Source organism: Humulus lupulus, chromosome 3 (genome assembly GCF_963169125.1).
Source record: "Humulus lupulus chromosome 3, drHumLupu1.1, whole genome shotgun sequence".
NCBI classification, from domain to species: Eukaryota; Viridiplantae; Streptophyta; class Magnoliopsida; order Rosales; family Cannabaceae; genus Humulus; species Humulus lupulus.
In genome coordinates this window covers 163137934-163210022 of record NC_084795.1, presented here as the reverse complement: position 1 = coordinate 163210022, position 72089 = coordinate 163137934, and the positions used below count along the sequence as shown (strand labels likewise).

The window sequence follows — 72089 nt, the reverse complement described above, 5'->3', positions numbered from 1 at the left end:
GAAGAATCAATACATGGGCCAACGGTACGAATACGAGGTGAACCATGTAGCTCGCTTAAACAACCTGGTGAGAAGGTGGTCTTTAAATGAATCGGATCAAACTTATTTTGCTCCACCACCACCGTATCCACCGTATTCTCCATTTTACTCTCTGCCTCCGTCATTTGCTGGATTTTCCGAACCACAGCCTCTGCCATCTCACCCTTTCGAGGGACCTTCGTCGCAGCCGTTACAACCGCCATACTGATGTGGCTGGTCAGGTGTAGCATTCCAAATTTGCTAATAAGGCTTAGTTACTTGATTAGCCTGCCTGGAGGGAAATAAGTGATTTGTTATGCTAATATGTGAATTTACTAAGTATGTGATTAGAAATACATGTTTAGGTGAATTAAATATGCATGTGGGCCCCATTTGGTTATTAGGGGAATATTTGTAATTTTAGCCCGTTGAGGGCATAAATGTAATAATTGTGATATATTCGTGATGCACGATCCGAGACAATCCTAGGGAGCGGTTTAGCTAGAAAGTCACAATGGGGTTGAATACCCGACTCGGGGTGAGTTGAGGGGTAGTCCGAGGATTAGATGTTTTATTGGGTTATTGGGTTATGGAAATAAATATTTGGAGATTTATTTGAAGTTAGAACGTATAGGAGGGAATATCGGGGAAATTTACCATTTTGCCCTCGGGGACGTTTTTGGTACCCCGAGCCTCGGAGGTAACTTAAATGACTTAGGATAAGTAAAACAAAACCAAGAAACATTCTGAACCTTGGGGAAATCGACTCTCTCTCTATCTTGGAGTTCTCTCTCTTTGGAAGCTTGACGACTTGATCTATAGGAGGATTTTGGCTTGCTTGTCAAGGGAATTGAAGCTGGCTGTGATTGAGGATTAGCTCAGGGCCAAGTTATCAGTTGAGGTAAGGAATCTAGAACCTAATTATCTTAATTATGTTGAATTTATGTTGGTGTTTCAAGGTTGTGCATGTGAGCTAGGTGGAGAATCATTCTTGAGTTTTAGATGAGGTTTGGGGTTAATTCTTGTTAGGTTTTGTTGCTGAGACTATAGTAGAACTTCTGTGTTGATTGACTTGAAACATTGGGTTGATTTTGGGGTAAATTGGCTTGGATTTGGTGGAGAAAATAGAGAAGTTTTCTGGGTTCGAAGGGTCAGGCCGCGACATTGTTCTTGCTGAGTTGCGGCCCTCTAGAATACTTGGGAGGCCAGGAAGAAGGGCGAGCCGCGCCACACCATGGCTTGGGCCGCGACGCGCATGCCCTGTTTTGGGGGTTGGGGTTTTTGGTTGAGGCAGACCGCGGCATTCATTCTTGGGGCTGTGACGCTTAGTGAGTTTTTGGACTCCAAGGAGGTTCTAGGCTCGGGAATCCAAAAGTTAAGGCTCGGGATGGATTTTATCATCCGGATTGATAGAATTCAAGATCCCGGAGACTAGAATTATGACCCAAAGTTATTTAATGGATTAGAACTTGATGGATGGATGTTGTTGATATGTTGTGACTAGGGTTTCAGCGAGGCTCAGACTATGGGACTGTGCTCGGGAAATCGATGCTTGGAAAGCTCGGGACACAAGTAAGAAAATTGTTGTACCCATAGAGCAGGGCGAGGCCCTATAGTTTGTGTTGTACGGCACGACCCTATATGATTGTGTTGCAGGGCGTAGCCCCATTGATTATGTTTATACGTTTTTAAGTATTTGTTTAATTATGCTATGTGTGCACATATGTGAATGAACAGCAAGAGCCGGGAACGGCGAAGGCCAAGAACGGCAAGGCTGAGTATGGCAAGGGGCCGGGAGCAGCATTAAGCATGCGGAGTGCGAGTTGCCAGGGTGAGACCCTATAGAATGCCTGGGATATCCTCACGGTGTAGACCACGAACATTGGGCCTGGGAAAGCGCCTAGGACGGCATGACCGTTATGTGTTTAGCCTGTTGGCGACTTTTTTATGGGTTGAATGATGTTATGCATATGTTATTTTCATGTGTGGAGTTTTCTTGCTGGGCTTCATCTCACGAGTGCTCTATGGTGCAGGTAAGGGCAAGGGGAAGGTTGACCAACCATGAGTACGGAGAGCGTGAATTGACGCATACATGTTTGGCCTGCCTGGCTGCCCGGGCATGGGTATTTTTGGGAGATGTTTGTATTAAACCTAATTTTGTCATTTAGTCGACTTTAATTATATTTTTTAGTTGTAAATATCTCTAAAACAGTATTTCGGGATCCCAAATGTTTAATGCTTTATAATTTTCAATGGATGATTACATTTTCATATTGTATGACTTTTATTACAGTTTAGTTACACTTTTAAACCTAAAACCTCGATTAGCGAGTTAATTGCACGTTTTAAACTCACTTAGTAATGGCTCTAACGAGGTAGGGCGTTACATCAGGTAAGTCTCTGTTCTCATTCTTTCTGTACTTTAACATTGAGGACAATGTTCTGTTTTAAGTTTGAGGGAGAGATTTATTTCTGGTATTTTTTTTTGATGCATTTGCGTTTTACGGTTTGTTTGTTTTGAGTCATGTTTTAGAGTGTAACTTAAGTTGATAGTTGTGGCCATTTGAATATGATTGACTGTTTTGTAGTATAATCAAAAGGAAAAATTGATGTGCTTCTAAAAAACAATCTGTGTGCTTGGTTAGATTACTTTGTTTTTCACTTTGATCTATTGACATTAGAGATCTATTGCTCATAAATTGCAAATATTATAATTAAGTTATTTTATGCATGTCAAATTTGGATTATGGATTGAAAAGTTTGAAAAAAAAATTCTAGAACCTGCTTGCTTACTATTTGAGATGAAATTTGAAACAATGCACATTTAGGAAAATGATATAGCCAATTTTTTTGGATTGGTTGTGCCTTTCAAGCTAAACCTACTAAATTTTATCCTTAGTCAACCCTTCTGAGCCTTACAACTGTTTTCTTGTTAACACATTATTTTGAGCCTACCTGTGAATTGGATTACCATTTACTCTTTTTGACCCATACCATGAGCATGAAAATTATTATATGAGGGGAGTGAATGTGTAATGGGATGTTTGTATTATGTGTTATTCAGAAAATTACTTGTGATTGAACAAAATTAAAGAAAGAAAGGAAAAGAAAGTGAAAAATGATTATACTCCCAACAATTATCTATTGAAAAATCAAAGTTTGGGGGAGTGTATTGATAAAAAAAAATTCTCAATCATTGCACAGAAAAAGGGGTAACAAGGGATGAGTGGTTTGAAATTGATGGGAAAGTTTGTTAGTTGGAATGATTGTGGTATGATTACGCCTAAAAATGTTTCTTTATCTACCTTTACCTAAGCTTTCTATTATAACCTTTGAAAAGCCCTATTGATTCTTATTTGTGCATTTTTTTATATTTGTGGAGAATAGTAAGTAGTGCAGGCATATGGAAATATTTGGTTATGTGGTTAGTTGGTGAGAATTTGATGTGCATAAATTGGTTCAATTATTTAATTTATGAGTTATGAGTAAATGAGCTTTGGTGTTGATAGATTGCAGTGAAAGGGTGAAGTAATTGAGACTGAAAATCTAGATTAATGTTTTAAATAGCATGATTGTTTTTCCTGAGAATTATATATGCATAGCAGTCTTGAGTGTTTAAATTGGTTAGTTATGTCAACTTGGTTTGTTTAGAGTTGAGTCTAGTTAGATTGTTTTTACTCGAGGGTGAGTAAAAGTTTAGTTTGGGGGAGTTTGATAAACGAGTTTTAGGCTTGTTTATGGTCTAGTTTTTAGGTTGGTTTTCGTCAATTTAGGGTTATTTTATTACAGAATTATGCTCATTTATTCATGTTTCAGGTTTTCAGTTGATGAAAATGGTGAAATGAAGTGAAAGTGGAAGAAAATATAGTTAATTTGGAGAAAATCATATTTTTCAAGGTCGATATGACCGAGTTTTGATGCTGTCAATAGTGCTACAACGCTATCAAAGGGGCTCCCTAGCGCTAGGAAGGATATCAAGAAGCCTATCGAGTTTGGAAGTAGCGCCCCAGTACTACAAAGCCAGTGCTACAGCGCTATCAAGGCCAGAATATAAACGCTATAGCGCTGAATCAAGGGTACCACAACGCTAGTGAAACACTTTTTAGGAGATTTTTGGTTCTGACTATAGCGCTACAACACTCAATACATAATGCTACGGCGCTATCAACGCGTTTTTCAGATTTTGAACCACTTTTTGAAGGGAAAAATGGACTTTTCACTTGGGAATCTTGGAAGAATATTTAAGCAACATTATTCTGCGATTTTGAGGAGAGTTCTAATTTTGAAAAAACCCTAGATCTAGAAAAGACTACTGCTTTAGATTGTTTTTCTGGTTTTAACTTTCCGGAATTTTTATCATCTGAATTCCTTAGATTATTTTCTATGAGTAATTATATGAATGTTATTTCCATCATGTTATCTATGAACTAATTTCATTTATCTAGGGATTAATGTAGTCACTGGGATTTCTATTTAATTTTATTATGATATTCCATTGATACTTCTTCTCTATTCTAATCTATATGATGTTTGTTTAATGCTTGTAAATATTTGATCACTATTTACTAGATTTAATGGTTTTGATTCAAAATTTGAAAGATGAGAATTGAATATGCTATCATTATATAGACATAGGTTGCATATTGGATGAAAGTACCTGTATGACTTGTGTAATAAATTGGTTTCTTTGCTTAATGCCTTCTATATGTCAAGTTTATCACAGAAATGTAGAAAACCTGCATATAGACTGAGATCTTATATCTTGAAAAAGAATATGAATCGATTATAGTAACCTGCTATTAGAATAGAAAGAAGAGATTCAGAATTGATTAGTAAAATTAATAAAATGAAAAGTTGATGAAATTAATTCCTAGGATTTTTTTTATTATTGATTAGTTGATTCATTGTTTTGTTTTTAGTTATTTAAATTATGTTCGTAGTTTAGAGTATTCATTTCATTTTTAATTATTCATCTAAATTTTAAATCACCAAATAGAATTTGAAAATCAATTAGTGGTATTTAGAAAATAGTCTTCGTGGGATCGACACTCTACTTATTATATATTACTTGATTCGACCACGTATACTTACGTGTTAAATTTTCAAAGATCAATATCCTCCTCCACCCAAGGTTGCCTCTCATGTCGGTGGGAATTCATGTCACCTGAAGCTAAAGTAGGGGTCTACTTTGTCCGCAACAGTTTTATACCCACCACGCATACTTCCACAGTCAATATTGAGTGAATGTTTCTGCTGTTTGCCATCATCGAAGGGCATACCATCAATGTGGGCAGAATCATTGCCCAAGCAATACGAGAGTGTGCTAGTAAGAAGGCAAGGCATACCTTATTTCACTCACTGATCACATAGCTATGTTGTCAGGTAGGTGTCCCAATGTCTGAGCAGTGCCATGAGAAGTATATCCAAGGTTGCATCACCCAATATGACATACCTCGAGTGTGTGCATACTTCTGATTCACAGAAGCATGGGGATAGTTCTTCTTTTGCCCCAAATGTTGACCGTGACCCACCTATTGCACCTCCAGTTGAGAATGAGGCCTCGACTATGCCTACTAATGCCTCCTCTGGTGTTGCTCCTATGGTTGACCCTCACCATAGCAACATGATGAAAATTATTCATTTTATGCATCAACAGCAGCAGGCTTACTGGCACTATGCCCAAGTGCGTGATTGGTCCATCAAAAGCATACTTGAGAGGAATTTCACCAAACCTTTCACATTCTTTACTTAATTCCCAGATAGCATCCTAGCACCATGGAGAGGAGTTAGCACCGCAAACGCTGAGGAGACTAGCGATGAGGATGCCGATGGTGGCGATCAGTGATAGGAGGGAGTGTTCTTTACCTTATGTTTTTATTTAGTTTGTATTTGTTCTTGTTGTTGTAATTTATTGTTGTTGTTGTTTTGTGTTGGGTAGCAATGGGGACATTGCTCTCTCTTAAGTTTGGGGGGTGTAGTTTTTAATTGCTATTGTGTCATCTTAATTTCTTGCAATATCTTGTCTTAAGTTTTAGATGTTGCTTAGGGTTGTTTTTTGTCGAGTCTAGAGGCTAGGTTGTATTGGAATCAATTTTTTTAATGGTTGTGTTTATGTGTGGGGTAGCTCGATGATAAAATTTAAGAAAAAAAAAGTGCAATATTTGTTAACTCTTGTGTATTAGTGAGCCTTTAGTACTTAAAAGTTTTTGGTGCTAATTCAACCTAGTGAGATTGTGTCGCAATTGAGTATGCATGGTTTGACCACAAAATCTGTAGCGACCCAAATTTGCTAATTAGGCTTAGGGCCTTGGTTAGCGTGCCTGGAGGGAAATAAGTGATTTATTGTGTTAATATGTGAATTTAATGAATGTGTGATTAGAGGTGCATGTTTAGTTGAATTAAATATGCATGTGGGCCTCATCTGATTATTAGGGGCATGTTTGTAATTTTAGCTCGTTGAGGGCATAAATGTGATAATTGTAATAATTGTGATATACTTGTGATATATCTGTGATGCACGATCTGAGACAGTCCTAGGGAGCGGTTTAGCTAGAAAGTCACAACGGGGTCGGATACCTGACTCGGGGCGAGTCGAGGGGTATTTTGGGCATTAGGCATTTTATGGGGTTATCGGGTTATGGAAATAAATAATGAGAGATATATTTGAAGTTAGAATGTTTAGGAGGGAATATTGGGGAAATTTACCATTTTACCCTCGGGGATGTTTTTGGTACCCCGAGCCCTTAGGAGCTTAGGGAACTGTAGTGCACCAAATTTTTTTTTTTAGATTATTTAAATTTTTGTGATTTATTTGATTTAAATGTTAAGTGTGATGAATTGTTTTATTTAAGTGTTGTTATTTTATTTGGTTGATTATTTGTTTTATTTGATTGTGTGTTATTTTATTTAATTGTTAGAAATGTTTTGGTTAATTAATTTAATAAGTAAATAATTGTGTAACATGTTATTTTACTATTAGTGTTACATTTTAATTAAGTGTGACAATTGAAGTAATTATGTGAGCTATGGTGGAATGCACTAAGGTGCATGATAGATAGTAATGCACCCTAGTGATTTAGTGTGTGCTAGTGCATGGTAGCATGGTGCACATGTGTAGATTTTCTACACATTTTATGTTTCCTTATTTTAGATTTTATTTGGGTTAATTTATTTATAAAAAAAAAAGAAAAGAAAAGGGAAATAGGGAGTTGGGCGTGTGGCCTAGTGGGAAAGGAATAATTTCCTTAAGATGGTAAAAATCAAAAATTGAAGACCATAATCATTTGGGGATAGGCATGATCATATTTTTACTCCTTTATATCTTTTTAAAATAAAGAGAAATTAAGAAAAATAAAAGGGAAATGGAAACTTACCTTATTGTGTTAGGGGAGACTTTATGGGAGGATTTGTGATAAAGGGGTTATGAAAGGAGAGAAGAGCCATTGCTCTTGTGAGTGTGGCTGCCGTGACCTAGAGAGAGAGAGAGAGAGAGTGGCGTGTAGAGAGAGAGAGAGAGAGAGAGGAAGAAAGAAAGAAAGGAAGAAGGAAGGAGAAGGTGAGGAGGAACCCCTCCTAGAGTATGTCTTCTTGTTTTCTCTTTTGCATAATCTCTTTATTTGATAATATGATATTGATTTGTGTTATTTTCTTGTGTGTGTTTGGGTTCTTCCTTCTCCTCATGGTGGCTTTCCCATAAAAACCCTAGGCTTGAACAAGGGTGTGGAGTTTGGGTATTGATCTTTTGTGTTCTTGATTTTACAATCAAGAGAGGTAATGGCCTTTTCTTAGCCCTTATATTGTTTTTGGTGGGTTGTATATGAGGTTTTGTTAATGGTGCTAATGGTTGATTTTGGTAGGATTGATGTATAGGATTTGGGTTTTGTGAGAGTATGATTTGTGTTTAAGGGTTGTGATGTTGATTTTGCTATGCATAAAAAAATTGTAATAATCTATGAATACTCGTATGGTGATTTCGGCCTAGGTACACCCAAGGGGTGTTCTTGATATGTTGTGTGATTTACAATATATTAGATCCATGTTTTAGGACCTATGTTATATGGGTAAGAGAATAAATGGCAATCTTGATATCTTGATCATGAAATTTTGTTAGATGCATGTTATATTTTGAATGATTAAATTATAAGATGCATGAAAATAATGATAGAAACATGTTAGGTTAATATAAGGCATATGTGAATATGGTGCTTATAAATTTCTATATGTTATTTTATTGATAGTGTTTTGTTGGTTTTCATGGAATTGCAACAAATGGTTTTTAAAAAGATTCATGTGAATATGTTAGTGATATTAGAATCATGCATATTATAAGAGTATAATGAGATTTTAAGCATGTATGATTTTATGTAATTTTTGAGACAAAAGTTGAGTTTTTATAAAGAATTAAGCTTGCTGTTTTTTTTGAAAATAATTGGGTAAAAGTTGATAAAAAGATGAGTTGCATGCATAAATAATGTTCTTGATGAATATGTTAATTTTTATGAAATTAAAAGAGGATTTTAAGTCTCATGTTATGATATTTTACTCAATTAATTTCCTACAGAATTTTTATTGAATTTTGAGAAAATATGGGTTTATAAAATTGAATATGGTGATTTTTAATGATAATAATAGTTGCTGGAATTTTGTAATAAAATATGAAGTAAGTTTCACTAAAAATGAATTTGAGTAATTTTTGGAATAAATTATTTTTCCTAAGTTATGGTAATATTGAAAAATGATATTTTAATGGTATAAATGCATATTTTGTTAAATAATGATTTTTCTTTATTTTGATTGAGAAAAATATTTAGACTCTATTTATTTGTGATTTTTGAATAAAATAAATGGTGGCTGAAAGTTTGTTTTAAAAAGGTTAACAATTGTTATTAAATTGTCACATATGTATTTTTGCTACTTAAAAACTAAGTCTTAAATAAATTAAATAAAAATGTATTTTTCCACACTTAAAATATATTTTTCACATCATTTATGTAACACAATGACAAAATAATTTTTTCTAAAGAAACATATTAAAATAGGTATTTTAATTAAATCCAAGCTTGTTGGGAAATTCTTGGTAAATTAATATTTATTTAATGAAAATGTCACATATTTTATTTTGAGCTAAAATAAAATAAATTTATAAAAATAAAATAAAGTTTTGCGAAATTTAATCAACTTAGAAATTTTAAGAAAAACAAAGCATGTAATATGTCTATTGATTTTAAAATAATAAAAGAAATGTAGAATTATCGTTTTTGAAAACGTCTTTATTACGCAATGTTCCCACGTATGCATGTTACATGCAAATCAACTTTTATGTCCAAAATCATGATTATTATTCAACTATGTGATTTTTATAAAACAATCATGTTAGTAAAATGGGTAGAACGAGCATTATTCTTTTTGGCGATAATTGCATGTTTAGTGTAACTGTTATCATGAGTGCATGGCCCATGCACACATGAGTTGTATGGAAGGGCAAAATAGTAATTTTATGAACCTAAGAAACGTTATTTTGATTATGATATAGGCTCGTTGAAATATTGTGAAATTCTTAGCTTGGACCTGAGGTAAGGAAGTTAGATAGATTTTATGATTTTATGCTATGAATGGAAAGGCTGTTATATGAATGAACTGTTATGAAATTATGAATGCCTTAATGTGATGATATATTGAATGTGATATGTGTATGGATGTTAGATACAACAAACAGATTTCGATGTCAGATACATCGAACGAGTTACTAAGGACATTGAGACGTAGCTCACATCAAACAGATTACGATGTTAGATACATCAAACAGATTTCGATGTCAGATACATCGAACGAGTTACTAAGGACATTGAGACGTGACTCCTAGGGCGGACGCGCCGAGGTTATTCAAGGACCAGTGATCTCCTGTTTACCTCATAGGGTGACATGGACAACTAGCGTTCCATGCTCATCATGTATGCTGTATGTTTGTGATATGATGATATGTCACATTTATGTTTGTGATATGATGATATGTCACATTTATGTTATGATATGATGATATGTTACTTCTATGTTATGATATGATAATTTGTACGATTATGTTATGATATGATGAAATGTTACATTTATGTTATGATATGATGATATGTCATATTTATGTTATGATATGATGATATGTCATATTTATGTTATGATATGATGAAATGTTACGATTATGTTATGATATACCATGATGTTTTAGATGAACGTTAGTGTTTGGTTGTTTGTTGTTTTCTTACTTGCTTATTTGTTTGTACTTCCTTACTGGGCTTTTAGCTCACCCCCCTTACTTTCCTTCGAGGTAGCAAATAGGTTTTCTCTATGGCACGCGTGGTGACGTGAGGAGTTCTTTCATCATGGGGTGTATGGCGTGGGGCAATCCTATGGACGATAAAACGATCAACGTAGAACGCCATTTAAATTATGTTTTGTTTTTAAGAGACTTTCCTAAACATTATCAGTGGGACTCTGTATTTAAATTATTTGGTTTTTCTTTGAACTTTGCATAAAAACCTATGTTTTATTTTAAACTTATGGCGCCAACTTGCATGATTTTAAATAAGTCCCCCTGAGACTTTAATAATGGATGGTATTCTTTTATAAATTATGTTATGCAAATGTTTTGTAAGTATTAGTCTAGGGCGTTCTTTACAAATGGTATCAGAGAAGGTCGTCCATGTTTTCCAAGGACCCCCCCCCCCCCATACACGCTAAAGATGGGAAAATCTCACTTCACCGCGTCGTAAGTATTTGCTTATGTGTTATTGCTTGTTTCTATTTTATTTAATTTTTCTATTGTTAATTGCTGTAGCTAATATGCCTCCTGTTTTAAGAACAACAAAGAAACAATTGATTAAGGAAATTCGTGCAATTCCTAAAGTTGAGCTTGACGAAGACTACCACGATTGGAAGGTAGCGGTCCTAAAGACGACGAAAGAGGTTTGCGAACGTATACAAAGAATGATGAATAAGAGAGGAGCTTTGCTTTGGCCCATAGAATAATACTGGGTAATGAGTGAGGCGTTGTTAATGTACCCAGAGGCTCTTTTACAGTTAAATCAATCATGGAATAGCGTTGTGATAGATGACATGGAGTTTAGCACTATGGAGTTCACGATTCGTGACATTCTGGTAAGTTATGAGCTTGATCATCAGGAGCTAGTATTAGTAATGACGGATGATGGTGAAATAGAGGAACGTTTAGAGTCGATATATGACGTGGAGGAAGTACTGCGTGCTATACCGCGTCCGACCCCGAGGATGGAGATTATGGCAAGCGCGCCTGACTATTACCACATTCCGGAGGACATATTCAACTATGATTCAGGGGACGAGTCCACCGTTGAGGACTAGAGTCCACTTCATGATCGTCGCATGGGGATGCCAATAAATAAGATGGATTAGTAATAATTTCCTAAAACTTTAAGGAAACATGTTTTGGTTAATTAAACACTTTTTGGGATTGTTTAATTTTGGAATATTTTAAACATTTTTAATGCTATGGATATTTTATGCAAACTTAATGGTGTGATGTGAATGCATGATTTACAAATATCCATCGATATGCAAGTTCCTTCCTTACGATTGTTCCTGTGATTGCCTTAGAACTTCATCATGTCAACCAGAGGAAGAGGAGGAAGGGGAAGAGGTAGAGGCAGAGGAAAGGGTGCCTCCACAAGGTCTGAAACTACGGCCATCCCTGATGTTGAAGTGCCAACTGTTCAACCTGCAGCTCCAGCAGCGCCAACTGTGGACCTGGCTGCAGAGGTGGCAAGGTTAAGAGAAGAGTTGAGGCTAAGAGATGAGGAGCTAGCGCAAGCTAGACAAGCACCACAGACATCTCAAACGCACCCTATACCTCAAGTACCAGTGGCACAACCGCAGCTGCCAGTACCACCACCTGCACCACAACCTGTAGCCTATGGGTTTGAACCAGTTTATGAACGCTTCAGGAAACAAGCCCCACCGACGTTTGAGGGGAAAGCTGATCCAATGGTGGCAGAAGATTGGCTAAGGTCCGTTGAGGCTATTTTTGATCATATGGAATTAGATGATCGCCAAAGGGTTTCCTGCGCAGCTTATCTACTTAAGATGGATGCACGTATTTGGTGGGACGTGACTAAACAGAGCCATGACCCAAATACCATGACTTGGGCGCAGTTTGTCCAGGCATTCGGTAAGAAGTATTATAGTCCAGCGGTGCTAGCAACTAAGGTTGATGAATTTATAACTCTGGTTCAAGGGAGCCTTTCGGTCACCGACTATGCACAGAAGTTCGATCGATTGGCCAAGTTTGCCCCTGAAGTGGTGCCAACTGATGCAATGCGAGTTCAGAGGTTTGTAAAGGGACTCAAACCAATGATAGCAAGGGATGTTAGGATGACCAGCGCTGAGGTGGCCAGTTATGCAGAGATATTGGATAGAGCTCTTGAGGCTGAATATTTAGAGGACCGAATATGGAAGGATAATGCCGCTAGAAGAGAGAGCCACCGTAACAAGAACTTCCATGAGAACAACAAGAGAAAGGCTATCGAAGGGCAGAATAGTGGGGTTGATAAAGGCCTAGACCTCCAGTCCCAAACAGCAGCAACCACAACTCTCAGAACCATAACAACCGCAATAACCGCTTCAATGACCGGAACCGTGGGAACCAACAGGGCAACCGAGTTGAGCATCCTACCTGCCCTAAATGCACAAGGAAACACCCAGGAGAGTGCCAGGCCGGTACCAATAAATGCTTCAAGTGTGGCCAGACAGGACACTTGCGGAAGAATTGCCCACAATGGAAGGCGGGACAGAATAACAATAACAATCTGGTGCCAGCAAGAGTCTTCGCCTTAACTCAGAACGAAGCGGCCAATAGCAATACCGTGGTTACAGGTCAGCTCCCTATATCTGGTACAACGTGTAGAGTCTTAATTGATTCTGGAGCAACTCATTCCTATGTTTCCGTGAATGTGATTGATAGACTGAATATGCCTTTTAAGATGTTTGCACATAACTTTAGTACATTATTTCCATCGGGAGATATGATGTTGTTAAATAAGTGGTTACCGTCAACACCTGTAACGGTAGAAGGTAGAGAGTGCCCAGCAGATCTCATAGAACTAAGTATGCCGGATTATGATGTCATACTCGGCATGGATTGGTTATCCAAGCATGGGGCTACGATAGACTGTCGAAAGAAGATCGTAGAGTTCAGGCCAAAGGAAGGAGAGGTTTTCTCCTTTAAAGGCGAAGTAGCAGGCCTTCGAACACCCATAATATCTGCACTGGAAGCACGGAATATGATGCAACATGGATGTTCGGCATTCCTTGCCAGTGTAGTGGATAAGACCAAGGAGTCAGAACTAAAGCCAGAAAATGTTCACATTGTTTGTGAGTTCCCGGAGGTGTTTCCCGAGGAATTACCAGGACTACCCCCAGACAGAGAAATCGAGTTTGTAATCGAGCTTGCACCTGAAACTGCACCGATATCTAAGGCACCATATCGAATGGCGCCGGTAGAGTTAAAGGAACTTAAGAACCAACTACAGGAGTTGTTGGACAAAGGGTTCATAAGACCTAGCCATTCGCCATGGGGAGCACCAGTCCTATTCGTGAAGAAGAAGGACGGGAGTATGAGGATGTGCATTGATTATCGAGAGCTCAATAAGGTCACCATTAAGAATAAGTATCCTTTGCCTAGGATAGACGACCTTTTTGATCAACTTCAAGGGGCTTCAGTATTCTCAAAGATTGATCTGCGGTCTGGGTACCATCAGTTGAAAGTGAAAGAGGGAGACATACCAAAAATGGCCTTCAGAACTCGCTATGGACACTACGAATTCTTAGTGATGTCCTTTGGACTCACCAACGCCCCAGCAGCCTTTATGGATATGATGAATAGGGTATTTAAGGATTTCTTGGACAAGTTCGTAGTAGTGTTCATTGATGATATCCTCATTTACTCAAAGACCAAGGAGGAGCACGAAGAGCACTTGAGTTTGACTCTAAACAGATTACGGGAACATCGGTTGTACGCCAAGTTCTCTAAATGCGAATTTTGGCTGGAACAGGTAACCTTCTTAGGGAATATAGTCTCCAAGGATGGGATTGCAGTAGACCCATCAAAGATCGAGGCCATTAGAGACTGGCCCCAGCCAAAGAATGCCTCAGAAGTTCGGAGTTTCTTAGGGTTGGCAGGTTATTACAAGAAAGTTTGTCGAGGGTTTCTCGAAGATCGCTACCCTGTTGACCAACTTAACCCGGAAACATCAGAAGTTCGCATGGACAGAAAAATGTGAAGAGAGTTTTCAGACCATGAAGGATAAGTTGATTTCCGCGCCTATCCTTTGTGTTCCCACTAAGGGCGGAAAATTTGTGGTATACTGTGATGCGTCAAAGAACGGTTTGGGATGCGTGTTGATGCAAGAAGGGAAGGTGGTAGCTTATGCTTCCAGACAACTCAAGGATTATGAGCAGCGGTACCCCACTCATGACCTTGAATTGGCAGCTGTAGTATTCGCACTCAAGATATGGAGACATCACCTGTACGGAGATAGGTGTGAGATATACACCGACCACAAAAGTCTGAAATACTTTTTCACACAAAAGGAACTAAACATGAGGCAGCGAAGGTGGTTGGAATTAGTAAAGGATTACGATTGCGAGATTCTATACCACCCAGGCAAGGCAAACGTAGTTGCCGATGCTTTGAGCAGGCGGGGACATGGGAGTGTCTCAGCGCTGCATGCAATAGAGATGCCTCTTCAGAAAGAGATCATAAATGCTAGGATTGAAATTGTGACAGGAAGTTTGGCAAACCTCACATTGCAATCCTCTTTACTAGAGAAAATCCGAGAAGGACAGAAATTGGATGAAGCCTTGGTGAAACAAGAAGCTTTGGTACAAGAAGGTGGCAACAGCGATTTCACGGTGTCTAATGGTGGATTGCTAAGATTTAAGGATAGGAATTGTGTACCTGACAGTGCTGAAATTAAGGAAAGTATCATGAAAGAAGCGCACACAACGCCTTATTCCTTGCATCCAGGATCCACGAAAATGTACCAAGACCTCAAGGCACTATATTGGTGGCATGGAATGAAGAGGGACATTGCTGAGTTTGTTGCTAGATGTTTGACATGTCAGCAAGTCAAAGCGGAACACCAGAGACCAGCAGGGTTGCTTCAACCGCTCTATATTCCTGAATGGAAATGGGAGGATATCACGATGGATTTTGTGGTAGGGTTGCCTAGAACCACCAAGCAGCACGACTCAGTGTGGGTGATCGTAGATAGACTCACTAAGTCTGCTCATTTTCTGCCAGTTAAGACCACATACTCGGCGGATCAATATGCTGACTTGTATGTTAGTGAAATAGTGAGACTTCATGGGGTGCCAAAGTCGATAGTTTCTGATAGAGGGTCAGTTTTCACATCGAACTTTTGGAAAGGGCTACAGAGAGCTATGGGATCAAGACTAAAGTTCAGCACTGCTTTTCATCCTCAGACTGATGGCCAGTCTGAGAGGACTATACAAATATTAGAAGACATGTTGAGGTGCTGTGCATTGGACTTTTCAAAGTCTTGGAACCGATATCTACCTCTAATGGAGTTCTCGTACAACAACAGTTACCAATCTACCATAGGGATGGCTCCCTATGAGATGCTTTATGGGCGTAAATGTAGATCTCCTTTGCACTGGGATGAAGTTGGGGAGAAACGGATTTTAGGGCCTTAAGCAGTTAGTGAGGCTAGTGAGGCAATTGAGACGATACGCCAAAGGATGCTTACTGCGCAGAGTAGGCAAAAGAGCTACGCTGACCTCAAGAGAAGGGACATCGAGTTTGCTGTAGGCGAGTTTGTTTTCTTGCAAATCTCGCCGATGAAAGGTGTGATGCGTTTTGGAAAGAAAGGGAAGTTAAGCCCTAGATATATCGGTCCATTTGAGATATTGGACAGGATAGGGCAAGTTGCGTACCGTTTGGCACTGCCCCCAGCATTAGCTGAAACGCATAACGTCTTTCACATCTCGATGTTGCGTAAGTATGTGTCAGACCCCTCTCATGTGTTGAGTTACGAGCCGTTACAGCTGAAGCATGACTTGAGTTATGATGAACAGCCTGAGTGCATTTTAGAAAAGGGAACCAAGGAACTGAGATCCAAAAGGATTCCACTAGTCAAGGTCCTGTGGAAGAATAGTACGGAACGAGAAGCAACATGGGAGTTGGAGGATGACATGAAAGCAAGATACCCTGAGTTATTTGGTAAGAAATAATTTCGGGACGAAATTCCTTTTAAGGAGGGTATATTGTAGTGCACCAAAATTTTTTTTTAGATTATTTAAATTTTTGTGATTTATTTGATTTAAATGTTAAGTGTGATGAATTGTTTTATTTAAGTGTTGTTATTTTATTTGGTTGATTATTTGTTTTATTTGATTGTGTGTTAATTTATTTAATTGTTAGAAATGTTTTGGTTAATTAATTTAATAAGTAAATAATTGTGTAACATGTTATTTTACTATGAGTGTTACATTTTAATTAAGTGTGACAATTGAAGTAATTATGTGAGCTATGGTGGAATGCACTAAGGTGCATGATAGATAGTAATGCACCCTAGTGATTTAGTGTGTGCTAGTGCATGGTAGCATGGTGCACATGTGTAGATTTTCTACACATTTTATGTTTCCTTATTTTAGATTTTATTTGGGTTAATTTATTTATAAAAAAAAAAAGAAAAGAAAAGGGAAATAGGTAGTTGGGCGTGTGACCTAGTGGGAAAGGAATAATTTCCTTAAGATGGTAAAAATAAAAAATTGAAGACCATAATCATTTGGGGATAGGCATGATCATATTTTTACTCCTTTATATCTTTTTAAAATAAAGAGAAATTAAGAAAAATAAAAGGGAAATGGAAACTTACCTTATTGTGTTAGGGGAGACTTTATGGGAGGATTTGTGATAAAGGGGCTATGAAAGGAGAGAAGAGCCATTGCTCTTGTGAGTGTGGCTGCCGTGACCTAGAGAGAGACAGAGAGAGAGTGGCGTGTAGAGAGAGAGAGAGAGAGAGGAAGAAAGAAAGAAAGGAAGAAGGAAGGAGAAGGTGAGGAGGAACCCCTCCTAGAGTATGTCTTCTTGTTTTCTCTTTTGCATAATCTCTTTATTTGATAATATGATATTGATTTGTGTTATTTTCTTGTGTGTGTTTGGGTTCTTCCTTCTCCTCATGGTGGCTTTCCCATAAAAACCCCAGGCTTGAACAAGGGTGTGGAGTTTGGGTATTGATGTTTTGTGTTCTTGATTTTACAATCAAGAGAGGTAATGGCCTTTTCTTAGCCCTTATATTGTTTTTGGTGGGTTGTATATGAGGTTTTGTTAATGGTGCTAATGGTTGATTTTGGTAGGATTGATGTATAGGATTTGGGTTTTGTGAGAGTATGATTTGTGTTTAAGGGTTGTGATGTTGATTTTGCTATGCATAAAAAAATTGTAATAATCTATGAATACTCGTATGGTGATTTCGGCCTAGGTACACCCAAGGGGTGTTCTTGATATGTTGTGTGATTTACAATATATTAGATCCATGTTTTAGGACCTATGTTATATGGGGGTGAGTTCACTTGTAATGGGTAGAGGATAATGAATTCATTAGGTCCAAGGCAAGCTAGGTTTTAAGGTTTTATCCTACAAATCCATCTTAATCCATAGTTTTTGCCTAGCCTACTTTACAACCATGTAAAGACTTATTGATCTAAATCACTTTGCCAATCACATTAGTGGAGAGGGGTTATTGTGTTCAACATATGAAACACATGAATGAAACCTTAGGATTGTTGCTTAGCTCAATCTAGGGAAGGGGGGTTGATAGGGAAGAACTAATTGTGCACTAATTGGGAATACATTGAAAACATGGTTGGGTTAGCATCTTAATACTTGAGGAATTTGGCTTGCATATACACTTGACTTATTAATTGAATCTTTGATTTGAGAGCTTTGTCCCCACTTTAATATTTCGAGTGTCTTGTTTTGTTTTGTTGTGTCTTTTACGGTGTTGTGTGTTGTTAGGTAGTAGAGTCATCACTCAGGACGAGTAATGAGATAAGTTTGGGGGTGTGATAACTCTAGGAATTAGAGTTATTTTTATGCTTTTAAACTTATATTTTTATCAAGAAAAGAGTAGTTTAGGGTGTTTTGTAGTGTCTTTATTTTTGTTTTGTCAAATATTAAATATAATAATTTAATATTAAATATTTGTATAGTGATGGAAAAATATATCCTAATTTGTTAAATTTTATCTTTGAAGGTGGTTGGTAGGTCTTTGATATTTGGAAAGAAATTGAAGCTTGAAATGGTCTCAGCAGGAAGGAATGCTGCAGCATGCAGCAGCATCGCGTTCTGTACAGTCAGTTGCTTCAAGGGTCCACATGGGAAAGTAATTAGCCAACTTAGCTTTTGGGATTTATGTAATTTTGGTTGAGCAGTAACTAAAAGGGTTTTGGGCCATCAAAAGCTTGTGGGTCCATTGTGTTTTAAAGAAAGAAGAAAAGAAAAACAAAGAAATGAAAAGAAAAAAAAAGGCCCATGTGGGGCAAAAGACCTAAAACCTATCATCATCTTTTCTCCGATTGGAAAAGAAACTCACGTTTATATACAAAGACTAGGGGAGCAACTCAGCCGCCTGGTACCTAAGGAAGACCCATTTTTTGAGTTGCTTTTAATGTGAGAAGAAGAGAAGATCAAGAAAAAAGGTTAGAAGACAAAGACTAATTGGAGACACCCATTTGGCTTGCCTCTCTCTCCTTTACTCTTAGCACTTTATTATTTTTCTTGTCATTTTATGAATATGGATTGCAATTATTTGGGTATTTTTGAGTTTGTAACTATGAGCTAAACTATAATTAGCTAGGATAATTTGAACTCTAATATGTAACTTATGATATTTTGATTTTGATGCTAATGCACTTGAGGTTTATTCATTCAAATATTTCTCATGATTAATACTTGCTAATGATTGATCACATTTAGTAAGTAGCTGAGTTAATATTCAAAACTGAAAAGTTTGTATTTAATTGACACACAATTTGAATGGTGTATGCTTGAATTCATTGATTTCAACATTGTAGTGATATAAACATATATTATTACCATGCATAATCTTATGGATTTGATGCTTGAATTAAATCTTTGAAATTGAATTAGCATAGATATATGTGGTTTAATTAAAATATTAAAATCATAGGAATCGATTACTTTGACATGTATGCACTAGTTTCTAGGACAATCACTATAATAGTTCTAGTTTCCTTATCATCAATATATAACCTTTATGTTCATCAAGTGGATGTCAAAACGACATTCATAAATGGAGATCTTGATGAGGAGATTTATATGGAACAACCAGAGGGTTTTGTTCTAAGGAAAAATAAACATAAAGTGTGTAGGCTTGTGAAATCATTATATGGTGTAGAACAAGCACCGAAACGATGGCATGAGAAGTTTGATAAAGCTATTGTTTTGGATGGGTTTAGATACAATAATGTGGACAAGTACTTATACTCTAAGATTTGTGATGGCTATGTCATCTTGGTGTGTTTATATATTGATGATTGTTGATTTTGAGTAATGAGATGAGAGACATAATAGAAACGAAGAGGTTTCTATCTACTACTTTCTAAATGAATTACATTTGAGAAGTTGATACTGTAATGTCATACAAATTCAGGATTGTTACACTGTGGGTTTACACTACTACAAAACACCTCTTATGGATCACCTTTTTAGGACACACACTTAAATGTAAGCCCTTAAAAATGTCTCTGGAATTTTTAGAACACTCTTGAAAGTCCTTTAAAAATATATTTTAGGACGCGCAATGAGTGTCCTAATAAAATATGTGGGTCCTAAAAAAAATACGAGGAATCGCTACAAGAAAAAAAATGTACATTAATGACATTGCCTTTGGAAATTAAAAAAATAATTATGAAAAAACTGGTCTTTCATGTTATTTAGGCAGGCAATGAATTTATGGGCGGGACTGAGTGAATTTGACCTACTTAAACTTTAGTTTACTATCTTCTATTCTCTCTCACATCACAAGTACTTCATCATCTCTTTCTCATTTGCAATCATTCTTCCTATCTAAGACGGTGGTAAGGGTCGACAATGGAGGCTCACTCGTTCTCCCTTTCTCAACTGCGAGGGTGTGGATGCACCGATCGGGCATCGACGGGGCTACGTGTGCGACGATCGGGGATCGATGAGATCGTGGGTGCATCTCGAATGAAGGTATTGTTTTTTCTTTCTTTCTTTTCTATTTTTTCCTTTATGAAATTTGAGTATATATTTTGATGTTTTAAGTTGATTTTTGGGTCAATGGGTATCTACTTTTGATTTCAAAATTATTTGATAATTGTTGTTTTGTTTGACAAAATATTGAATAAAAACATAAATCATACCAACCACGAGACTTTATCTTTCTTGCGAATGGCGGTGGCTCTAACCGCTATTTTGGTAGTAAATCGTCAAATTTTCACTGCAATACTTCTCAAAATCTTCTTCCTTCATTTTAAATTTCATTCCACTAAAGATACTCCCCAAAAGTTCCCTATTTTTTCTACATTTTCCCTAGAAAGTTTAACCCCTAATTACTCTCTCTTCGTGGGCATCTTGAACGTCACAATCAGGACTCCCCTTCTCTCCTCCCAGTTTCCTCCCCCTCTAACACAGTAATTAGTTTCTGATTTTGGGAACTTAGGTTTATTTTTTTTTTTACTTTTCATAGTATTGGCTTGTATTTAACTTATTGTTGTCAAAAGATATGACCTGGACATATAATATATGTTTTTGTATATTTGTTGATGTTTAATTTTTGGGTGTTTGTAATTAACCTGCAAAACATGTCGTATGCCACTTCTGTAATTCTCATGTGGTTTTACAATTTATTTATTTTCATTTTTGCTATTATAATTATCTATGGTTTTTCTTTTTTAAGTTTATTCTCTCTGAATGGTTTGAGTTGGAAGTCCAAAATTTAATCAATGCATATGCATTAACGGTGTTTGATAAATTGCCGAAAAAGATAGATGGTTTCGCTATATGATAAGAAGTTGCTACTTATTGATTACTTTTCTACATCCTAAATATAGAGGCTATATTTAATTCCTATCTGTCTTAAATATAAGATTTTAGATCCTAGAGAGTATTATTAACATATTGGCTTATAAGAATGTGTTTATTTACATTGATTATATAAATTTTATGCGTTTTGCAGTGGACAGTGGACAATTTTGAGTGCCATAGAAAGTAAGGTGCCTATGTATATAATAAGCACAAGTTCTCTTTATACATGATTGTTCTAAAGATAATTTTTTTTCATGAATCTATAGTTTACTTTAAAAGAGAAGTTAATTAGGCAATGTGAGTTTATGTCAATTTTTCAAAATACACGAACTGTACATGATATTTTAAAAGCTAATTCAAAGTTATGTATTGATGATCAGAACATCTCATTTGGTCCTATAATCTTGTTTTTTTTTTGGTTTTGCATACAAACACCATTGATACAATATTCCAAAAAAATTATTTATTTATTTTAAGATTCTACTTTAGTGTTCTAATCAAAGCATACCTTTTTCTATTCATATGCTTCTTACTTCTTTCAAGGACATTATTATTGTTGAGCTTGCTTGTTCTTAACTTGTGATTTCTTCCCTCATCATAGTGTCACACTAAAGATTTGTTGACGGTAAGAACTCGTCGACGAATTAAGGTCAGAAAACTCGAAGACTTAATAAGAAACTTATGAACTCAAAAGAACTTGTAGAAACTTAGAGAGAAATTGCAGGAGAACAATGGAAGAAAACTTGTATCTTTCTCTTAGAATAGCCTGGTGTTACAAGTATTTTCCAACCCTCTTCTTAGTTGAAGGAAGGTCCAATTTAAAGGGGAGCTCTAATGGCTCGTAGTACAAAAACGACCCCAAGGGGACAAAGAGATGGTGGTATGACATGGCACCTCAGAGGATCATGGAACATGCGTTAGTGGTGTCGGGCTCCAGTTCTGTCGGGCTTGACATTTTTCAGAGGCGTGGGAGGAGGTGTGCCTCCTCTTAGTACTTTGTACGACTACTTCTCTCCTGACTTATGTACGACCACTACTCTTCTAATGGTCGTGTCTGGTTTGTACTCTGTTCTAGCCGGGCCTTTTCCTTACATCCTCTTTACCAATGCTTTAATAAGTCCTTGAGAGCTTGAGTGTAAGATGCTCATAGCTTGAATTTGAGGAGAGACTATTCCTTCAGGCTATATGGACCTATTAAGCCTATTTACTCTCAAAATCAATGGTGGTCCTAAGATTGTACTCCAAGATTGTTGAGGTCCTTTGATTAACCTTCCTAGACTTTAGGAAGCTTCCCATGTGTTTCTTGGTCATGAGTAGGGTCAAACTAGTGCTTAGGCTTCAGGGGAGCCTTGATCTCGTCCCATGATCTCGCCCTCTTAGGCTTAGGTCGCCCCCTGAGCTCGCCCATGGGGGACTTGGTGGGCGTAGACTTTGTCCTAAGGCTCTTCTTATCGTCTTGAAGTACCTCTTGGATGACTGTCTCTTGCATGGATTCTCTTGTCATTTCTCCATGCTTACATTAGTTGCTTAGTAAAAAATAAACTTCGTGGAGGCTTGAGCTCGCCCCCAAGCCCTAGGGAGGCTTGAGCTCGCCCCCAAGCTCTAGGGAGGCACGAGTTTGATCCCCGAGGCTTTTCCTATCTCTTGGAATTCCTCTTAGGTGCTTTACTTGATGTGAAATTTTGACATCCACACTTGACCCCAGTCTATGAAAGGGCCTCTAGGCGTGCCTTATGCTTATTTTGTGACAGAACTTTATCATGCCCTTTTATGCACATGGGCTTCTTAGTAGCACCTCTTTATTTTGAAAGGGTTCCCTTTAGGACCTCTCTACTATGTGTGATTCGCGTCTATTGGTGCACCTTGAATACTTGTAATGATATGTTGAACCTTTGGGCTCTCGCTATCCTTTTATATATTTTTGTGCGAACATTTTATTTTGTGCAAGAAGCGTCCTTCTCGTCATTATGCATAGTATTATTTTTGCAAGCGTCTTCTTTGAGAGCCTTTTTGCAAATGTGTTCTTCGAGCCCCTTTTCACAAGCGCCTCTTTGAGACCCTTTTTGGTCTAGGTGACTTTGGTCGACCTATGATTATTATGAGGACCCTTTTTTGTCCTTGAGGTGATCTCCCCTTGGCTTAGGACCCTTATAGGGAGATGACACTTGTGAAACCTTGCAAGCACCTATTTTGAAGGCCCTTTTATTAATTGCGAGATATTTTTTTTTTGCAAAAACCTCCTTGAAGGACCTTTTTCCCTTCGTAAGGTGACTTGGTTGATCTAGACTCAGGGATCTCTTTGGGCTCCCCTTTTGTCTTCTTTGACATGGTCCCTTTGTAGGGTAGGTGTGTTTGTGAGGAAGTCACTTTTGAGGGACCTTTTGACTTTCTTAGACTCTATAAGGGTAGCTAATCCTTATAGATTCAAATGTTGTCTTATAAAGTTCACCGCTCACATACATATATATATTATAAGTATTTTTATATATATCTCACAAGGTCAGAAAAACGTTTTGCACTTGGCCAGACGCCTATTGAGGCTTGTGAGGCTAGGCACCTATTTTGCACATGGCTAGGTGCCTGGTGAGGCTTGCAAGGCTAGGCACCTATTTTGCACATGGCTAGGTACCTGTTGAGGCTTGTAAGGTTAGGCACCTATTTTGCACATGGCTAGGTGCCTGTTGAGGCTCGCGAGGCTAGGTACCTATTTTGCACATGACTATGTGCTTGGTGAGACTCGCAAAGCTCGAAACCTATTTTGCACATGGCTAGGTGCCTGTTGAGGCTCGCGAGGCTAGGCACCTATTTGCACATGGATAGGTGCCTAGTGAGGTTGGGTCTATTACCTTCCAAGTGGTTGATGGGATCTATCTTGCCAAGCACTTTGTTTTTCATTCTCTCTGATATGCTTTGACAATTCCAACTGACAATGGAAGTATGTGCATCATATAAGTGTCCTTGCAAATGAGAGATGTAATATATAAGGTAGGTGCTTGGCATTAGTAATAGTAGACAACGTGCAAAGGTAAGCACAATGTCATTGTCATATTACATTCTGGAGTCAACTTGGTGATCTCTTTGGATCTTATCAAGATAAATTACTTCTATGGGAAGCCAACTACAGTGAAACTTTGATTACTTACGAGGCATAACTCAAATAAAGAAAAACTGCTGCTACTGCTGCTCCTGCTGGCGGAGGTAATCCTTGATGAATCCCACTAGCTTTTCCTTGAAGCCTTCTTTTAGACATCTTCCAATCTTCAACTTGATCTTCGACTTCTCTATCACAATGATCCCTTCTACGCAGAATCTTTAGTTGTATTGGTAGAAGGATTACTGGAGGAAGGTTTGCTTTCCTCAACATGCAAGTTCTTATGGCCCTCTTCCACACGTATATATTTTTGTGCTCTTTTGAAGGAGTCATCTAAGTTTGTAACCTCCCTCTTTAGCATGTTATCCTATAACTTGCTTTCTAGACAGACTTCAGTTGATTGCCATATTGACCTCCGCTTTACTCTTACTTCCCAGCTTAGTTGCTTCCATATTGAATTTGTGTATATAGTTCTTCAGGCTTTCACTATCGCCTTGTTTTATGTTAGTGAGGCTGGTACTCAGCATAACATAATCACGGACCGCGTGGTGCCCTGAAGAAATTCGCTAGAGAACTACTTCCATGATTTGATTATTCTGAGCCTTAACCTCTTGAACTACTTGTACGCAACTCCTTTGAGTGTAATGGTGAAGCAATGACACCTTGCCCTGCTGTTGACCCCCCTTAATTTCATCAATTCATTGAAGTTGTCTAAGTGATACTTTGGGTCTGTACGAGGCTCTTTGAAGTTGGTGGGGAGTTTCTCAACCTGGATCACTCTTGTGAAGGGTGACTCATGGTTGAATTCATTGTCACCTTTGTGCCCCCAGGTGCAGTGACTATCTTGCTTTGAAGGCTTTCCATTTTAGTGTCTAGTTCTAGCCTCCTTTTGTTCAAGGAGTCCCTCAAATTTGAAGGTTTGGCCTTTCCTTTCCCCTTGTCTTCCAAAGGGGTCATAAGGGGTGTACTTCTTACATTTGACCTTCTATTGAGCTTCCCTCTTAGGTCAGGGGGTGTCTCCTTAGTGGTGACCTCGACTATGTTTCGATGACCAGCGTTGTCCCTCCACCTTTACTCTCGGGGGCACTTCATTGGCCTTGGGCCTTCATGGTGTTTTTCCTAGGGAGTGTTGCTAGTGGAAATTCGGGTCCTCCTATCATCTACGAGGACGGTGGTGTCTCCTCTCCCATTCTCCTTCTCCCTTTGCTTTAGAAGGGGCATGCTTGACTTTCCATGATATGCTTTCTTAGATAATAGTGTATTAGATTGTTGGGGGAGAGTGAGATGACACCACCTCAAAATTTAGAATCTACTCAAAAAATGGATTGATAGAGACTAAACAAATATTGAGAAAGATTATGCAAGCCCAAGTTGGTGAATGATCTTCATCAACATTGATGAACCTTCAAAAAACCCTTGTAGAACTACCATTTTGAGCAAACCCTTAGAAAAAAAGAAAATTCACAAATCCAAGGCACATACACATTTCTTAACGCTTTCCTAATACTCTATTTCCTACCCACCATTAATGCTTGAGGCTTTTTCTAGGAGGAAATGAGGATTGAGATTGAACAAGCCTTAAACTCACAAAGTCAAGCACTTTCTTTATGAGTTTCTTGGAGAAAACTTGACATTCTTGGAGCTAGAGAGAGAGAGAGATTGGAGAGAGTGATCAAGTCTTCCAAAACATTATTTTGACCCTTATATAGAGTAGCCACTGTCATTGGGTCTAACCAATAGAATTAAACTTGTAAAACACGTCCTTTAGAGAAATTTACATGACTTGTATGGACTCCAGTAGGCGATGTATTGCCTATTGTGAATATGGAATAATTTAAAGCATCCCTCGATTAAGGCACAAGGCCATGGAAGAAAGGGGTCTCACATAGCAAGGCCCGCATGTCCAAGCCCCCAAAATAACCAAGTGTGCAAGGCACATATGTACATGAACCTCGAAAGGGCGAGGGGCAAGGGGCGAGGGGCGAGGGCCTCGTAAATCAAGGCCCAACTTGCCTTAGGGGTTCGCACATACTCCCCCGTACCCACTTAACATGCCCCTCGATAGGCAAGGGCCTCACATAATTCCCTATGCGAGTTCTGACACCTTTGTGTGCCTTAAGACTGAGACACTCGCATGGTATAAGGAAGGCCTCGCCTAACGAGGCTCGGCATCCTCAAGCGCCTAAAGGCGCGCCCCGTGCATGGTGCGATGTGGTCGGATGTTAGACGCCTAAATCCCAAGTTGCCCAAGTCCCCAATATAAAAGGTCCTTGCTATGCGAGGCTCAACTAGTCTTTACGTGACATCGCCTCACGGCCGCGCACCAAGTGAGGCCCAATGCACATGGATGTTGAGGACTCTAATCCGAGAATAAGGGCCTCGCATGTGAGGCCCAATGTGCGCAGATGCCGAGAGTCCCTTGCACCAAAGATGTGAAGCACCCGATGACGAAGGGCTTACTATGCAAGGCCAAGACCGCGAGGTGCCATGTCTTCCTTTTCGGGTTCGCGCGAGACCCCGTATCTCGCCACTCATGTGCAGAGCCGTGTGTTAAAAGTGCTTTGCCGAAGGCGCAATGCACCTAATGAAGAGGACCTAGCTATGCAAGGCCTAGCACGTGAGACACCTTGTCTGGTGCCCAAGGGTCCACACGAGACCCCGTATCTCACAAGCCTGGGGACCCACGAGAGGCACCTTGCCTCATCACATACAACCCAAGCCTCATTGAGGAGGCTATACTTCCCACCCTGAAGTAGGTGCCACCAGTGCGGCACATCCTCACCATGACTTCTCACAAGATGAAGAGTCCAAAACATCCTGAATGTACGTATGGGGAGAGCTAGGAAATAGCCGATTATCATTTGGTGTCAAGTTATAATTTGTAAAGACAATTGAGTATGTTACTTATGATAACTTGCAAGCTTTTCTACACATAGAAAAATGTAAGGAAACTTGGAGAAAAGATGTATCTTGGAAATGTGAGAAGGACCAACAGGTACAAGGCACGCGTACGGATCCAGGTTGTACGACCCTGAAGGGCATAGAGGTGTAACTCTAACATCCATATCAGACAAGTAGTTGTGGTATGAATTATTACGAGAAGTAGTTGCATGGCCTACATGCATCTGACCATGTACAAACATTGATATCACAACCCTTTGCTCCACCACGACCTGCGCCACTACCCTGACAGTGGACCCATGTACTATTTTGTCCCCAGCGACCACCATGTATCAGGGGTCATTAGAGCTCCACATAGATCTTCATCCCTCCAACAAAGGGGTTGGAAAATTCATTGTATACTCAGGTTATTAAGCAATATACTAGTTTTTACTCCATTGTTGTTCTATATGTATTTTTCTTGAAGTCCATTCTAAGTTATTTTCTTACTAAGCTTTGAGTTTTCTGACCTAACATCATTGACAAGTTCTCACAATCAACTCCTACATGCATGTGATGTATCGCCTGCCAAGCGATATGTCACCTACATGCAGGTGATGCATCGCCTACTAGGGTTTTTTTAAACCCTAAGCATCAGGCGATGCTACGCCTCTTGGGTGGCAACACATTGCAACCCTCTCTGATTTTGGACCCCTCCAAAGGTCCTAAAAATGTTCCAAATTCTACCGAACTTATTGGCGACCCTTAGATACCTCCATGCATCACTTTGGACCCAAAAAACACATTTTTAAAGTGCCTACAATTGATTATCAAATTTCACATATTCACTAAGTGTTTATACCTTGCTTGTATTTTAACACGTTTCTTTTTGTATTTAACCAATCATAACATGATCAAGTATAATAATGATGGGAAAAATAATGGTAAAAATAGGGGGAAACGAGCAAACAATGACTTCTTTGCCTTCACAACAAACACTCAAGACTAACCAAGTATGAGCCAAGATTCACCAACTACACAGCATTGGCCGAGATTCAAGAAGATGTGTATCAAGCCAGTCATACTACTATGTCATATAAACGACCAACACCAATCTGGAAAAATATATCAAGAAGATATACAAAGAAATTATATTGCTTTCATGAACAAGATCATGAGAAAGATACGGTAGAATACTAGATCATGAACAAGAAACTAAAATGCTAACAGTCGAGGAGTGAACTCCAAAAATATCTCTAGTAGAAGGTGACTTGATAACCTTCTCCAAGCGGGACTCACAGCATGTCAGGTTTCCACACGGAGATCCCCTGGTTGTGGATGTTCAAATTTAAAACATGATGGTAAAATGAGTGTTGGTTGATACAATGAGCTCAGTCAATATTCTATATAAATCATCTTTGGAGATAATGAAGTGTCGATACGAGACCTAGAGCCATGTAATTAGACAATTTATGGCTTTACAGGAGAAGGGCTTACACCAGCAAGGTCAATTAGACTTCCGGTTACTGTTGGAACAACACCAGCAAACAGAACAATTTTGGCAACATTTATTGTTGTCAATTATCCTTCAGCTTATAATGCAGTGATTGGAAGACAGATACTGGTAGATCTCCAAGTAGCCACGTTAATATGGCATCTTACCATGAAGTTCCTGACAGATTCAAGAGTGGGGTATATGCTCCAAAATCAAAGGGAAGCTCGAGAGTGTTATTACTCCTCCATTACTAAGGCAAAGAAAGGAGGGGAGAGAACCAACATGATTTACTCAAGCAGCCCCAATACAGGAAGAATGCAAGTATTTTGTAATACCAATGAGCCAAATGCCCGATCTTATGATTAAGTCGCCAAATAGGGTGTTGCCCAAAGTGATGGAGGAAAGATAGATCCTCGCTTTGGGGATTTTTTGAAGAAGTAGGAATAATGGAGGATCTCGAGGATATCCAACTAGAGGAAGAAAATCTAACCAAGATAGTTAAGGTCGATAAAAACTTAGAAAAGAATGTACAAGAAGAACTGGTGGAGTTCTTGAAGAAAAACCAAGACATCTTCGTCTAGCCGTATAAGGACATGATCGGTATTAGCCGAGTCGTAATAAGTCATGTCCTTAACATGGATAAAAAGTTCCCACCAGTACAGTAGAAAAGAAGGCTGCTCAGTAAAGACAGGTCAATAGCCTTAAAAGAAGAAGTTGAAAGACTGAAGGAGAATGGATTCATTCAGGTAGTGTTTTATCCATCATGAGTCTCCAATCCGTTACATGTCCCCAAACCAAACGGTAAATGGAGGACATGTGTGGATTTTATAGACCTTAATAAAGTTTTCCCAAGAGACTATTTTCCATTACCAAGGATCGACTAGCTGGTTGATGCAATAGCTAGGCATGAAATCTTGTCCTTTATGGATGCTTATTCTGGGTGCAACAACCAAAGTAGTATGCATTCCCTAGACGAGGAACATACCAGCTTTTGAATAGGCACTAGACTATACTGCTACAAGGTAATGCCATTTGGCTTAAAAAATGTTGGTGCCACTTATCAATGCTTAGTCAACCAAATGTTTAAAGACCAAATAGGAAAACAAGAAAGAAGTATATGTCGATGATATGTTTGTAAAATAAAAAAAAAGCTAGGGGCACATCAAAGATCTTGAGGAATGCTTCAATGTCTTGAAGAAATATCATATGAAGTTAAACCCTCTCAATTATTCCTTAAGAGTTTGTTCTAGTAAATTTCTAGGATTCATAGTCATTGCACGAGGAATAGAAGAAAATCCAGAAAAAATTCAAGCTCTGATCGATATGAAGTCACAACCAGAACCAAAGACGTTCAAATTCTAACAAGAAGAATTGTTGCCCTTAGCAGATTTATATCAAAATCAACGGGCAAGCCCATTTTTTAAACAGTTAAGAGCCAGCAAGAAATTTGAATGGACGGAAGAGTAGGCATTACAGACCATCAAAAATCACATGGCACAACCTCCCATCCTTTAAAATCCAATCGAAGGAGTGACTTTGTACATCGGTCTAGCAGTCACTAAATATGTTAGTGTTGTACTGGTCAGAGAAGAAAATAAAGTTAAGCAACTGATGTATTACATCAGCAAAAGGTTGGTAGGAGCAGAATCTGTTATATTATTTTATAATATAATGTAATATTATATTATATTATAATATAATGTTTTAGATTAAATAAATATGACAAAGAGTGTCACATATTGTAACATATAATAGAGAGTTACAATATTTTGATATATGAGATATATCCAAATAATGTAACATATTTGGTGTTACAAATTTGTAACTTCCAAATATTACCCTTTATTGTGTAAATTTGTTGTTACACAATATTGAGATGAATTTCATAAAGCCATATGTGAAATGGCTGTTAGAGATTTGATTTTAACCCCAATAATGTGTTTTGGGAGTTACAAAATCATTTGGGAGGGTTTGGAACCGTTTGGAAAAACATCACATTTTCAAGTGCTGAAATTGGTCGGTGGCCACGACCACTGAATGTTGGTGGTCGCGGCCTGTGGGACAGAGACTAGTGGCCGCGGCCACAGTCCTAAAACTGACCAATTTTTCAGTTTTTCAATCTTTGTTGAACGGCTCAAAAAACTCAAATAACTCTCAAATCTCATTTTTAATTCCATATTAATCCAATTAAACATTGGTAACAGCCATGAGGTTGGTGGAATTTGAAATTCAAAAGGTGTCTCTAAACTCTATAAATAGGAGCCTATAGCTCACTTGTAAGACACAACAATTTTTCTATCCATTAGAACACTTGGTTAGAAACACCTTGAGGCTTGATAATTCTAGAAAGCTTTTCCAATATCTGAGAAAGATCCCTTAGTGCTTGAGTTAGGGGTAAATAAGCTTTTGGACAAAGGTTTTAAACCTTGTTCAAGTTGGTGATCCCCAACCCTCTTCACTTAGGTTGTGTAAGTGAGTTTTTTTTGTATTTTTGTTCTTCATTTTATTGTATTGTTTTCTTCTTATTCTCTTGTTATTTTTACTTGTATATTTTGTTTAAGAGTTGCAATCCTTTATTTTGTTTCAACCACCTTTATTTTACTTGTAATCTTTTGCTTAGAGTTGTATTCTCACCATTCTCTTCTTCTTCATCATCTTCTTCATTTTCTTTGTTTATTTGTAATTTTCAGTTATAGAGTTGTAACTCTTTTTAATCAATTATTATTTATTTGTAATATATTGTATAGAGTTGTAATTTCTTACCATTTCCATTGAGGCAAATACTTATTTTCCTAACAGAATCAAGGTATCCAACTATTGAAAAATTCTCCTATTGCTTACTACTTGCATCAAGAAAGCTCTGACCATACTTCCAAGCTCATTCTATTAAAGTATTCAACAACCAGCCACTCAGAAAAGTCTTGCAAAACCTGAAGCAACTGGTTGCCTACTTAAATGGGTTCTAGAGTTAAGTCAATTCAAGATCACCTATCAACCACGAGCAGCATTAAAAGGACAAGAATTTGCAGATTTTGTTGCTAAGTATACAGGATTGCCCACCAGTGAGCAGACCCCCATAGCTGAAGAATGAGAAGAAGAATATCCTATTTGAAAGTTGTTCATAGATGGCTCGTCTAATGAACACAACTTTGGAGCAGGATTAATTCTGATCACTCTAGAAGGACATCACTTTCTTTTTGCACTTAGACTCACATTTGTAGCATCAAACAATGAAGCAAAATATGAAGTGTTGTTCGCCGGTGTACGGTTAGAAAAAGATGTCAATGCACGGTCGCTTGAAATCTACAGTGATTCACAATTAGTGGTGAATCAAATACTAGGAGATTATCAAGCATGAGGATTAAAAATGATTGCTTAAGCATAGCTAAAGACTTGCCGGCACAGTTCGAAAACTATACTATACAATAGGTATCCTGCGACCAGAACTCATGTAACGACTCGACTTTTCTTAACTAGACCCACAGAACACGACTATGACTATTCGGGGTCAACTGGACCCTTACGGTCAACTTTGGTAAAAATCGGACGTTAAAAACTAAATAAACTTTAAGGTAAACTTTAGAAAATTTTACATTGGAGTACTTTGAAATAAAATAGTATTTGGATGGGATCCCATAGTTTTAAAAAAACAAATGTAGTTTAAACGTAACTTAAGAAATAGTCTGTAGCCGCATGGCTTTCTTTAGATAAACTAGTAAACATGAAATTGATGAAACTGTTACTGGACTTGGCGGAAAACTTAAGAGAACCCTGACAACCCTGCAGGTCAGTGGTTTCACAGTATGCATACTTCAGACAGAATCCCCTCCAGCTTGTTGCATTGCTCCTTAAGCTTTGCCTTTACCTACACACACAGAGTAACTGATGAGCTATAACGCTCAGTAAGGAAGCTAGCTACAACTTATGACTCTACTATCCAAAACAAACTTTGCATAACAGAAATGCATATCTAGAAACTGCAAACTGAGCAACACGTCTAGCATATTCACATAAGTCAAAGTGTTTCATAACATACTGAAAACATATAACTGAGCCATCGTGTTATCTGTGGGGTTTTAATCCCAGTGCGGCCTCCATGGCCCAGAGAATACTCACCTCTCGTACCAAAGGGGTACACTCCGCTAAAACACGACGACTTTACGGACTTGGCGGATAACCCCACTGTACGGCTGCATGGGGAATTCGCCCTCACAAGGCCTTGTACTGAGCCATCGAGTTATCTGTGGGGTCATGATCCCCGGGTGGCCTCCGCGGCCCAGAGAATACTCACCTCCCGTGCCAAAGGGGTATACTCTGCTAAAACCCGATGACTTTACTAACTGGACGGCGAACCCCACTACACGGCTGCATGGGATCCACCCTCACAAGGTTTTCCTTGACAGTCACAAACATTGCACATGCATTCATGATAACTTTACTGCACTAAGCACATTCAAACCCGATAGATGGGTACTATTATGCGCATTCAGCCATATAATCACACATAAATATAGCATCTAGAATTTAACCAGCAGTATACAAACATGCAAACAATTCACTAAGATCACAACAAGCTAAGTTACTCTTGGTGTATACTTCCTTACCTCTTGTCCTTAGCTTTCGTGAATTATGTCTTTGTGAGTATTTCCGATCGCGTTTAGACCCTATAATCATATTGGGACAACATGTCTTAGTTTATGCTTACTAAGATTCTAAAATATATAAGGGAATTTAAAAAAAAAAAAAAAAAAAAACTAAAATTCCCAACCCTGGCCCAAACCCGAGCCCTTGAGGTAAAATGACCATAATACCCCTCTCAGAATCCCAAACTCAACTTAAAAAATTACTCTTTCCAATAATAATTTTATCCTAGGCCATGTTCGAAATTTCAAGTCAAAACTCCAACTATTTCTTAAAATTCTGTTTTTCGATGCTCGAGTCCAATTTAGGAGCCCCGAGCCCACCTCTTGACCTTGAGACTTAAAATCGGTAATATTGTACTTCCTAAAATATTTTCTAAGTCTTTGAAAATATTTCGTAGGTTCTAAGTCATCAAATCTAAACTTTGGAACTAAACCCCGAACCTAGAATTTTTGTGAAGCTTAGGTAATAATTTCCGAGTCTTGCTCATAAATTATTAAACTTGGATACTGCTTAAATAAATTTTCTAACACCGGCCCTCAAAAATCAGGTCTTAGACTTTGGGGTCCCTAATCCCGAGCCTCGCGACAAAATTCCAAAGTTTTGGGACTAACTACCATTTTGGTCCCCTTTGGTTAAAAATTTGTAACTATTTGTAACCAGCTGGGTCATGCACACACAAGCATGCACGTGACTCCATTCTCTTCAACCTCTCATCACATATTCAGCCATGGCCACCCGAACCAAGTTTTCTCACCATGGAAGCCATGACCTCACTCCCTAGACCACCATGCTCATTACTTCGGCCACCACTAGCACCACCACCGGCCTCCACGCGTGACCACCCAAAGTGGTATTTCCCACGCATGGCCAGCCCCACTACAATCTCTAACCATCATCAAAACATCCCAAACCTCAAGATCACTCATATTAAACTATCCCCAATATCTTGATGAGTGTTTCTAATCCCAGAACACTGATTAAAACCATACATAACAGTCCACAAATTCATCACCATCTTAAGAAACAAAAATGAAAAATCGGAAACGTAAAACTACGAAGGAAATCTATGAATATATACCTCTTACTGTGGGCAGTTCTTGGTGTGTTCTTTCTTTTCCTCGACTTAGTACACAACAAAACCATTTGACATGAATTTGGTACTCAGAATCTAAGAGAAAAATCAACGCAAAGGTATGTTCGGACTTACGTTTTTCTTCTGACTATTCTTACACCGGACTCCCAATAACACTCCCTTCTTCCTCTTGTTTTCTTCTACAATCAAAACATAGGCTCTAAGGATGTGTCTAAGGACTGTAACCCAAAGAAAAAACCAAAGAAAACTCACCTTCGATTCCTCCTTCTTGGACCCGAAGTGAACGTACACCAACCACAACACTACAAGTGTTCTTCTTCTTAATATCTCAAACTGACTTTGTTTTCTCTAATAATTCTAACATTGACTGAAGCAAATGAGGGGAAAATGGCACCGGTTCCCTCCCTTGTAACCTCCAAACTGCCAAGACCATTTTTAAAAAATTGGTTTCCCTCCACTCAACAGGTTGGCCGAGACACACACTTGAGAAGCACAATAATATATGTGCTGAAATGTTACATGCATTTTATCCAAAATAATGCATTAAACCATGACTTAAAATAATTAAAATCAACTATGGTCTAAGCACTAAATAATGCAACTTTGGTATAAACTTATGTCTATGATTTTATGTGAGTCCTTTCAACATAAAATCATACTTTTAATCCCATAAAATTCCTCTTGAATTATTCATAGACTCTTAGTGAATAAGTCACAAAATCATATTCTAAAATGATTATAAGATTTTATGTGGATTCCAAACACATAAAATCATATACTTAAACTCTTTGAACAAGATGTCCATCTTAGATTTATTTCACATATAAGTCCCCACACTATGGTCTAAAGCGATCAACTCACATTTCTTTAATTAAAATAATATTCACCAAATATTATTTTAATTATTATTCATACTCTTAAATCAAATCAGAGAAAAAAAAAATCCGGGTTATTACAACTCAAATGCAAATGCTTTGGCGAAACTGGCTAGTGCGAAGGATGCATATACGCTAAATATAGTTACAAATGAGCATCTAGCAACTCCTAGCATATAAGAAATAGGCTCTACCATGGTTGTTAATGTTGTCGATACTTGGATGACTCCCATAATAAAATATCTCGAGTAGGGTATACTACCTACTGGTCAGAACGAGTCGAGAAAACTAATAAGGCAATCTGCTCAATATATATTACTAGATGGAATCCTATATCAACGAGGTTATTCACTACCACTTTTATGTTGTGTCACTAAAGAAAAAGGTAAAGAACTTTTGCGAGAGGTACATTAAGGGTTTTGTGGTGACCACGCTGGGGGCAGAGTCTGTCTAAAATAACACTAAGGCAAGGGTACTTCTAGCCAACAATGAACGAGGATGCTATGGAGTATGTGTGAAAATGCAACCAGTGTTAGAGATCCTCCAAAATCCCTAGAATAGCCCAAAAACAAGTTAAAGCAAATGCAAATCCCTTGGCCATTTGTAGTTCGGGGGATAGATCTGATTGGAGCCTTACCAACAGGAAAGGTAGGAGTCAAGTATGCAATTGTAGCTGTTGACTACTTCACCAAATGGACAGAAGCTGAGTCGTTTACAACTATCACGTCAAAAAAGGTTCTTGAATTTGTGGTCAAAACCATAATTTTTCACTATGGCCAACCAAAAAAGATAGTGTCAAACAACAGAATGCAAATTTACAATGACATGTTTATAGACTTTTGCTAGCGACGTGGTATTACTAAAAGCATTAATTATGTTGCTCATCCACAAGACAATGGACAAGTCGAAGCTGTAAAAAAATTTAACATTTTTATTAAACTTGTACCTGATGGGGGCCCCGACCCCCCTCCCCTCCCCCGTTTACATCCCTACTCTCAAGAAAAGACTGAAACAAGGTAAAGGAGCGTGGCCAGAAGAACTACTCGAAGTACTCTATTCGTATAGAACAACTCAGCGAACAACAACTGGTCATGCTCCATTTTCTTTAGCATATAGGTATGAATCAATAATCCTAAAGTGAGTAGTGGACTTCTGATTGTGCTTTTATGACTTTTAATTTATTGGGTAAGACTCAATATTCCTACGACTGAATTCCTGATATCTTGGAGTCATAAAATTGCAAGAGGCTTGGAATATACTTCACAGATATGGAATTTTCTCCTTACTTAAGTGAAAGAAGATTAGTTGTTTCTTTTAGTGTTTCTTTTACCTAAAAGCTGGTGTGATGATGTGGCAAGGATTTTAGACATCTGGCAGCTAAACAATAGTGCAATTAATAAGGGGTTTAGTTGAAACTCAACCAACTAATAGAGAATCGCAGGAAGATTCATCATACAATTGGAATGAACTTAGTCAAAGCAGTACTTAAAAGTTGGTTGCATACTACTGACCAGGCTGGTTGATGCCTACTCGACTAAAGTTGGACGACAGTTCTTAAGGAGGTCCTCAGGATCCATTAACATAGGGATATCTCTTAGATATTTCTATTTTAAAATGTAAAATGTATTAATTATCTATTATTTTACTATAGATTGTTGGGCAAGTCATGGGAGGCCCATGGCCCAATTTGTAAATTCCGAAGCCTATAAATAGAGAGCTTAGTGAATCATTATTTTCTACGCACTAAATATTCTAGACAAAAAGTCATTATTTTGCATACTTTTATACACTTATTCTTGTATTCTCTCAACTTACAAAACTTAGTTGATTCTAGCTCATCTAATCATGAGTTTGTGACTTTCTACAGTGATGAAAGTATAGGTGGACCTAGGTTATTACCGATATCTGGGGTCGAACCATTATAAACTTTTTTTGTCATTTTTATTATTCTAGGTTAGTTCTTACTTTTATGTTGTTTATTTGACTCAGTGTTGTTGACCAAATTTGAGGTCAACATTTTGGTGCTTTTATTAAGAGTTGAACTCAAGAACATCAAGAACCCGTTGCTAATCATCAACCATGCCTCCTAAGAAGACTCAAGGCCAACAAGTGGGCCAAACACCTAAGGGCACGCCTCCACCTCCTCCCCAGGAGTTACCAAAGAAGAACCTTAGGTGGAGCTGGAGGAAGACAGTGAGAAGATGGACACTGACACCCTACGAGCAATGTTGGGAATGTTGCAAGATGAGATAGCCACTAAGAAGTCTTTTCAAGAAAGTGTGGTTGAAACAATGATCATGCAACAGATGGAGAATGACAGGCAATGGCGAGAGCTGAATCACAGGCAGGTAGAAATGGATCGCCGACAGAGGGATACCACTGCTACCCTTGAAACTGCTATACAACTAGCTTAGGGATATTGACCTGCGCAGAACCCCCGTCCCAAACCCGCCCTGTTTACATTGTAATTTTATTATAATTTATTTTTTCAATATAAATATTATTACAAATATATAATATAATATTTTATATAAATATATATACTTCCTAATGGTGTAATTTATTTATTTTTTAATTATTTTATATTAAAAAGTATTAATTATTTTATCAATTTAAAACAAATAAACATTTTTATTAAATGGGTACGTGATGGGACCCTGACCCCGAGACGAGGCGGGGATGGGGGAGCCATCCCTGACACCCCCCCAATCCGTTTACATCCTTACTCTCAAGAAAAGACTTAGACAAGGGAAAGGAGCGTGGCCAGAAGAACTAACCAAAGTACTCTGGTCGTATAGAACAACCCACCTAACAACAACTAGCCATACTCCATTTTCTTTAGCATATAGGTATGAAGCCATGTCACCAATTGAATTTGATCCACTATCTCACCGAAGGATCACATACAACCAGAGTAATAATCACCAACTATTGGTAGAATAATTAGACTTGATCGAGGAACGATGAGAAAAAGCCCAATTACAAATAGCAGCTCAACAACAAAAAGTCGCTCGATATTTTAACTCCAGTGTACACGAGAGGAAGTTTGTTGCTAGCGACTTAGTATTCCAACGAGTTTTTCTAAACACCCGCGACTAGGCTACTGGAGTACTTGGACTAAATTGGGAGGGTTCTTACCAAGTTGAAGTAATTCTCCAACCATGAACTTACAAACTTGCTTGGTTGAATGGTGATTTGATTCCGTGATACTGGAATGGGGAGTACCTATGCAAGTACTACCAATAAACATCACTTCTTAAAGGGGTGGGATATATTTAATTATTTTTTATTTACAAGTTTCGAACAAGGGCTGGTCAATTTTTACGGTTGGTCGCTTATAAGTGTAAGACTAATTGTGGTCACTCATACAGACATGTTTAGTCCATTTTTAACAAGTTAATAAAAAGAATTGTGCACAACTAATTATTCTTGTCAATTATTGTATTTTTTAAAAGTATCTACTCTTTAGTGTGTTGTTTTGCTATATTATGAGATTTACTAGTTTTCACAAACAGTAATGTCGAACAGGTCTGGTCTATGCCAAGTGATCGAGCATCTTTAACTCCTCGATCACTTAGGGGGAATATGGGATATAAAGAACAAGAAAAGCATATGAAAATATGTAAACACACGAGAAAATTAAGTGAAAGCATATAAAAAAATTAGAATATTTTTCAAAAATTTTTGGAAAATATAAAGTGTTATGCTAAGCTCAGTCATACGAGCAGGTATACTAATATGCAAATATTAAAATACTAAGATTGTCTTTATACCACGAGCAGAGTTGCTCGGATGTATATGGAAAATAAAAAGGAAAATAGCTTAAGAGCAGCATCATCATCAAGAACAGGTTGCTCGGATGTTGCAAAAAAAATGTATATATTACAAAGAAAAGAGAAAAAACAACAAGGAGATCATGCAGCTAGAGAACGCTAATCTGCAACAGTATCAACATCATCATCAGCTTGGAGACCATCAGCTAAAGAAATTTCTTCATTTGGAGAAGGAGGGTTGTTCTCCTCAGCAAGACAAGCAATAAACCTATTAATCTCTGCTTGCTTCATATATTTTGGGAGATAATCAAAATTAGCATTTTGAATTCTCTTCCAAAACATACAAAAGCAATTTAAAACATCTCATTTGAATCACTCCAAATTGCTTGCATTGTCCTGCTTGAGGGTTGACACTTTCTCTTCAACCTCGGAGACTTTTTTTCTCCAGACTGGTTGCCTCCTCATGCCTCTTTGAAATATCTTTCTCCAGATTTAGGGTTTCATCCTTATATGCTTTGGCAAGACCTCGATAATTTTCCACTGATCCTTTTGTTGCTTCAAGATCATCAGATAGCTTTTTCTTTTCAGTGACCAGTGCATCTTTCTCCTTGACCAATTTCTGATTCCCCTCGGTCAGTCTCTTGCCTTCTTCGATCAGGCCTTCAACTTTCCTCTAACATGGTTTAAAGTAAGAAGAGCCTTCGACTAGAAAATAAAAGAACTTATTAGTGTAAGCATTTGAAGAATATTTGAAACATACGCATTGAGGATAAAAAAAATTACATACACTTATAGATTCATTGAAACTCTGACCAATGACCTGGTCGGTACCAAGTTTGGGCAAGGTAGCAAAGGCTTCTTTGCACAGCCTATGTCGGGCCACCTTGTTGGTTGTTGAGCCTTAGGCATTGTTCTGGAGCTCAGACACTGCCATGTCAACCAGCTCGAAGGCTGAGCCTTGGGTAGGAGAAGGTGTATGAGACTCTCTGCTTCGGGGAGGAATCGTTTTCTTTATAGCAAGAGCAGTCTCCTGGGTCTTTTGTTTCTTGGCTAGGGAGGCCATACTAGAGCCCCCCCCCCCCCTCCCTCCTTCTTCTTTGTTGGTTGCTTTGACCCAGTAGCAGCACCCCTGGAGGCATAGATGTCAAAATACTCATGCATATCTCCATGGAAACAACAAGTTAGTAGATGATAAATAACATAATAAATACTAAAGAAGTGAGTTAGCTAGCAGTAATACCCGAACTACATGTGTTGGTCGCTACAGTATCTAAGCCACTCCTACTGCTAACTAAAGAGTCATTTGCCTCAAGAAACTCTATGTTACAGTTATCGGTTGATGGAATAAAGTTGCAATCCCTATCAAACAGGTCAATATGGAGGAGGAGTAAGTCGAATAGAGTATTAGAAAAACTAGTACCATTGTCATCTTCCGAAGAAGAATATTCCTCCCTAGCAGGCTCTCCGGCATTTTTTGTTTACCTGCATGAATAGGATGGCCAGAGGCCGGTCGCTGGTTCTCACCAAGCTCTCTGATATTAACTCTCGTCATACGCGACCTAGATGGTTGGGAGACATCTTGAGGCTTCTATATCATGTGTGCCTTCCTCAGTGGCACTTTCAATAGTCGAATCCTTTGCAACATTATGGGGTTGAAAAACATTGACCACTAAAATATTTGCCACAATAACTAAGTACTTGCAGCTCTTCTCCACTTCAATCAAGTTGTCAAGAATGTGAGCTAGATCATGCATAGCCTGGGTAGGAACTAGTTGGTGCCATGGACCTAAGGTACAAAGAATAAGAGGAAAGTATTGAGAATAGGCGAATAGAAAATGATCTACCAGACATGAGAATTAGGATAGTAAAGATTTACCTCCCCAGGTGAAGGAAAAATTGTCTGCAACCAAGTTTTTCATTAAGAAGTACTCCTACTGGTACTTCCCTATGTTGGACTTGTAGGTTGTATCTGTCGAGAAAGTCCTCGAACCATCTTGATGGTAGAAATGGAAGAAACCCATATTATTGCTTCAGATTGGACTTGAGATCGACCATATAGTTGATCTCATGGGGGAATGGAACGGGCCACCTCCTTAAGTGGTACATGATATATAATGTGTAACGCCCTGGGTAGCCAAGATCGTTACACTGTGTGTTTATAAAGGTGCAAGACTCGCTAACTAAGTCATTTAGTTAAAAACGTGTCACTAAAACAATTATTGAGGTAGGGTTAAAAGATTTTGGTCATAAAGGATACATTTCATTTAAATAAATATTTCATACATGGGATCCCAAAAGAAATAAAGTTTAAATGACAGTTTACAAAATTTCAGGGTATATACAGCTACTAGCCACTCTAAGGGAAAAATAGACATTGAAGGTTCTCATGTTCTTGTCCATCCCTCGACCGTGGCGGCCGAGCAGCTGACTATGTACATTCCGCCTCTAGAGCTCTCCAAATCAAGGTTGATCCAACTTACCCTTGCCTTTACTTGCACCACGTAGCACCCGTGAGCCAAGGCCCATCAAGAAAACCATGATATCATAGCATGAACAATATCAATAACCAAATAATTCATTAAGCATAATCAAACACTCAACAGTCCACAACATTCACATAGTTAGTGAACATAATCAGTAAATCCACAGTCTAATATTTAGATATCCGGCAGATCATATTCATCAAATTAACATCAATAACCAAGTCATACAATAACCAGGGTCAATGCCCTTAGTTCGCACCTTCTGTTTACCCCATTGACTTTGGTCCGCTTAAACCTAGCTCAATGAATATTAAGCTGTCCTCAGCTACTAGTAGCTAAGTCGCGTCCTTTGCGCCAATATTAATTCCGGCACTCTTATGCCGTTTATTTCATGTTCACATGGCATAATACCATCGTACAATAACGTATACAGGTATAGGGACCCCTGAGTCCCAACATAGTCATACAACCAGGTGTAGTTGTCTTACCTTTAATTCCGAGCGCTCTGATTACGAGAAATGACCCCTTTCTCGAGCTTTAGCGTACACCTAGTCACAACCACAATAAGGGGGGTTTCCATCAATAATAATTGAATAAAGGTTTTTGGACCAAGTTCAAGCCCTCAGAATAAAGGTTTTTGGACCAAGTGGAATCGATCCCGAGCACCCTAGGTTAAGTCCCTGCACCTAAAACCTCCTCAAGACCAAAAATGCTCTTAAGAGTCGCGGCCCTAAGCCCTCCATGTTGCGGTCCTCCTCCCATCAAAGGCCCAGCCTCCCCATGTAGCAGACACACGCCGCAGCCCTACACACCCCATGTCGCGGCCCACCCTTCATTTCGGCCCCCATCTGTTCTAGAGGGCCGCAGCACACCAAGACAAGAGTCGCGGCCCGACCCCTTTGAACCCAGAAAAATCCTCATTTCCAACCACTAAACCTCAATCAAATCAACCCAAAAGCATCCCAATGACATAATTTAACTATCACAAACACCCTAACATGTTCCCAGTAACAAAACCCAACAAGAATATAACTTAAATCCTCATCCCAAAACTTCAATTCAATCTTCAATATCAAGAACCCAAGTACACTTAAAACCCAGCCAAAAAAACATAATTAAATAACTAAAATCATAATTCAAAACTTACCTCAACTTCTGTCTGAACCACCAGATTGCTACTGAATTAGTCCCCAAGATTCCAGCTCAAATCCTTGAGTTGCTTGCCCGAATTTCCCTTGGTTTCAATGGTTTAGCTTGAAAGAGAGAGTTTGAGAAAGAGATGAGTGAGTCGAGAGAAAGAGAAGGGTTGGTTTAGGAGTTTCTACTTATTTCCTTAGTTTTGTTTTATCTTACTTAAGTTACTTAAGTTAATCCCGAGGCTCGAGGTTCCAAAAACGTCCCCGAGGGCAAAATGGTAAATTTCCTCAATATTCCCTCATAAATTCTTTAACTTCAAATATATCTCCAATTATTTATTTTCACAACCCGATAACCAAATAAATATCTAATACCCAAAATACCCCTTGAGTCGCCCCGAGCCAGGTATTGGGTCCCGTTGTGACTTTCCCGCTAACTGACTCCCTAGGATCGCCTCAAGCCGCATGCTGCAAATATATCCACATAATAATGTGATATTCACAATTATAACATATAATCAGATTTATGCCCTCAACGGGCCAACATTACAAATATACCTCTTTAAGCTAAACAGGGCCCACATGCATACTAATACCCGTAAACATGCATTTCATATATCCACATAGTCATATAAGCATGCTTATCACAGAATCATGCATTAAATCATTAAAATCACATATAAACCAATTACGCCCTCCCGACACACTAATCAAGGCCCTTAAGCCTTATTAGTGATTTTTGGGTCATTACAACTATCCCTTCCTACTGAGAATTTCGTCCTCGAAACTTACTTGAATAACTCTGGACAGCGATCCCACATTGCTGACTCAAGCTCCTAGGTCGCCTACTCGACCCTGCTATTCCTCCATAACACTTTAACTAGAGGAATCGTCTTGTTCTGTAGAACCTTGTCTTTCCGATCTAAAATCTGAACCAGTTGCTCTTCATAAGACAAATTTGTCTGCAATTCCAAGTCCTCATACTTCAACAGATGTGTTGTATCTGAAACGTATTTCCAAAGCATAGATACATGGAATTCGTCATGAACTCCTGACCGTGATGGTGGCAAAGCCAACCTATAAGCCACCTGTCCGATCCTCTCTAGGATCTCAAAAGGTCCAATGAATCGAGGGCTCAACTTGCCCTTCTTCCCAAATCTCCCCACCCCTCACAGTGGTGAAACTCACAGAAACACGTGGTCCCCAACCTGGAACTCCACGTCCCTATGCTTAGGATCAGCGTAGCTTTTCTGTCTACTATGTGAAGCAAGCATTCTAGCTCGGATCTTCTCAATAGCTTTGCAAGTCTTCTGAACCATGTCCGGTTCCAAATACTTTCTCTCACCCATATCGTCCCAATGAATGGGCGATCTATACCTCCTCCCATATAACATCTCATATGGAGCCATTCCATTCGTCAACTGATAACTATTGTTATATGAAAATTCAATCAATGGGAGATACTTACTCCAAGATCCCTCAAAGTCGATCACACATGCCCTAAACATATCCTCCAACACCTGAATCGTCCTCTTAGACTTTCCATCTGTCTGAGGATGAAAGGCTATGCTAAACTTTAACTGAGTCCCCATGGCTTTTTGCAAACTACCCCAAAACTTGGAGGTAAAGATAGGATCTAGGTCTGATACAATAGACTTAGGAACCCCGTAGAGTTGTACAATCTCCCTCACATACAATTCTGCATACTGATCCACTGTATAAGTTGACTTAACTGGCAGAAAATGAGCTGACTTGGTGTATTTGTCAACTATTACCCACACCGAGTCATGAAGCCCCACGGTCCTGGGTAAACCTCCCACATAGTCCATTGTAACATCCTCCCATTTCCACTCAGGGATACCCAAAGGCTGAAGTAACCCCGCTGGTTGTTGATGCTCAGCTTTCACCTGCTAATAGGTCAAACACTTGGCCACGTACTCCAATACATCCTTCTTCATCCTAAGCCACCAATACAATGTCCGGCATAGTATGAGACTCATCTAAGAACTCTCGTCTGATCCCTACATCAGCTGGAACACAAATCCGCCCCTGATACCGTAGCATACCAACCTCAGAAATAGAATAAGACATTCTCTCTAATCTCTTGTAATTGTGCGTCAATTGATTGACCCTCCTTGATCCGCTCTAATAGGGTCAACTGCAAAGTAACGTTAGCCAATTGGCCCACCACCAGTTCTATCCTTGCTGTGGTGATCTGATGAGCCAATTCTCTGGAAATCTGAATAGAACTAAATAACTGCCTCGAGCCTCTCCGGCTCAATGCATCTGCCACCACATTGGCCTTCCATGGGTGGTAAAGAACGTCACAGTCATAATCCTTTACCAACTCCAACCAACGTCTCTGTCTCATGTTCAGGTCCTTCTGGGTGAAGAAATACTTCAAACTCTTGTGATCGGTGTATATCTCGCATTCTCCCCATAAAGGTAATGTCGCCATACCTTCAGTGCGAATACCACCGCCGCCAATTCTAGATCATGGGTAGGATTTCACTACTCATACTCCTTCAACTGTTATGATGCATAAGCTATAACTTTCTCGTTCTGCATCAACACACAACCCAAACCTAACCTTGATGCATCACAATATACTACAAACTTCCCTTCCTCCGAAGGAAGACTCAACACAAGTGCAGTAATAAGTTGTTGCTTCAATTCTTGGAAATTGACCTCACACTTCTCTGACCAGACGAACTTCTGATTCATCAGTGTCAATTCTTTCATTGGTGCAGTGATCTTCAAGAATCCTTTCAAAAATCGTCGATAGTAACCCACTAACCTGAGCAAACTCTGAACTTCCGAGGCATTCCTTGGCCTTGGCCAATCTCTCACTACTTCCACCTTAGATGGATTCACCTTAATCCCATCTGCACCAACTATGTGTCCAAGAAAGGTCACTTCTGGTAGCCAAAACTCACACTTCTTAAACTTGGCATATAATAGATGTTCTCTTAACCTCTGCAAGACCTGTTGAAGATGTTGCTCATGCTCTGCCTCTAAACTGAAGTATACTAAAATATCATCGATGAACACAATGACGAACTGATCAAAGAAGTCCTTAAACACCCTGTTCCTCAAGTCCATGAAGGCTGCCAGGGTATTGGTCAAACCAAACAACATGACTAGAAACTCATAGTGCCCATACCTCGTTCGGAAGGCCATCTTTGGTATATCCGCATCCTTGATCCTTAGTTGGTGATGACCAGATCGAAGATCAATCTTCAAGAATACCATCTTACCCAGTAGCTGATCAAACAAGTCATCGATCATTGGTAGAGGGTACTTCTTTTTGATGGTCAACTTGTTCAATTCTCTATAGTCTATACACATCCTCCGAGTCCCGTCCTTCTTCTTCACAAACAAAACCTAAGCACCCCATGCCGAGTAACTAGGCCTAATGAACCCCAAATCCAGAAGCTCCTGTAACTGTATCTTCAATTCCATCAATTATGCTGGAGCCATCCTGTATGGTGCTCTTGACACTGGTTCTCTCCCTGGTGCTAACTCAATAACAAACTGAATCTCCCTGTACGGCGGCAGCCCTAGTAAATCCTCAGGAATTACATCAAAGAACTCACAAACCAATCTAGTCTCTCCCAACCCTGCTGGCAAAATTCTAGTAGTATCCACCACACTAGCCAGGAAACCTATACATCCTCCCTGTAATAAGTCTCTGGCTCTCAGCGTTGATATCATGGGTATAGTCCACATACCGTACCCACAAACACAAAGGGATCCTCTCCCTCAAGCTCAAAAGTCACCATCTTCTTCCTGCAATCAATAGTAGCCCCATATTTGACCAGTCGATCCATCACTAGAATCATGTCAAAGTCCTCCATATCTAGCTCAATCAAATCTACTGAAAGCTCTCTACCATCAACCATCACTGGCAGTGCTCTAATCCACCTCCTAGAAACTACTAGTTCCCTTGTAGGCAATATAGTCCCAAACCCCGCAGTACAGTACTCACTAGGTCTACACAATATACCAATCACCGTACTATAAACAAATGAATGTGTAACACCAGAGTCAATCAATACAGTAAAAGGAGAGCCAGCGCTAGAAAGCTGACCTGTCACCACCGATGGAGTAGCCTCGGCCTCTGCTTGTGTCTAGGTGAACACTTGAGCTGGAGTCAAGCTGTCCACCTTCCCTACTTGTCTTTTCCTCACTGTTGGGCAATCTTTCTTGAGGTGTCCCACTATCCCACACACAAAACAGGCCTTGACCCAACACTCGCCCTGATGGCATCTTATGCACCTCGTGCACTCTGGGTAACTCCTTTATGTGTCACCACCACCCTGATGGCCACCCTGAACACCCCGACCCCTCCTATCAGGACCAACAGCGGTCGAAGTGTCAGGGGTCTTCCTCTTTAGATCTCCGGGGCCTCCGCCCCTACCATACCCAGAGTATGGAGGCATCGCTCTATGACCCTCTCGCCTTGTAGCACCCTCCCTCCAGATCTTGTTCTCCACTTCCTCAGCAGTAAGAGCCTTCTCAACAGCCTGGGCATAGGTCATCCCAGCAGGTACTATTGTAATTCTCACATCTCGGGCCATCATAGTGTTAAGCCCTCTGATAAATCTGTCATGCCTAGCTGCATCAATAGGCACAAGATAATGTGAAAACTTTGCTAGTCTATTGAACTTCAGGGCATACTCTATAACTGTCATGTTGCCCTGTACTAATCCCACAAATTTATTCACCTTCAATGCCCTAATGGCTACCCTAATGGTAACATTATAATACTTCTAACTGAATAAGTCCTTGAATCCATCCCAACTCAAAGTAGTAACATCTCTAGTCTGTGATGCCACTTCCCACCAGATGCAGGCACCCTCTCTCAGCATGTATGTGGCACAGGCCACACTATCATGACCTTCTACCCTCATGAAATCCAGGATAGCTATATTCATACGCATCCATTGTTTGGCCTTCAGTGGATCAGGTCCTCCCTCAAAGATTGGAGGATGCTGCCTCTTGAACCGCTCATACAACGGCTCCCACCTATTCCCAACTTCCCATGGCAGAACAACTGGTGCCACTACAAGTGGCACAACGAATGCAACACTCCATGACGGAGCCTGCTACCTCAGAAGATGAATCTACTCATCTTGGCTCTGAAGCCGGGCTTGCATATTTGCCATGATCTGTTGCCAGTTCTCAGGGACTGGCGCAGGGTTCTGGCCCTGGTCATCATCTCTAGTCTCAGACCTGGTGCCGGCTAGTCATGTAGATCGCCTTGAACGCATAGCTATCCAAGTTAATTTACAATCAACGGCACAACGATCAGACTATGATGACAGGGTAATAGCCTTTCCATAACCCACCATTGGGAATCCACCAAACACGAACAGTCAAGATATAAGCAATTATCCATATATTCATTCATATGCAAATAATCATTCAGATAATCATTTACATGCACTGCAATACTAATAAGAATGCCTCAATATTATCACACAACAGTCAAGGGTCAGGCCCTATCATTATCTCACGCTCCCTATTAATCAAACAAACAACAACAATCATAGTTCTTTCCAATCACTTAAGCATATAAACATGTATACACATTTACCAAACCCTGAGTCGAGCTTGTCTGTAGCGGCGAATGTACATGTCCAGCCAGTCTTCAGGAACCCTTAAACCTAGACCGCTTTGATACCAAGTTGTAATGCCCTGGGTAGCCAAGACTGTTACACTGTGTGTTTATAAAGGTGCAAGACTCGCTGACTAAGTCCATTAGTTAAAAATGTGTCACTAAAACCATTATTGAAGTAGGGTTAAAAGATTTTGGTCATAAAGGATAAATTTCATTTATAGTAGCTAGTAGTAGTTATAGTATGATAGTTACTGTGGTTTTTGGTTCAAGCTGGGACTTAGTTGAACACTCGTAGCAACACTTATAGATTTTATAAGTTTAACATATAGTTTAAGAATATTAATTATAACATAAGGTTTGATTAATATAGCTGATTATAAAGATGTCATTTATTATACTATAAGGTTTAGATAGAATTAATAAGATCATGACACTTGTCGTGTGCATGTTTATTTAAGGATTTAATTATAGTTTAGATAAAAGAAAGTTGTAGAATCTTCCAAGACCATTAAGAGCATGAAATTTGTCACAATCTTGTTTATTTGATGATTTAAGCATTTTAAGTGGATAATTAAAAAAATAGAAGTTTCTAGAAGCTCTAGACCCTTCCAGAACTTGCTAGAATCACGTATTACTCAGTCAAACCTGATTAATCAATTCAAATTATGTTGAAAAAGTGCAATTACGTGTCTAATATTTCAACGTATGCCGATATATCGCTACACGGGAGAAGGGAAAATACGTCAACTTCGCACAATCGAAACCACAAGCACTCAGGACATAGGGCCAGGTGATATTTTGCCTAGGGTGGGCGCTATATCGACCCTAGGACCACTTTTTCAAACGTCATGGAAACCGAGCTTGATTCACCCCTTAACCTCTTGACTAGCTTCTGAACGTTTTTGACCGAGTCTTAAGCACCTGTTGAACGAATATTCAAATATTTTTCAATTAATAGTCATTATTTTATTCAAGCTAAAAGGAGGTAGTTTCACTCCTTGAACTCTATAAATAGGACCTAGTACCCAGCCATTTTTCTCATTCTTCAAGCTGTGTTCAGAGCCTTCAAGCTGCTAGGGTTACTATAGAGTGATAAGCACTTGGGTTGGGATAAAAACTTTATCATCTTAAGCTGTATAAACACTTGGGAAGTGAGATATAAAGTGTGTTTTCAATATCGAGGTGTAGATTGGTTCTAGTACATCCAAAGGTATTCTTATTCTCAAGTTCATTTCTGTATGGTTCTTTAGTTTCCTTTAGTTTTCTTTACTCAATTCCTAACTCGTTGTTTTTCGATTATTGGTTAGGTATTTCAGTTCTTTGAACTTAAGGTTTCTTTTCGGTAAGTTTCTTCTTGGTGGTTTAGTTCTCTTCTGTATCATCTCTTATCTTTAGAAATATTTACCATTCTTATTGTTGGTTTTAGGAGTGTTCCAAATCCCGTCCTTGTTCTCAAATATCTCGATGTTGGTAAGGAAAATATGATAGATTTTGTATGCTTTTATGCTTTGATATGTTTATGTTATGATATATGTATGATAAGTTTTTAGTTTTTAAGTATATGTTTTGTTTAGATAACAAGCATATAATTTGTTTAGATAACAAACATATAATTTGTTTAGATAACAAGTCCCAATAATATATTCCTTGGGCATATGATTGTTTAAATAACGAGTCCCATAAATTTATATGACTTATTTAGATAACTAAGCCTCGTAAATTTATGGGCATATGATTGCCTAGCTAGCAGGCCCCAAGAAGTATGATGGCCATTATAGTACATGTTTTTTTTATAGTCATATGTTTTGTAGTCTTATGTTATGTTTTATGTTGTATGTGCTAGTAGATTTTGATTGCTGGGCATTAGGCTCATTCCTTTATTTTTTATGTATGCAAGAAAATAGTTATGGTGGCAGAAGGATTCTTGGTAGCTTGGTTTGTGTATTAAGGATGAAGGGATTCGATGGACTGCGTGACGATTCGAGGACAACGTTATTTTTAGTCTCTTTAAATTATGTTTTTATGTATTTTCCACATTTAGCTTTGTAAACAATTTCCTTTAGTTTAAAGTTATGTTTTATTTTAAAACAATGGGATCCTACACCACTCATTTATGTATTTCAATATTTACTTTGGAGTTTTTAATAAAGTTATGAATATTCCTTATGTATGCTTTCTCAAAAATAGTGGTTATGTCTAGTAGTTTTAATGGTCCAAGGTCTTAGAAATAGTTAGGTCATTACAAACTGTTTGTAATAATTTTTCTTAATGCTTGTTACAATTTTCAATTTTGTAACATTTACAAAATTATAAAACTTGGGAATTTTTTTTTTTTTTGCCATGATAAAACTTGGAAACTTTGGTTACAATAAAATTGTATTATTACAAATATGTAAACTTTGTTTTTAAAATAATCCATATTTGTTAGAAGCTATTATGGCAAGCTTTTTGTGGGGTAAAACTTCAAGAGACGTTTACACTCGTTTTCTTGGAGTAAATTGTGCTTTTCTAAAGATCAAGGGGGTATGTGTTTTATAGATCTTCAATGTTTTAACCAAGCCCTTTTAGCAAAACAAGCTTGGCGATTTCTAGTTGACGCAAATTCATTATTGGCACAAGTATATAAAGCTAGATACTATTCGAGAAGTGACTTTCTTGAGGCTCCAATAGGGTACGTTCCCTCTCAAACATGGCATTCCATTTGTTGGGGTCGACAGTTACTTAAAAAAGGCATTTGGTGGTTTGTTGGCGATTGTTCTTCTTTTGATGTTATGCAGACTCCATGGATTCCTTGCCCGCATAATTTCCTACTAATAATGTGTCGATTAGAAATACCACTAAAGATTAAAGATCTAATCACACCAACCAGAGATTGGATCGAGAAATTTTTATTGAAGTAGACGTACTGTAACGTCCCAAATTCCCTAATATGGCTTAGTGCCTTTATTAGGGGGTCACGAGGGCAATAACTGGTTTATTGTATTATTATGTGGTAATATGCATGATTATGTGAGTTGTATTATTATATGGCTGTATTTGCATGCATGTGGGCTTGTTTCTTATTAGAATGACATTTTAGTAATTTTGGCTCGTTGAGGGAATATTTGTATATTTGTGTGTATATGGATTGACACCACATTATTATGTGGATATATTTGGGTTATTCGGCACAAGGCGATCCTAGGGGGCAAGTTAGCGATTTAGTCATAATAGGGTCAAATGCCTGGCTCGGGGCGAGCCTATGGGCAATTTGGTAATTTAGTATATTACTAGGATTGATTAGGAATTGAAAAATTATTTGGTAATTATTTGAGGATATTGGAGTAACGGGAATTGTGACACGTTAATTATGATTGACGGGAAAAGTGGTAAAGGACTGAATCGCCCTTGAAGGGCTTTGAGAGAGTAATTTGGGCCTAGGGCATTTAGGTCTTTGTGTGCAGAATTAGTGACTTAGTCACTTTTTCCTTTAGATGTAGGAAACCCAAAATAGAGTAACAAAGGAACTTCTCTCTCTCTCTCTCCCTTTCTTGTTGTGCCTTGGAGCCTTATACCTTCTTTGCTTGAAGTCAAGCATGGGAACCCTTTTGCTGAGGGAGTTAAGAAGTTTGAGGCAAGTTTGGGAACTGTGGAGACATAGAGAATAACTAGGAATTGGAATAACAGAGGTAATTCAAGGTTTAAACTCTGAGGTTTTTTTTTTTTTTTTTTATGGTTTTTGAGTTTTAGAGCTTCTTTTGAATTATGAGTTTCAGTGGTGTTTTGGCTAAGCTTTTGGGGTCTATGAGTTATATATGATGTTTGGAATTGTTTTTGAGGTATATTTTTTATTTTGGTGTAACAACCCGACTTAAAACTTATTAATGTACTAAAGACTCCATATTTAAGTAAATTAATGTTTTCATGAAACTCTTTAAGAAAAACAAAACTTTTATTGAAATAAACATGAATTAACACCTTTTACAAAATATGCAACTTGAGATCTCGATATTTTAAATATATCATGTTCTACATGCATGACGTAAGTAAAAATACATGTTTAAGACACAACATAAACCAACGGTTAAAACCTTTTTAACAATAATACATAAGTAGCAACTCGTTGACCCTCAAGTCAACCAATAATGACATGCACACAACTGACTGAGCTGGCTCCAACTCATCAACTACGCTTATACCTTTACCTGCAACACATTGTACCCATGAGCTAATGCCCAACAAGAAGAGCTATATAGGACACAATTCCCAAGCCCAACAATATAAGATATATAAAAAAAAACATAAAACACAAAAAAATAGACATAAGCTAACTCATATCATCACAACCTAAAACTTATCCTACTCCTAACTTATAACCTTATATAAATTATAAAGTTCAACTATAATTGATATTGTAACGTATCATTCTCGTAGCCTAACTTTACACACCATAGTATAATATAACATACAACAATCATAGTGTATCACAAAACATTCATAACACGTATTACTGGTGTCGCTCTGGTCGTAAACCAGTGCTGATCTGGTCAGTTGTGCAACTGAGCACGAATTAACATAAGCATGCATTTTCATAACATAAGCATGAAATTTTTCGTAACATGAGCATGCATTTTCATATCGTAAGCATGTCATGCAAATATACAACATATTCACACATAGTACTGCCAAACATAACACACATAACCCATAACATACCTCATAACACAACCCATGACATAATTCCTAATGTAACTCGTAACATAATTCACATCATAGTTCATAGCATAATTCTTAACAAAGTTCACAACATAACTCCTTAAATAATTCAAAATATAATTTGTAGCATAAAAAGTTTACCATACATAAGTACGTCGAGCGTAAATCCTGTGTGTAGGTATTCACTCTTCTTACCTGCATTCTAGCAATTTAGTTGATAAAACAATCGAAGTGTGATTCTATTCAAGCCTCTCTAGCCAAACCTAAACAAAACCGATTAATGCCAAGCTTACTTCATAATTCTGTCTCCAAAATAATAACATCTAAACTTGGCTTAGGTTGCAGGACTGTAGATCTTTTCCCAAGCTTCCAACCATATAAAGAACGTCCAAATCCGACATCGGGGTCGAAAGTTATGGTCAAAATATGAAACCCGAAAATTATAATAGAAAAAATGTATTTGAGTCGCGGCGCCCTCCCAAAAGGGTCGTGGCGATACTGAAGTTAGAGAGCATTTTTGAGCCTAAATGAGATGCATTTGCATTGCGACACCACTGTGAAAAAACCTAGAAATCTCAGCGATTTTCAACCATTTTGACCCCAAACATCCCAAAACACTAGGGGGACACAAAACCTTGCCCCAAAACAACTATCCTAACATGTTTCTAACCCCTACAACCCACAAATTAACATCTCTAAATTTATATTAGACATCCATCAACCCAGAAACAACAACAACTCTCAGAATTTCAAAAACATAGATTGAGAAAAACTTCAAACGGTAGTTGAACACTTACAGATCCAGATCCAGCCACCAAAACTCAGACCCTTGCCGCCTATGAGATTCATGGCTCTTCAATAACCAAGATTGGTGATCTCCTTCAAACCTCAAGATTTCAAAAACTCAAATCAAGAATGAGTGATTGTTCTTGGTCTTGCTCCCTTTCAGTGTATCGCCCAAAACCAGAGTCTGAAAATTGTATGAAATCTAACCTGATTTTCTTATTAATATATTATTTAATGTGACTTAATTCGTATAAAAACAAATGGCATTTCTATCCCCAACCTCAAATTTATTCTTAATAATCTCTTAAGAGCCTTATTGTAATTTCCAACCAAAACTAATAGTTTTAACTTTACATAATTACACTTTCTATCAAAAAACCCAATATTATACTTTGACCCCCATAATTCAATTTCTATCGTACTTTGGCCTTTAATACTTGAAAAAACTAATGTGTGTGGATTGTCTGCCGGAAAACATATAATAAACATTGTAATGACCCAACTACTCTAGACTTTTGGACCATTAACGAAAACTATACATAAACACCAATCCTTAATAAATATTTACAAGTGAAAAGACCATAACTTTATTAAGTAACTTGTAAAAATAAAAGTTAAACATAAGATATCAAGTAGGATATGGGATCCCATTGTTTTAAAAACAAAACATAACATAATGGTAATTAAAAAGAGATTACATAATAAAATGCAGAAAGATACATATAAAAACCATAAGAAAACAAAAACTACATCCTCGAATCGAAACGCTCGGCTCTTGAATCCATTCCGCCTCAATACACATTCTCCAAGCTTCCAAGAACCTTTCCCGCCACTAAGTCTATTTTCCTGCACATATAAACAAAAAGGAGTGAGCCTAATGCCCAGCAAGGAAAAATCCAACACATAGTCCATATACATAAATTTCATAAAAACATAAAAACATAACATAACACTTACATAACATAACATAACACTTATATCACATACATACTATAATGGCCATTATTACTTGGGATCCCATAGACTAAACAAGTCATATGCCCATTAGATTAGTGGGGTCTTGCTAGCTAAGCAAGTCATATGCCCATAATCTATTTGGGGCTTGTTAGTCATATGGGTCATATGCCCAAGCCTGCAAACATACTTAACATAACATATTTCATAACATAAAAATCACAAGATAACATATAAAAGCATATAACACATAAATTCTATCCTATTTTCCTTACCAAAGTTACCGGGATATGAGGACAGAGTTGGGACTTTGGAACACTCCTAAAAACCATTTGTGAAAGGGTGAGTCTATTGAAGGAAAAGAGATGAAAGAGAACGGGAGAACTATACCATTGAGAATACACTTACCAAAAACTTATGTGCAAGCTCTTAGATTTCCTAACCAAAATAAAGAATAAGGTTAGAAGGCTGAGTAGAAGACTATGAGAACTTAAATAAAATAATACCAATGAACTAGAGTATGGGAATACCTTGAAGACTTGTAAGACCAATCTAAACCTTGAACCGAAATGCTATAAAACCTTACTTCCCAAGTGTTTGATAAGCTTATGATGATCAAGCATATGATTCCCAACCCAAGTGTTTAGACTCTCACACTCACCTAGCAACTTGCAGCCTCTGAACTTAGAGTAATAGATGAATAAATGGCTGGGTACTAGGTCCTATTTATAGAGTTTAGGAATGAAAAGATCTCATTTAACTTGAATAAAAATAATGGCTTTTTAAGTGAAAATAATTTGAATTATCGTTCAGCAGAGGCTGAAGACTCGTTCAGAAATGTGCTGGACTTATCAAGAGGTTGAAGGTTTGAATGGGAAACGATTTTGAAAACTTTCAAAATGTGCTGAGAGGGGCGATATATCACCCCCTTTAGGCGATATATCGCCTGGGCCAGTATGCCCGAGGCAGTCGTGCAACGTTTCGTGTTTTTCGTATCTTCGTGCTGCAATATATCGCCCCCTATAGCTGCGATATATCGGCATACGCTGATTATTTAAACACGAAATTACACATTTTAGCTTAATTCAAATTGAGTAAACAGCCTTGACTAAGCCTTCCAACGTTTTCAAAGCTGCTGACTGACCTTAGAGCATTCAAACTTTACCCTTAATAAATTTAATCATCAAAATACTTAATCATTAATAACCCATACATAACATGTGCTATAATCCTATTGGTTCTCATTTAAACCTTATAGTATACTAAATATTATCCTCAATATCAGTCATATTAATCAAACCTTAGGTTAAAATTAATATTTTCTTAAATTATAGGTTAAACTTAGAAAATCTACAAGTACTACTATGAGTGCCCAAATAAATCCCGGTCTGAACCAAAAATCCACAGTCATAAAGATAATACTATTACTACTATTATACTACTATCTAACTTACCTAAGTAAAGTTCTTGGACTCTACAAACATACACTATAAATCTATCATAAGAACACATAAGAACATATAATTTATCATAATACCTTGACCGAAGCCAGATTATCATAATACCCTTACTAGTAGAAGCAGATATTACAACTATTCCCTCCTAAAAAGAAATTTCGTCCTCGAAATTCATGTTACTAAATATAACCCGAGCACTTTCAATATTTTTCGATGTAAAAATCTTACACTGATATAATATCACATATACATATTCATGTAATCACATAATACCTAATTTCACAAAATTACAAAAATACCCCTCAAGAGTATTAAATTAACAAATTTCCCCCACATGAGAAAATTTCCAATATGCCCATGAAATGAAACAATGGATATTACAACTGTCCCTTCCTTAAAAGGAATTTTGTCCTCAAAATTCACGTTACCATATCATTACAAAGTTCTCTCCTCCTTGGGAGTCATTAATAGTTCAACATTTCCTTGTTACCCACTTCTTATGATCATCATGAAGCATCTTGGCTAAGCATTATAGCCACTTCCAATTATAACAAACATATACCCATATGCATTGTCGGGTTTACATCACCCACGATCTGGTTCTGTTTCTTTGTATCACTTACTTTTTTATTAATTTCATCCTATTTGCCAGTTTTCCACAAGTTCTAGTAGTAACTCGTCCATGCTGGTTCTACTTCATACTTGTAAAGCTATTGTCATATTTCCATTTTCTTAATCCTTGAAGCTTTCTCTATAGCTCCTCAGTATCCATAACTCATATGTTATAATTAGGTACAATCCAAAACTAAATTCGTATCGTGTCCCTTAGAATGCGAGTCTATCATTTATTTATCTTTTCATCCAATAATAAGGCTCTAAGTCGATGTTTATCTTATAGCCATAAGGCTCTACAATTCATGAAGATAGTCTTAAATCTTTTGTAACGTCCTACGTTTTGGGTACCTTGAAATAACTTGGGTCGGGATTGTTTTCCCCGAGTTAAGAATATTATTTTAAATAATATTATATTTTTTTGGAATTTATTTCCATGAGTTATTGCTAGCCAAATTATGAATTTTGTGTTTAAAAGTCAAGATAAGACTTTCGGTCTTGGACCGACACAAAAACCCTGATTGGGTAAAAAATCTCAGAATATAAAATTAAAAATCTATGGCAAATATATTTTGGGCATAAAATACATTCATAAAAATTAAAGTTTGGTCAAAAAATAATAAACCTAAGGGAAAAATGGAAATTGTAGGGCATTTTGTGTTAAATGCTTAATTTTAACAATATGTTAAATTTATTGTGTGATTAATTAAATTAAATGTGAGAGACATTTAATTTAATTATTATGTGTTAAGTTTTGTTTTTAAAACTTAATAAGAGTGAAAAAGATGATAGGAAGTCAAATTGGATTTTTTCTTCTTAGGAAATATTTATTAACTTTTATATTAAAAAAAATATATATAAAAAAACTAAGCGGTGGCTAGCTATGTGAAGGAATTAATTGGGTTGAAAAAACTTTAATTAAGTTTAATCCCATTTATTTAAGTATTAGGGTAAATAGGCAAGTGGGTAGTAAAACACTCAAGTGTTTATAGGATATTTTTGGAGTTGTATAAACCCTTCTAACCCCCCTCCACCCCCCCCCCCCGAAAAAAAAAAAACTGACCACTCTCTCTCACTTTCACTCTCATATTTTTTTGAAAACTCTCTCTCAACTGTTCTCTCCATCTTCAACCTCAAGAACACTAAGAAGGCTTGGAAGCATTAAGCTTTGGTCTAGGAAAAGTTTCCCTAAGGTAAAGTTTAAAAAAACTTGACTTTGTAAAGTTTTTAACAATAGGTCTTTCAATAGCTAACTATCTATGTTGTTGGGGAGAGCTGGTTAAGGTATTGAAGGAGTTTTGAAGGGCTCAAATCTAGTAGGAACATCAAAACCTAGAGCAAGAACAACAAGAGGTAAAATGTTTACTTTTTATGGTTGTTATTGTATGGTTTTTATTTTTAAGCATTATTTTGTATATTTAATGTGTAAAGTTTCTTATCGGTGATGTAATAAGGCTATGGTAGTTGCTCCATAATTTTTATGATGCTTGTGTGTTGATTTTTGAAAATAGGAACCAAAATTCGTAAGGGTTTTGGTGAGAACCTTAAAACAAAATACAAGTTTTGAGCTGTGAATTCCAAGGGGTCAAGCATCCACTGTATATTGATTTTGTAAACTTTAATTGTACTGTGATTTTTTTGAGATTGAGTACATAAAATTGAGCTTTTGAAACACTCAAAAATGTTTAAAAATGAGTGAGTTATACTATTTCAAAGTTTAGGTAAAAAACTGTTTTTTCGTATTCTTAATTTCGGGACCAAGTTTGGACAGACACTGTATAGGGAAAAAGAACCCAGTTTTTTCTAAAATTTTGTGGACATAATCTTGGCATAACCTAGTATTCCACTGTAAAATTTGGTAATAAAATACTAAACGGTTTGAAAGTTATTAAGTGCCAAAGTTTGGAAAAATAAGGTCATTTTTATCTCATTGTTGGAAAATAATTTCACCAATAAAAAATGCTCCTTTTGACCTAAGATTTTTCAAATACCTAAATGGCATACCAAAAATAGAATTGAGAAATTTTGGTAACAATTGGGTTAGTAAATTTCAAGTTATGACCTAATAATGTATGTAGTTAAAAATGTGAAAAATAAAGTTTTCATACTTAGTGTAAAAATGAGACTTTGGAGCTTAAGGTAACAAGTAAAATTTTGCTTATTGCAAGATAAAAACTTGGTAAGTCTTGAAAACATATTTTTACCTAAAAAACCACTTTGAGTTTAGTGAGAATTATTTTTATTAAAGAATTTTTATTCTTTCTAAAAATAAAAGAATTAATTTATTAATAAGTTAATAAATTAAAAGAGGGTTTAAAACCCTATATTTTGATAAAATAATTAAGTGAATTATTTTTCTAGTAAGTAAACTTGATTAATTGACTTCGGAAAAATTAACTAGTCAAGATGAGAAATTTTTAACGGTTTTCCTAATTAAGATAAATTAGGCAATTTTCTTAAAAGGATTTTTAGAGATTAAAACCTTAAGAAAAATAAAAGGAAAATTAAGAGTTTATTTTCTTGAAAAATAATTAAGGAATTTAATTAGTATTTTTGGGATATATTACAGGCTAAAATCTATATTTTACCGACTATTGAAAGTACGGGTTAATAACGGAACCTTTAAAGAATAAGATTTTTAGCGGATTGTGGTAAAATACTATTGTGATACCCGAGCCTAAGTATCGAGACCATAGGGTAGGTCTCCCCGAGATTTAGGGTTTAGTCTCAAATATTTTTTTTTGAATTTCATTAATGGGTTTAAAACCAAATAAGAATCTTTAATCCTTACAAATGATTTTTAAAATGACCAAACTGCCCAAAATAATAATAATGAATTATGAAGTGCCATAATTAATCCGAGTATACTGTATGGATAATTACAGTATTGGCTAAACATAACTGGATTATACATTGGAGGGTGAAATCTTGCTGAGAGCAAATGACTCCAAGTAAGTCAACTTCTATTGTGTGGCTGCAACAAGAAATGACTATTATATTGTATGTTTGTATAGAGACACATGCACATATATACACTGTCGTAGAAAAGTTTGCTTAGAGACGTTAGTCTATTTGGTGCTGATTAAGAAGATATGACCGGTAGATATCCATCATATTCTAGACGGCTGATCCCCGTCACACTTCTTGATTTTATTTATGTCCGGTTCATTACTGCGACGAGTGGCCAAGAGGTAAGAATTGCTGGTTCAAACCTAGGGGCGCCAAAATGAATGGGACCTAGGGGCCCTCATGCTTACTTAATCAGTGAACGCTTAGAACTCGAGCAAGTGCTCTGATAAGTTATTCCCGGAAAGTAGCCGTGAATATTGGCCAATCAGTGAGAGTGCCTAGAGATACTAGGGGTTGCCAAGTTTGAGTGAGGCTGAACACCCTAGGGGCAACTGCTCACCAGCACCACTGATTAACATAGAAGTCTCTGTAAAACCGTGTAACTTTGATTACACTCTTGGATAAGTAGTGATGCCCTAGGTAACTTGATGGTTACCCTTGTGAGGGATTTACTCTTGGATAAGTATCGATGCCCTAGGTAACACGATAGTTACCTTTGATGGGGATATTTATTGGCTGGATCTTAGTGTTAAGACTCGGTTCTCTCTTAAGATTAGCATTTATGCTGGAGGGCGTGTTATGCCCAAATTGTTGGAAGTTGTCGAGCATTTGTCTTGAATTATATTGTGATATATTATATCTGCTTTCTCTGGGATTTTCTGAGTACAGGGAATTATTTGTTGATAAGAAATAGTTGTGATATAATATATTTGCTTGTTCTAGGATTTTCTGAGTGCGATAATTTATTTGTTCATATGAAATAATTGTCATTGGTTATCAAGCATGACCATAAGTTTGTCAGGATACTTTTGCGTTCTTGAAATTGATTGTGCAGGGTCCGGATGGATCCGAAACCCTAATTCTCTGCATGCTTTTGTTTTAAAGTTGAACTTACTAAGCGTTTTCGCTTACCTAGTTGTGTCCTGTTGTAGGTAAGAACAAGGGCATGGCAGAGCAGTGACCATTGGAGTCTACTTGCGAATGTACATGTGGACCGACCTTTTGGGAAGCCGTTTTATTTTTGGAAATGTTGTGTTATTTTCATAAACTAGGCTCACTCTACTCTTTATAAAATATGTTTGTATTAAATGTTAAGTATGGCCATATGACTTTTAAAAAGTTTGTTTTATATGGGTTTTTGAGACATTTGGTTAAATGAAAACATTTATATTTCTGCATTATCGAGTCTTAAAAATCCGGGTCGTTACACTTTTCACAAATCCCATTCAAATCTGCAGTCCATAAAGCTTAAATCATTTTCCCTTTGTTTCAAATTCTGAGATCAAATCATGATCATTTTTTTCTTTTGCAAAAATAAACCACGTTATTTCGTAAATAAATTCATTCTTATCACAAAAGAATCTTGTTACCTTGAATCCTTACCCCTCTTCCATATTGATCTTACTTTAATACTTTCATGAGTTGTAACATTTCCTACATGTTACTCATAATCAAGTTTCTTTCGCACACTGGGTTTGAATATTTTATGACGAGTCTAGAATATCTTAATGCCTTGAAAATACCGTCCATCATACAATAATTTACCAACATCTTTGTCCAATTAGTCTGTCTTAAAAGTCCATACTATCCAAGTGTAATCTGTATCTAAAATATGTTCCTTCATATATTATGGTTCAATAACTCCTTTATCCATTCTCGTAATCATTGTTTCTTTCACCTTATCATAGTTTGAGCATATTTTTATTGCCTCATATTCTTCCAAATAGTTGGAATCACTACATTCTTAATACATGACCCGTCTCCCTATAATTATTTTTACATTGCTCCTGCATCCATGTCATATGCTCATCTGTTCTTGTTTGGTCCTCTTGATTATGTGCTCCTGATATCCATGTTGTTAGAAGTGAAATCTTGATGATCTCATGCAATCCTTCCATATGTTCATAGCCTCTATTATTCTATGTGAAAAAGTGATGCCTCCATTTCTTGAGCATCCTTCGTGAGGTCGTATCGATCGTGTCATGTAGAAAGCTTCTGTGTTGTGCTTTATGTAGTGATCACTCCTTGTGTATCAATCTATTATTGTCCTCGTCTAGTCCGCTTCATTCGCTTGAGGTTGTCCATAGTCTTCTTGGTAGGGTTGTAATTCTTTAAATTAAAGGATTCGTTGGTTGATCGTCTTGCTTCTCACTACACAAAATCCTTTAATTTAAAGAATTACAACTGCTATGGGATTCTCTCTACTGTCTTCCATCATACCTGATCTTTGCTTGATCGTCAACGAACTTTCGGGCTGTCTTTGTTCTCATAAATTTGTGTTATCCTTAATAGTGTATTCTCTTTTCCACTCCATCATTTCCTCAATGTCCCAATTTTTAGCTTCACCTTCAAAACTGAATTTAATGAATAATTTTGTTCCTTATCGTCACCAAATCCTCTGGGATTCTTGGCTCGCTGCTTGTCTTGAGTCAACTGACTCTGGCGTTCCTGCTTAATGTGTTCATCCAACTTACTCTTAGAACCTTCCCACTAAAGCTCTAAGCTTGCTAAATAATACATCCACATGAAAATACTTATACCAAGTACTTGTTGGCTTCCCATCCGCTTTTCGTGCCGCACCAAGAGTGAACCAACATCCTTTATAGATTAATCATTTGTATCTATCGTATACGAGATTAGAATTTCCATCTCCTATCGGTTAGTCCTTGTGTAAATAGTTCATGATTTCCATCTAGCCAGCCAATACTTCATTTTCCAACAACTTGACTCCTTCTTGATCGCTGGAGATGACTTAATCTAAAATCGTAACGAGTGACATTCAATAGTCCATGTGGCTAGGATAGTATTAAGGGCATTTTGATCATGCTATACTTACGCCCAAGGAGTAACTTACCTTAGATTATTCAATCTTCATCCAGAGTCCTAATAGTTCATTAATGTCGGAACAACATCCCTTCTTCCTTAGTAAGAGCTATTGATCGCCTTCTCTGCCTCATTTGGCTAACTCCTCTTAACAAAGACATGTTGAACCAAACACAACATGACTTCATAAATTGTTGACATCCAACAATCAAACATACAACAGAATCTACCAACTAACTACACAAAAACTAGTGGTACAATAATAAACATACATGCAAAACCATATATAACACATATAACACACATATCAACACGCACCATAAGTGTAGGGTGATAAAGGATTACGCTCATCCTCAAACCATTTTGATCAACAGGGGACCTATTGGCCTTGCCACACAATAAACACACCTAAATTACTGTTAACGTCACCTGACGCATTTTATCTAATAAATACTTACAAGTCAACTCTTACTAACTCCCAAGCCAAAGACAACGAGTTACTATAACAAGTCTTTTCTTATTATCTATCCTTAGTCTACCATACCGAATCACCCTAGACCATTTACTCAATAACGACAAAACTAGTTGCCTTTTACTTTTCTTATCATTCTTCATGTACATAATCAAACTTAATCTCATAAACAAGTGAAATCATTATCCTTAAAACAATCTCATAAAATCTAATCACTCATACACTTGCTACCCATAATCATATTACGACGGCACATCATTTTAACACTATACTTCTATCCATATCTCATCTCAATTACAGAACGTAACTTCTTAACTCACTAATTTATACAATATATCTCTAATAAACCATCACGATCATGACACACACATAAAGCGTGATGCGTTAAATGTAGCTCAGAATGTTGAATAGAACGTGACGTGTTAAATATAGCTTGATACGATAAACGTAGCATGGCACGTTAAATGCAACACAACTCAACCCTATTCCATAATCACAATACCCAATCTTTCTCACATGTGACTTCCAATCACACCAAGACCATCATAAAAACATACAACTTATTGAGTCTACCCATACTAAATATGTGTTGACACGTAGTAGCAAAGCGTAAATACATAAGTAAAGAAAAACAATAAACTAAAAAAATAAAACTTATAGTGAGATGAGTCGAGTCTTCTCGGTCTTCATGTGCATATAGTAAGGGTCTACATGAACTTTAAAACCATTACTCTGATACCATCCGTAACAACCCGACTTAAAACCCATTAATTAACTAAATACTCCATATTTAAGTAAATTAATGTTTTCATGATTCTCTTTAAGAAAAACAAAACCTTATTAAAATAAACATGAATTAACACCTTTTACAAAACATGCAACTTGAGATCTCGATATTTTAAATAAATCATGTTTTTCATGCATGACGTAAGTAAAAATACATGTTTAAGACACAACATAAACTAAAGGTTAAAAGCTTTATAACAATAATACATAAGTAGCAACCCGTTGACCCTCAGGTCAACCAATAATGACATGCACAAATCTGACCGAGCCGGCTCCAACTCATCAACTACGCTTATACCTTTACCTACGACAAAGAGTACCCGTGAGCTAATGTCCAGTGAGAAGAGCTATATAGGACACAATCCTCAAGCCCAACAATATGAGATATATAAAAAAAAAACATAAAACACAAAATATAGACATAAGCTAACTCATATAATCACAACCTAATACTTATACTACTCCTAACTTATAACCTTATATAAATTATAAAGTTAAAAAATAATTGATATTGTAACGTATCATTCTCGTAGCCTAACTTTACATGCCATAGTATAATATAACATACAATAATCATAGCGTATCACAAAAAATTCTTAACACGTATTACCGGTGTTGCTCTGGCCGTAAACCAGTGCAGATCTGGTCAGTTGTGCAATTGAGCACAAATTAACATAACCATGCATTTTCATAACATAAGCATGCAATTTGTCGTAATGTGGGCATGCATTTTCATATCATAAGCATGTCACGCAAATATACAACATATTCACACATAATACTGCCACACATAACATGCATAACCCATAACATACTACATAACACAACCCATGACATAATTCCTAATGTAACTCATAACATAATTCACATCATAGTTCATAGCATAATTCTTAACAAAGTTCACAACATAACTCCTAACATAATTCAAAATATAATTCATAGCATACAATGTTTACCATACATACGTACGTCGAGCTTACACCCTGCATGCAAGTGTGCACTCTTCTTACCTGCATTCTAGCAATTTAGTTGATAAAATAACCCAAGTGTGATTCTATTCAAGCGTCTTTAGACAAACCTAAACAAAACCAATCAAAATCGATTAATACCAAGCTTAGTTCATAATTCCGTCTAAAAAATAATAACATCTAAACTTGGCTTAGGTTCTAGGATTGTAGATCTTTTCCCAAGAAACCAAAAAATTATAACAGAAAAAATGTATTTGAGTCGCGACGCCTTCCCAAAAGGGTCGGGGCGCTACCGAAGTAAGAGAGCGTTTCAGAGCCTAAATGAGATGCATTTCCACCATGGCGCCACTGCGAAAAAACCCAGAAATCTTAGCGATTTTTCAACCATTTCGACGCCAAACATCCGAAAACTCTAGGGGACACAAAACCTTGCCCCAAAACAACTATCCTAACATGTTTCTAACCCCTATAACCCATATATTAACATCTCTAAACTTATATTAGACATCCATCAACCCAAAAACAATAACAATAAATCTCAGAATTTCAAAAACTTAGATTGACAAAAACTTTAAATAGAAGTAGAACACTTACAGATCAAGATCTAGCCACCAAAACTCAGACCCTTTCTGCCTATGAGATTCCTAGCTTTTCAATAGCCCAGATTGGTGATCTCCTTCAAACCTCAAGCTTTCAAAAACTCAGATCAAGAACGAGAGATTGTTATTGGTCTGTTTCTCCTTCAGTCTATCACCCAAAACTAGAGTCTGAAAATCGTACGAAATATAAACCTAATTTTCTAATTAATAGATTATTTAATCTGACTTAATTCGTATAAAACCAATTGACCTGTCTGTCCCCATCCTCAAATTTATCCTTAATGATCACTTAAGAGCCTTATTGTAATTTCCAACCAAATTAATAGTTTTAACTTTTCATAATTACACTTTTTATCACAAAACCCAAAATTATACTTTGACCCCCATAAATCAATTTCTATCGCACTTTGGCCATTAATACTTGAACAAACTAATGTGTGTGGATTGTCTGCCGGAAAACATAAAATAAACATACACTATAAATCATGCATATCATAGTTCGTATAATTAAACACATAAGAACATACAATTTATCGTAATACCCTGACCCAAGCTAGATTACCATAATACACTTACTAGTAGAAGCAGATATTACAACTATCCCCTCCTAAAAAGGAATTTTGTCCTCGAAATTAATGTTACTAAATATATCCTAAGCACTTTCAATATTTTACAATGTAAAATATCTTACATTGATATAATATCACATATACATATTCATGTAATCACATAATATATAATTTCATAAAATTACAAAAATACCCCTAAAGAGTATTAAATTACCAAATTTATCAATATGCCCATGAAACGTAAAAATGGATATTACATTTGGTTTGGAGCTGTGGTGATTTTTCTGAGTTTTGGCTCAAAGGAGATGATTGAAAAATTGGGTTTGCGGGGATGCGTCGCGGCCCTGTTCTTGGGCGTCACGACCCCAATGAACCCAGGAGCCTAGGAAATTCCCTGATCTTCCCTTGCGCTGCGGTGCTTGTGGGCTGCGCCGCGGCCCATTTTCAAAAAAAAAAAACAAAAAGAAAGAAAGAAAGAGCTGGGCTCTTTGACTTGAGGAGAGTCGCGAAAGTGAGGGGTGTCGTGGTTCAAAATAGGAAGTTTGGCCCAATTGGGTATTAGGTAGCAGAAACTCGAACCTAAGGGCTCGGGAAGTATTCTACTACCCGGTTTACTCAATACCAGGACTCGGTCCGGAAGTGTAATGACCCAACTACTCTAGACTTTGGACCATTACTAACTCCTATACTAATCTTACAAAAACATACATTTGAGATAACATATATTTATTTTAGAACTGTAAGGTAAAGGTTTAAAACTATATAAAATTCATAAGTAGGACATTGGGATCCAATTGTTTGAAACAAAACATAACTTTGACATAATGAAAACTTAATTAAAACTTATTACAACCAATTGCGGAAAAATACATAGAAAACCATAATTAAAGAGAATTCATCCTCGAATCGAACGCTCAATCCATCCATTTCCATTCTGCCTCAATACACAACCCCTAAGCTGCCAAGAACCTTTCCGCCACCATAGCTATTTTCCTGCACATATAAACATAAAGGAATGAGCCTAATGTCCAGCAAGGAAAATCTAACACATAAATCATATACATAAAATTAATATCAACATTTACTAAAACATATCATAAACATATATCACACATAATATAATGGCCATTATTACTTGGGGCTCGTAAACAAAACAAGTCATATGCCCATTAGATTTGTGGGGCTTGCTAGCTAAGCAAGTCATATGCCCATAAATTTATTGGGGCTTGTTAGTTATACAAGTCATATGCCCAAGTCTACAACGTACATAACATAGCACATAAATCATAAGATAACATATAACATAACACATAAATCATAAGATAACATATAACATATAATATCCTATCCTATTTTCCTTACCAAATATACCGGGATATGTGAACAGGTTTGGGACCTTGGGACACTCCTAAAAACCATCAAAGGAAGGTGAGTATACTTAAAAAAAAAGGGATGAAAATAATGAAAGAACTATACCATCGAAAGATACTTACCAAGAACCTTATGTTCAAGATCTTAGATTTCCTAACCAAGAATAAAGAATAAAGTTAGGATGTTGAGTAGAAAACTATAAGAACTTAAGGAAAACAATACCAAAATGAACTAGAGTTTGGAATACCTTGAATGCTTCTATGACCGATCTAAACCTTGAACCGAAATGTGCTATAAACCTTACTTCCCAAGTGTTTGGTAAGCTTATAATGATTAAGCTTATAATCCCCAACCCAAGTGTTTAAGCACTCAAAAATAACCTAGTAGCTTGCAGCCTCTGAACTTAGCTTGATGAATGAATAAATGATTGGGTACTAGGTCCTATTTATAGAGTTCAAGAATGAAAAGATCTTCATTTAACTTGAATAAAATAATGGCTTTTTAAGTGAAAAATATATGAATTATCGTTCAGCAGAGGCTGAAGACTCGGCCAGAAAGATGTTGGACTTATCAAGAGGTTAAAGATTAAAATGAGAACATTTTCAAAAGCATTCAAAAATCCATCAAAGGAGCCGATATATCGCCTGTGCCAGTATGCCCGAGGCTCGTCGAGGTGATCGTGTGAAGTTACGTGTTTTTTGTATCCCCGTATTGTGATATATCGCCCCCTATAGCTGCGATATATCAGCATACGCTGAATATTTAAACACGAAATTGCACATTTTAAGCCTAATTTGAATTGAGTAAACAGCCTTGACTAAGTCCTCTAACATTTTCAAAGCTGCTGACAGACCCTAGGATATTCAAATATTACTCTTCATAAACTTATTCCTCAAAAATACTTAATTATCATTAAACATACACAAGACAAGTGTTACTATCTTAGTGGGTCTATCTAAACCTTATAATATAATAAATATCACCATCAATATCAGTCATATTAATCAAACCTTAGGTTAAAATTAATATTCTTAAACTATAGGTTAAACTTAAAAAATCTACAAGTGTTACTATGAGTGTCCAATTAAATCCCGGTTTGAACCAAAATCCACAGTCATAAAAATTCTACTACTATTACTATTATTACTACTATCTAACTAGCTAAGTAAAGTTCTTGGACTCTACAGGAAGTCTCTATTTACTCGATATAGATAAATATCATTTATTATGGTTATTACTAGGTTACTGATAGGGCTTGGGAACAGATTGTGTTCAAGGGTCGTTCATTTTTTATCATGTGCTTGGACCAACGGTAAGAAAACTGCAACCAATACGTGATGTACGTGATTAAGGCTTGGCCTTGTTGTTAAATATGGATTGGATTAGGGCTTAGGCCCCTGTAAATGTGCATGATTATGATTATGCATGTAATTGTTCGATTAAGTATGCTGAATGCTCTATATCTGGATATTTGTTGTATTATATATGTTTCTCTGCATTATATGATTGAAAAGACTTGACTTATAAGTCAAGAACGGCAATAGTGCGTTCAACGTTGGTTGAAAGCATTGACTTATAAGTCAAGGGCGGCAATAGCATGGTGAGCATTGGTCGATATGGTTAGGCCTAATAGGAGCGCATCATACACTTGTCTGACCCAATGGTCGTGGAAAATTAAGCGCCGAGTACGCTAGGCCAGCTCCAAGGCTGGTTATACAAAGAGGATAGGGCAATGGGCCCCGGGCTGACTTATTAGTCTCATATCCTAGGGATGGGCCTCAGTATGATTCATCAATCATGTATTTTTGGCGACGGGTCCTGAAATGATTCATTAATCATTTAATTAGGGCAACTGGCCCCCATATGACGTTCTAGTCATTTATATGAATGGTATGCATGCATGAGTAGGGTTATTACTGCTGGGCATGCTTATTGAGATTTGGTAATGTGTTATTAACTGCTTATGAGCATGTTTAAGTTTTCTTGTTGGGCCTTGGCTCACGGGTGCTATGTGGTGCATGTAAGGGGAAAGGGAAGTTGGACCAGCCATGACTTGGAGAGCTTCGGTGGCGACATGTACATATGCAGCTGCTCAACCATCACGGTCGGGGTTTCTCAGAGAAACTAGGGTTAAACCCTATTTTTGACGCTTAGGTCGGCTGGTTGTAACTTTTGAGTTGTAATTACCCTTTTGAAACTGTAAACAACTTTGTAAACGTTTAGTATGGGATCTCATGTACAACTTAAAGTTTTAACGAAATAACTATTATTTTTTATCGAAATTTTGATTCCTAAACCGTTAATCACATTTAGTTGCACGGTGGCCAAGTGACTCGATTAACGAGCCTAGAACTATTTAAAATACACAATGTAACAATCTTGGCTATCCAGGGCGTTACACATACATCAGATCCTATCTATTCCATTATGTCCATCACCATCATCTAATCAGGTAGTATTCTAAAAAAAAACATATATCTCTCTTTATCTCTTTTAATATCACTCTTTATGTCTACTACACTATATTTTTATATAATTACAGACTTTGTGTTTTCTATATTATATTTTGTGTTGATATAATTAATCTATACATATACAACTTCATAGTTGTTTTCCCGATTTATGGTATGTCTTCTATCCCATCATGGTAATAGATTTTAATAAAAATATGTACGTATTTTTTCAGCGATTCATTGGATACCTCTATATTAAATGTAAAAAATGCAAATTCAGAATTACAATAACAAGTAGACTTACCTTGCAAATCCTTCCTCATTTCCTCCTTTTTCATATTTTTTTGCCAATGCTTACCATCAAAATCATTGTTCTCACTATAGATAAGAAATATTATAGCCAATGGTTAAAATCATTGGGCCCCACTACCCAAGGCCTATTTCACGAAGGTGCCTCAACATGAGAACCTTGTAAAGGAAATCTATTCTATGTTAATGAAGAGCCCACGATGCTCTCCAACACTAAGCGAAATATAAGGAAACTTGGAGGGAATTTGTATCTTCGAAATGAAAAGAGGACCAGTAGGTACAAGGCACGCGTACAGGTATGGAATAAACAACTATAATGGTGGAAAATATGTGACCTGACATCCGTATCCGACAGGTAGTGGTGGCATAAATTAGTATGAGAAGTGGTGGCATGTTCTGTATACCCCTGACCATGTACCAGAGCCAACACCATGACCCTTTGCATCACTACGTCCTGCACCACTACCCTGACAATGTACCTACGTACGATCTTATCCATTGGGACCACCATGTATCAGGGGCCATTAGAGCCCATCTATAAATAAGTTTTGACCCCTCAAATTAAGGGGTTGAAAAAATTCATTGGACACAGAAACAATTAAGCAATATAAGAGTTCTTCCTCCATTGTTGTTCTTCATATTTCTTTCTTAATTTTCTTTCCTAAATTTTGTCTACTTAGCTTTTCATGACAAGCTTTGAGTTTTCCATCCTCGTATCATTGATGAGTTCTTGTTGTCAACAGTTTGGCGCCGTCTGTGGGAAGAACAAGTATCAAGCCATCATTCTTTCATCATTTCCAACAAGGAAAAATTTCAAGGCATTCGAAATGCCTACGTCAACTACAATATATTGAGGTTCACCTGGACGGAGAACAACTAAGAACCTCCAGGAAGGACCCTCCACCACCTAAGCATGGAGATATGCTGGAGGAACATCCTGCCCCATGAAAGGAGAAGGAGGTATCATCCCCTGCTGTCTAACCCGACGGAGGTCATCCAGAGCCACCGACGCACCCTCATCCTCGACCTTCGGTCGCATCATGCTCCAACCACCAGGATCCGGGTCCCTCTACACACAGGCCAGGCAAGAGTCTGCGAATACACTCTGTGAGTTCCAACTCAAGGACTCACTTCTATGAGGATGAGAAACATGAGTTACACAAAAAGAATCAAAGGATGGAAACCACACTAAAGAACATACAAGAGGTGTTGAACGACCTTCTGCAAGGGAAGTCGAGCATGCCCCTTCCCAAGAATAAGGAGAAGGAGCATGGGAGAAGAGAAACCATTGTCCCCGTAGATGATGGAAGAACCCGACTTTCAACTGGCAACACTCCCCAGACAAAGCACCATGAAGGACCTAGGCCGACAAAGTACCCCCAGAAACAAAGGCAAAGGGATGACACTGGTCATAGGAATGAAGCCGAAGTCACCTCTAAGGAGGCGCCCTCTGATCTAAGAGAAAAGCTCATTGGAAGAAGGTCAAAGGTAAGGACAACACCTCCTATGGCCCCTTCGAATGGCAGAGAAAAGAGAAAGGCCAACCCTATAGAGTTGAGGGACTCCTTGAATATAAGGTGACATGAGCTAGACACTAAGATGAGGAGCCTTCAGACTAAAATCATCACAGCGTTGGGGGGGGGGGGGGGGGCACATTACTGATGAAGAGTTCAATTACGAGTTACCCTTCACAAGAGAAATCCCGCTTGAACGACTCCCAACTAACTTCAAAGAACCTCATATGACCCTCTATGAGGGCACTTCGGACCCCAAGTACCACTTAGACGCCTTCAAAATTTTAATGAAGCTTGGAGGGATCAATAGCAGAGCAAGGTCTCACTATTTCGTTGTCACGCTGAAAGGGCCTGCTTACAAGTGGTTCAAGAGGCTGAGGCCGAGAACCATTAGGTCATGGCAACAAATTTCTGACAAGTTTC

The 72089-nt window shown here is 37.5% G+C and overlaps 1 long non-coding RNA gene across 1 annotated transcript; it reads left to right on the top strand.

Annotated features, from left to right (window-relative positions):
• The first annotated feature begins 20004 nt into the window (after positions 1 to 20004).
• Positions 20005 to 50395, top strand: LOC133821430 (uncharacterized). The gene is made up of 3 exons (XR_009887568.1): positions 20005 to 20302; positions 21288 to 21319; positions 50127 to 50395. It is a non-coding gene; the product is annotated as an uncharacterized LOC133821430 (long non-coding RNA).
• The last annotated feature ends 21694 nt before the right edge of the window (positions 50396 to 72089 follow it).